We start from the raw sequence: 69,891 nt of genomic DNA, 5'->3' as shown, positions 1-69,891 counted from the left end.
GAAAGACTTCTTGCTTCAGATGCAGGGAGTGCCTTGGCACTGCTGGGAGCTGCTTTGCAGAGCTGGAGAGTTATTTCCAGTAAGGACAGACATGACCTTGATGTGCCTCCTGCACTGCCCACCCTGCTCTGTCGGGGCTGTTGATTCCATAGAATGCTGGGCATTATTGACCTGGGAGTTATCTGAGCTCTTCAAGGACTGGGAGCTGCCCTAAGGATCAGTGTCAGCCCTGACTTGCTGGGTGAAGTCCCTTCTGAGTCAGAAGTGTGTGTTGAAGAGTTCATCCCTTCTTTCACCTTCTCATAATTGTCCCTCTTGTGGGACCTCTTGCTCTCTGAAGAAGTGGTTTTTCTGCTTTATCTGGGTGCTGTTTGAAGGGGATTTGGGTTTTGGTGGTTTGGTTTTTTTTGGGTTTTTTTTAGAAGTGCTTAGGAATGAGCTCTGCTTTCTGTTCTTCCTTTTTACATTAGGAATCCTTGTCCTATCCCAGATCTGAGCAGACTTGACAGCTCCTACTTCCATCACCTCAGGTTCAGGATGGCAGTGCATGTCATCAGCATTCAGGGCCTTTGGAGTCGAGACTTGTTAGAGATCTCTGGAGAATTCCTGCTGCCACTGAGCTGTCTGTCTGGCATACAGGCAGCGCTTGGAACTTGCTGTGGATCCTTTGCAGAGCTGAGGATCATGACAAATTGACTGGGGGGAAAAAATGGTGAGAAAAAAGCATTTAAGAGGGCAGTGGGAGTTCATGTAGCTTGGCTCTAGACACGAGGAGCAGCACATCTGCTCCTTCCACCTTCCTCTGTGAATTTGGGCACCTTAGATGGGGCAGTTGGAGTTTGTGCCAGCCTTTGGATGTCTGGATGAGTGTCTGGGTGCTGTGTGCTCTGCAGGAACACCCACAGCCACCTCGACATTGAAGTGGCCACTTGAAGCACTCACAGCTGGACATCCCCAAACAGCACTTGAGGAGAGGGGAGGGCAGGGCTGACTGCAGAGCCACTTCCTCAGAGAGCACATAAGTGGTCCCTAATTAGGGAATTCTCTCATGGCATACTCAGAGAAAGCCCCCAGGGATGGCAATGCCTTGTGTCCAGACAGAGCAGGACAGCCTGGAGTTGGAAATAGCTGTTGCTGTTCTGTGTCAGGGTGGATTGCCCAGACGTGGAGTTATCAGCTGCTGAGAGCAGCCTGGTGCTTCTGGGCTTTCTTCTTGGCACTCTGCAGCCTGTCACTAGCCTCTTGTGGGCTCCATGAGATTGCTTCCCTCCTGGCTGTGGTGGTTTTTCTCCAGGCTGTCATTCCAGAGTGGCAGTGCCTGTGGGGCTGGGCAGGGTCTGAGGGAAGAGCCCTTTTCAGATGGTTGCTGTTCCCAGCAGGCTCATGTGGAGCTGTGGTGTTGGATGTGCTGGATCCTTCTGGCTACTTCCCTTCCTTTCTTCTCCATGCCCATTGCAAATCCCATTTAGATCCAACACAAGCAATGAAGAGAAGGTGCTCTGTCTCCCCTAAGAGACATGAGGAGGCTGCATTTCTCTGAATATCCTTTGAGGTCACTTTTCTGGGATATAAAAGCCTTCCAGGCTGCCCCCACCAACCTGATTTCTTGGATACTTCCCTTGAGGAACACTCTTCTCACTGAGGGGTTATCCCAGTGCAGTGCTGCTGGCACCTCGAGGTATGGGTGTAGCCAGGGCTGAACTGTCAGGAGAGATGGTTTAAATGCACAACTCCAACTTTGCAATTTCCTCCTGCCTTGATAAAAACTTCATCTGCTGTGTTTAGTGCTTCCCTGCAGCCCTGCTAGAGAATGGAGGCAGGAGAAGGGGGAGCTGGGAAAGATGCACCAGCAGTTTTCTGTGCAAAAAAAAGCGACTTAGACCAAATTGTAAAGCCTCAGTTAAACATTAACTGTTAATTATGGCTTTAATGCAGAGTAAAGGTGACTGTGGATATAAATGACCTATGACCTGGCATGTTGCTCACTGTGAATTGATGGTTGGCCTTGTCATTGCAAAGGAGGAATTAAAATAGCCGGGACCAACAGGCCTGTGTGTGAACTTCAAAGGCAGCCTGTGCCTCGCTGAGTTGCTGCCAACCTGCTGTTAAGTGAAGGAAACAATCTTGGAGCAGGGTCCTGCCTGGATTGGGCTGTTCCCCTCCGTGCAGGAGCAGCAGAGGCTTTGAACCCCTTCCAGCTCCCGTGTCTGCAGGGCCCTGTGGTTCCCCTCCACTTCTCCTCTGATTGTGGAGCCATTAGGTGGAAATGAAAGAGATGAGCTGATCAAACACTCCCTGAAATGGCTTTAGGGTTTCAGTTTGAATATTTTTTTAATTAGCTGCGTGTAAAGACTTTATTACTTCAAATAGCAGCCACGAAACCCTCTCGGTTTGATCCTTTATTTTCCTGGTGCACACGAAGCATCAGTAGCTGTAGGTTTGTACCCAGTTAGACACCCCAAACCACAGCCAACAGCCAGTGGGAACATGCAGGGATCAGCTTTGAAGTATTCCTGTTGGGAACACATGAAGGAAGTACTGTGTGAGGATGGGATCAGACTGACAAGGAGCAGAGTGGAAGTCAGTCGCATTTTAGCAGGAGCAAGGATGCTTTAGTCTGACAACACACAGAACACTGTAGCACATCAAGGGTAAGGATTTTTTTTTTTTTCCCCCCACACTTCAAGCCTTTCTTTCCTTGTCCTGGCTGATAGAACTTCATGCTGTGAACTGGAGAAATGATTTAAGCATTTCTCTCTCTGATTCATTTTCAAAGAGAAGAGATCAGCTCAAGTGTCCTCCAGTCGTTTTCCTTCTTTAGAAACTTCCTCTCCCCCTTCTCCTGCTCAGGGGAGACACTGGAAAGTGCTGCCAGCCTGAACTGGCTCTGGGTGTCTTGTATGTCAGGAACATCATGTACCCCTAGTTTTGGAAGGTTTGGCAGTAAAAGGAGCCTGTGAAATGAGGCTCTTGGTGGATGTGGGGGAACCAGGATGGTGACTCTGCCTTGAATCCCAGTTTGTGCGAGGCTGGAAATCTTCACTCCTGTGTTTCTGGCAGCCTTGAAAGTTCCTCTACGCTTTTGTGCTTTTATTATCCCAAACTTTGAGTTGGGGACAGCCCTTGAGAGAGGCACATTGTGCTGATTCAGGCTCAGTTTTCTGGCAGGGTGGCCCTTGAGTCACGGGTTCCGTGTGGCTCCGAGCACAGGGACTGACAATCCCGACAATCCCGGCTGCTCTGGGGTCAGCGGAGGGAGATGAGTCACTGGGGTGAGCAGGAGGCTGGGCTGGAGACTCCTGATGTTCCTCACAGCCCTAATTATCCAGTGATCCTGTGGTGCCTTTCAAGGATGTACAATGAACGAGGTGTGGATTCTGAGCATCATGTGATGCTTCATCTTCTCATCCTTCACTCTGTAAAGCGGCCCTTTCCCTCACAATTCCTGCTTTTTCTGCCTCCTGGTTAGCAGCCTGTAAGTTGATATCCTCTAAGGGACAAGCTTCCTTATTTTGCTACCAGTAATTTGATTTCCATGTGCAGGCATGGCCGGTGCAGCTGGGCTGGCTGAGCCAGGGTGCTGGAAAAGTATAAAAACGGGTTTGGGCTCCTGGTATTCCTGAGCTGAGTCGGGCACCTCTTGGCTGGGATCCTTTGACCCTCAGAGCTGCTGCAGGATACGCAGAAGGGGTTATCCTGGGGAAAGGTTTCCAAGGATTTTCCTGATTTTTATCTGTTCAGTCTTTGCTGTTTATCCTATGGATGACAGAGGGACAAGGCTGATGTTTCCTCAGTGATTTGGTACCATTTTTACTGATAAATCAGGGAAGTACCCCCTGTATCATCATTTCTTCATTGGTACCTCAGAGGTCCCACTGGCAGCAAGACCACAAGCAGCAGGATGTGACACCAGGCACAGGAGAAGGTGCTGGGTCTGAGGGCCAGGGAGGGGAAGGTCCTGGCTCTGCAGGAGCAGAGGGAAGGTGTGGCTGGGAGAGGCTTTGAAGGAGCAGATGAGTTTTTGGCAGCGAGGTCAGTAGAGCCATTAGAAGGTGAGGCAGGAGAGCCAAGTCCTGATCAGTGACCCAAGAGGTTCCCCTTTGAAATTCAGAGCTGGGGAAGGAGGAATCACAGGGTAGAAACACGCCTGGTTCTTATCCAGAGAAAGCTGATGCTGCACCAAGGTGCTGGTTTCCTTCTGGAAAAGGAGGGAGGGATGGGGTGGGGGCTGAGATGAGAGAAAGGGGCTTAGCTGGATATGGAATCTGCCATTTCTCCATGTGTGCCAGGGCTCCAGGACTGGTGAGGACCCAACTGTAAGTGGGAGCAATGGGTTGAGGGCAGGTAACAACACCCAAAGCACTGGGGATGCTCTGTGATCCATCCCAGGCCTCCCAGTGCTCCTGTCCTGCACCAGGAAGGAGCTGGGAGCAGGGAAACATGGGGAGAAACAATAGGAAAATGGGATGAGGAGAACAGTGAATCTTCCGGGAGACACAGGACTGTCTCCAAAGGCAAAGAGTGAGTATCCAGGCTTTGGTTTCCCAGAATAGAAGTGGAAAAGCACAAGGGATGGGAAGCATGGATGCCCCTGTGCAGGAAAGGGGGTGGCCTGAAGAGTTCTCTGGGGCTTCCCTGAGCTGGGCTGGCCACTTTTGAGCTCTTGTCACTTAATACTCAGTTTTATCCAAGTCCTCCACGAGGAAGTTGAATGGATTTTATGGGGCTTTCCCTGTGCCTGTTTCACCTGTGTTAATCCAGAGAATTCCAGGTGTTTCTTTTGGGGCCACTGGAGCTGTGCTGGTAACCACGGACCATTTAATTCTGCAATGGATTAAACTGTGCAGGTGATGTCTGGGAGACACTGACTGTGATGTTTTGTCATCCTAGGACCTTTCCAGCTGCCCAGCCCTTGGACAGGAGGGAGGCCCACCTGGGGGCACGTGGAGATTCCAGCATCACGTTTTGGGAGAAGGAGCAGGAGCACTGTCTGCTTTGAGAGATGAAGTGAAAGTTCCGATTTTTGTACACAAACTGATTTTCATGAAGTTGGGTTTGTTTGCTGTGTTTTGAGACATTTTCCAGAAGAATTAAGCCCTGCTGTCAGAGAGAGGAAAGTGTTCCTTCTCTCTGCCCTGACATCCTACCTCCTGCAGGTTCCAGGCTGCTTTTAGGGAATCAGTAGGTGGGAGGAGGATGCCGTGAAGTTTTGTATTTGCACAGGCTGTTCTTTAAAAACTTACGTTTGATATTTTTGTTCTGAGAAAATAAACCAACCTGAGCATTAAGGCTGTGCCAGTTTATTGTGCAAGAGGGATTAATGCCTGAAAGGAGCTGGAATTTGGGAATGGGGTTTGGTTTGTTGCTGTAGAGCTGACTCCCTTTGTGGGCAACAGCGTGTTGTGCTCTTTGTTTTGGCTGGATGTTCCTGTGAGTGTTGGTGCTAAATTTAAAATTGCTGAAGAATGCCAGCTTTGTCCCCTGCACATCCTGTGACTCCTCCAGCTTCCCTGGAGTTGGGTTCTTTGGGAGCAAATTCCACTGTGTGCTCATGTGGGGGTGAGGCTGGAATTGAATAAATGCAGAGCCAAAGATGCTCCCAGGGCTGGAGCCCCTCTGCTCTGGAGCCAGGCTGGGAGAGCTGGGGGGGTTCACCTGGAGAAGAGAAGGCTCTGGGGAAACCTTAGAGCTCCTTCCAGTCCCTAAAGGGGCTCCAGGAGAGCTGGAGAGGGACTTGGGACAAGAGACTGAGGGACAGGACAAGAGGCAATGGCTTCCCACTGCCAGAGGGCAGGGATAGATGGGATATTGGGAAGGAATGAGGGTGGTGAGACCCTGGCACAGGTTGCCCAGAGAAGCTGTGGCTGCCCCATCCCTGGAAGTGTCCCAGGCCAGGTTGGACGGGGCTTGGAGCAACCTGGGCTAGTGGAAGGTGTCCCTGCCCGTGGCAGGGGGTGGGACTGGATGGCTTTTAAGGTCCCTTCCAGCCCAAACCATTCTGGGATTCTGTGAATTCCACAGCAGGGGCTTCCCAACTGTTCACCTGTCCCGGGTGCTCTTGTCTGTCCACTTGTCCCTGCTTTTTTCCGGGAGGGTCTAAAACCGATCCCCCCAGTCAGTCCCGGTTTGTGCTGCCGAGCCCTTTCCCGGCCCGACACTAGATGGCAATGCCTCCTTCCCAATGCTTCTCCAAAGGCCAGTGATCGGCATTCCTTTCTGATGGGCTTTAAATCTGGATATTGGTGTTTTTCTGCACCGGTTATCCTGATAATTTTGCTTGGGAGCTGGTGCCTCTTCCCTAAAAGAAGTGGAGAAACTTTTCCTGGGATAAGACATAAACACAGAAGTTTTTCCAGCAGGAGCCAGTGCCTGTCATGGAGCTCCCTGCCATGGGCTGTGCTGGCACTTCCCTGCCAGCCCTTGGGATGATCAAGTGTGGGCAGCTGGATCCATGAGTGGAAACTTGGCACATCCCTGTCCACCGATGACCTTGGAAAGGCAGCACCTCCTGCTCCCCACACTGGGGACCAAACCCAGCAGGGAAGGCGTTTCATCTGCTAAATCTGAACTGCAGGACTGGGGGTGGGTGGTGTGGCTGCTGTGGCACACTGAGGAGCTTTCCAAGCCTCTGGAAGGTCTTCTCCAGTCCTGCTGCCAGTGGCAGAGAACAGCAGCCACTTCCCTGTCACTCAGCCCACGCTGGTGACTTGTATTTGATCCAAGGTCCCTCTCCAGATTAACGGGCAGTTTGCTGCTATCTGACACTTCCCATGGTGAACTAGACCTTGCTGAAGTGCGTTTTTCCACTTTTCCTTACCAAATTATGGCCAAAAATTACTTTCCTGAGCTTTATTTATTTAATTTTTTTTTTTTTGGTTGTTATTGAAGGAAGAAATACAATCTTTCAGCCTCTGGGCAAAATCAAAGGTGTGTTTGGACCTGACTTGGCATTAAAACAGAAATACAAATCCTTAACTTAAAGAGACAAAAATCTCTGCAGAGAACCACACTTTCTGGTTGGTAGTCAAAAAACACAGGCTTGGAGAAGTTTCCTACTGGAATTTTTGATTTTGGCCAAAATGCCTCCCCTTTCCCCCTCCCCCCATATCAAATACTTTTTGACAAACACCCTCAGTGTGTTCCCTGGAGAAGCTGCTCCGAAGGTTGGTCCCAGCTCAGCAGTGCTCTTGTATTTCCAGTTTGGGTTTATCAAATGTCAACCTCCAGCTCCAAGTTTGCTCAATTCCAAGATTATCTGATCTCAGGTGATGTTTTCCTGGTGTGGGTGTTTGCCCAGCCCTGAGGTGTTGTGTCCCCTCAACCCCGTTGATCTGGCTCCTTTGGGGCTGTGTGGGGTGTGAATCACAGCCCCTGTGTGTCACCTGTGGGTGCTCCTGTGTCACCTCTGCATCTCCCAGCCTGGTGTCCCCACACCACTGAGCCCCCAAGGACACGATGGGGGCAGTGAGACCCCACTCTGTGCCCATCCCCTCTGCTGGCAGCTGGCACAGAAACCCTGGGGAGCCTTGGTGGGTGTCCCTGTCCCCACCACAGCGTGGGCTGTGCTCTGCTGGGGACGAGGGTGGGATGAGACCACTGGCAGGTGAGCAAAAGATGTGGGATGGCAGAGCTGAAGCTGGGCTGAGACATCCAGGGCACGTGGAACGGGGATGCTGGAAGGTGCCCCAGGTTGTGGCACCTCCTGCCTGGTCACAGGTCTCCTCCCCCAGCCTGGGGGTGCTGTGGTGGGAGATGCAGCTTCCACCCCTCCAAACCTTCCTGCCACGTGTGGGGATGTTGGTCCCGTCAGCTCTGCCTGGGTGGGTGCTCAGCACCCTCTGCCAAGCCTGGAGCAATCCTGCTGATCCCAGGGGCCTGGAGGCTTGGGCACCCTCCCTCAATCATCCCTGTGCTGCTGGCAGGGCAGAGGGGAGGCAGAACCAGTGGCTGCAAGCAGGGATTGAGGATCCCTGTGGTGCTGGAGCCCCTCAAATCACTGGGAACCCCATTCCCCCGGGTCAGAACAGGAACTAAGGACCCCAGTGGCACTGGAGCCCTCGGGCTGAGTCAGGAACTGAGGACCCCCATAGCACTGAAGCCCCTGTGCTGGCACAAGGACCAAGCACCCCATGGCACTGGAGCCCCTTGAGTCACCGGTCACCTCGTTCTGCCAGGCAGGGACAGAGACCAAGGACCCCCATGGCACTGGATTCTCCGAGTTGGGACAAGAACAGAGGACCCCCATGGCACTGGAGCCCCTCAAGTCACAGGGCACCCCTTATTCCTGGGTCAGGACAGGGACCAAGGACTCCCTTGGCACTGGAGGCCCTGGGGGGACAGGGACAAAGGGCCCCTGTGGTGCTGGACCCCCTTGAGTCACCAGGCACCACATTCCCCTGGGTAGGGACAGGGACCGAGGACCCTCTTGCCACTGGAGCCCGCGGGGTAGGACAGGCACCGAGAACCCCCCTGGTGCTGAAGCCCCTCGGGCAGATACCCCCATTCCCCTGGGACAGCACCGGGGACTCCCTCACACCCCGTTATCCCCAGGGCCGGCTCTGACAGTCCTGGCAGTGGCAGCCCCTCGGTGCCGCCGGCCCGGGCCGAGCCCCGCCGGGCACGGAACGCTCCGTGCTCCGCTCCCGGCCCCGCGTTTGTGTTGGCACCGACCGGCGAGCGGGGCCGGTTTAATTGGCAGTTGTGTTTGTGGCCAGGGTGTTATGAAAAGGTTTTCTGTCTCCCTCTGTAAGTTCCCCTGAATATGTTTTCACTCTTAATATAATATTCACTTCATTATTAGCTGAAAGAGGCTCTTTTCAGAGAGGGGTTTTTTTTCCCCCCCCCTACTTCCAAAAATATATTAAACAGCCCCTTCATGCAGCGCTGCGCTGAGGGCCGGGATTGTCTGCCGGAGGGGAAGTGAGAAACCCGACGGTAAATAGGATTTACACAGAAATTCCTTTCTTCCCCAGCGTGCCGCTGGCCGGGGGAGGGAGGAGGCGTCTGTTGCTTACGGGGTGTTTGGGGGTACCTCGCGTCCCCACCCGGTGTGGTCACTCAGGGGATCCCCCCCGGCAGAGCAAATGCTCCCAGAGGCTCCCGGCACCCGTTTCCAGATGCAAACCCCTCCGGCGGCGTCGGGACCCGGCCAGAGGGAATCCCGTGTGCCGGCATTCAGTGCCGGAGGTGTTTCCAGCATCTGCCAGGTTTTGGGAGCTTGTTCTCTGCTGGGTGGATGTTGGGACGTCCCGGGGCTGGGTCAGGCTGGTGTTGTCCGTGGGCTCGTGCCATCCCAGCCCTGGCTCCGGGAGCTTTTGGGATGCCCGAAGGCAGAGCAGGGGGGGACATTGGGCGGGCAGAAGGGAGCCCTGGGCTGGCACTCGCAGTGGTGCTGAGGGGCACTGGGATCCCTGGGGACTCCCAAATCCCCGCTCCATCCCTCGAGGAACTGCCGTGAAACCCCAGAGGAGCCCGGAGCAGATTTTCCCTTTCACCGAAAGCAGGGTAAACACAAATCCCACCTCCCCACTCTACACCCACCCACCCCCCTTAGGACCCTTCCCCCGCTCCGCTGCCACCATTCCCGGCCATCCTGCGAAACGCATTAGGGCCGGTGCCACGCGCTGATGAGTATCCAAGGTCTGTCCCTAGCTGGGAACAATTAGCAGTTGTTTTGGAACGACTGTTTGCTGTGGCTCCAGAGCCGACACGAGCACCCCTTTCGGAGCTCCCAAGGGATGACACAGCTCTCAGTTAAGGATGCTTTTGGGATGGGTCTGGCGTGTGCATCCCCAACCCCTCAGCTGATCAAGGAAGTGGGAGCTCTCTGATGTTGCTGGACTTCTTTTTTCGGCTTTTGGGAAAAAAATAAAGAGCTCTTTTTCCAGGGTCTTTCTGGTCCATGCCCCCCTTCCCATGAATGTGTCGTGTCCAGTGTATCCCAGTGTCTCCCCTGCCTCTCCCCCAGTGTGCAGCATTCTCTTGTGTAAAGCCAGGCAGGAATTGTGCCTGGCAGGCTGGGGGGAGAGTGGGGAGTCCAGAAAAGATAGAGAAGGCTGGGGAGTGTCACAGGCAAATGGAGACTCCCGATTTTGCAGACAGGTCTGAAAGCTGAGGGTGGGATCCTGGACCAGGTGGGGAATGAGAAGTGCTGGGAGAAAGGTGGTGATCCACCAGCGTGGTGGGGACAGGGTCAGGGTGATTCCCAGCTCTTCTCCCCTTGGTGTGTCCCTGGCCCTGTGCACCCTGGGGATGCTGCATCCTGATCAGGGTCACAAAGGCTGGAGCCAGTGTAGGACCTGGGCTTGGAACTACACAGGGAAAGGCGGATGGGGAACCACAGGGCCTTCACCAGCAGCACCAAACACACACTTGGAGCTCTGGCTGCTCCATGAAACCCTCAGTGCATCCCAAAACAGGCTCCCTGCAGCTTGGGGGGCTCTGGGTCCTGCCTAGGGAGAGTGGGGAACAGGCTGGGGTGGGACACTGGAGATCCCAGAGCTGGGCACTCTGTGGTCTGAGAGATGAAGGGGCTGGAGGAGGAGGAAGGTGGCCTGGCTGACAGGGGCCAGCTTGGTTTTCCATGGCCTCACATTTTCCTGTGCTGGAGATTTGCAGTGAGGGTGGAAAATGTGGTGGGAGGGGAGGGGAGTGGAGGGGAGTGGGGCCAGCAGGGGTTTGGGACATGACCTGCTGCCAGGGCAGAGCCTGTGGAGGGGTTACAGACATGGCACACACCAAACCCCCGTGGAGCTGGGGACTGTCCCCTCCCAGGGTGGGTTGGGGATGGGAGTCTGGTGGGAAGCAGGGCAGCACCACAGGCAGCTGCCTGGACTTCCTGCTCCCACAGGATGGGCGGGCACCTCCACGGGATGGGAATGCTTGGGAGGTGCCAGGGAGCCCATCAGAACACAGAGCACAGGGCTGGGCTAGGGTTTGCCAACATGCTGCCCTCCCTGCCACCAGCCAAGGCCACCCATCTCAGCATGCAGACATCCCAAATCCCTCTCAGACACCTCACTGCTGCTTCTGGGGCATTTGCAGCAAACCTGGATTACTGGGAGCCATGAGCAGAGAGGATTTGACCCAGCCAAGAGGCTGGTTGGGTTCTGCCCTGAGTGCTGCCAGCACGACCCTCAGGCAGCCATGGTGGGCCATGGGATGTGGCATTCCCTCAGGCCAGGCTCTGCTGGAGACCTGGAGGCATGTTTGGTTCTGCCAGCCCTGGTTTTGGGGAGCCTGGAGGGCTGATGGGACCTTCTGACTCTGCTGGCCATCACCAGCTCCCTACCCTTGGCTCTTTGCCCATTGAACAGGGTAGGATTAGGGATGGAGAGGGGGGAAAGGATAACTCAGGGGTACCCCAGGACAGAACAAAGGCAGGAACACGCAGCTGAACATCAGGGGAAGAGGCTTAGCACAAAGGGAGCTGGGACCTGTGGTCTGGTGCCACTCTGGCATGAGATCATGGAATCATGGAATGGTTTGGGTTGAAGGGACATTAAAGACCATCCAATCCCACCCCCTGCCATGGATGGGGAAACCTTCCTCTAGACCAGGTTGCTCAGAGTCCCATCCAAACTGTCCATGAACACTCCCAGGGATGTCACCTCCAGCTGCTGACTTCCCCAATAACAGCCTTTGCCCTCCCCGTCTCCTCCAGCCGCCGGCACATGCCCGAGGGGTCGGTGCCATTTGGGGGGCAGGAGAGGGACAGGCTGGAGCTGGGGACAGGGACAGAGTGGAGCCACCCCAGAGCCCACCCCGGCACTGCTGTGGCCCACCTCACAACCCTGGTGACACATCCAAAAGCTCCTTTCCTCACCTCCAGGCTCCTGCCCAAGGGCAGCAGTGCCAGCGGGGCGAGAGCCCTCCCCGCAGCCACTGACCTTTAAACAAGGTGGTTGGAGACACGGGGGGAGCAGAAATCCCTGAAAGATTATTTGTTTCTCACGAACTATATTTAGGCACCATCAGCAAAACCCAAAAGTGCTGAGTTGGGCTGAATGAATCTGGGAGCTTTGTGTTTTTTTCCCCCGGAGGAGAACAGGATTAGCCGGCGAACGGGGAACCGTGTTTTTGTTTGACATACCTGAGGGTTTCCACTCCAAGCCTTGAGCTCCTGGTGCCGTGATGATGATGGTGATGGACCTGACGTGGCACTGCCCCATCTTGTGAAAATATTTTCTGGAAAAGAAAGGGAGCGACCGGCTCCCACCATGGTGCTGCTTTTATTTTTTTGTGGGTTAAACTTTGTTTTCTTGAGTCTTTTCAGAGATGTTGGCGCATTAGGGTGTTTTTAAGCTAGAAATAGGTCACGCCGATGCTACTCCAGTGCAAAGTCCTTCCCTGGTGGGATGCACCCCTCCAGCTTCCTGCCTGCACTCACCAGTGCTGCCCAAGGGACGGGTGCCCGGGGGGTTGGGGTGTTCCCTGCTGATCCAAGCAGAGCTACAGGCGGTCACATCTTTTGCCTGGAACACACTTGGGTCATCTTGAGTGTAATTCTTTGCTGGTCTGGATCCCCTGTGCCTAAATACCTTCTCCCCCAGGGAGATCAGGGTTGTGTCCAGGCTTCCCAGTGGAGTGTTTGTGGGTGCCAGCCAGGGGAGGGTTATTTGCTGATCTCTCAGGGGTGTCAGAGCCCATCTGACCAGTCGGGGTGATAAGGAGCTGATCCACCAGGAATCCTGTGTTTGGACATGAACCCAAACCCTGCAGGTGGTGGGAGGGGCAGAAGGGCTCTGGGTCCACCTCCAGCACAGCTGAAAATCCTTTGCCCCAGAGTCATCAAAATTCTGTGTCCCTTGAGCTGGCCCTGCTGGGATGTCAGGGTCTGTTCCTTGAGAAATGAGGGTCTGGAGTAACTCCTCTCCTTACTGCCACATCTCACCTGCAGCAGCTCCTTCCAGAGAGGGGCCAGGGAAGGTGGGGATGGAATTGTTGCACTGCAGCAGCTCTCTGGTGAGTGAGTTAGACACTCAGCTGAGGAACATCCTCCTGGAGCTGCTCCTCTGGCCAGGTGAGAGGTGATGGTGTCCAAGTGTGCTCCATGTGGAGATGAGAAGAGAGAGGTACTCACAGAGGAACCAGCACAGGGAGGAGGATGCTGGTGCCAGATGGTTTGTCCAGAGCAAGGAGTGACCCAGCCTTGGGTAGGAACCATCAGGAAGGGGACTGTGACCTGAACAAGGGCTGGTTTCATAGAATCCCAGAGTCCTAGAACGGTTTGGGCTGGAAGGGACCTTACAGATCCTCTCATTCCAACTCCCTGCCATGGGCTGGGATGCCACCCACTAGAAGGTGTCCAGGGCCTGGGAAGAGAAGAAGAAAGGCAACACAGCATTTCCCAGCACTGACCAACTCTGCCCAGAAACAGGGAAAGGACAAACACTCACCAGTGGTGTTGGAGACGGGAGAGCCTCAGTCTGGCTGCTCCCCGTGCTTGGGCTGGAGGAGCTGACACCAACCCAAAGCAAAAGCCCTGAAAGTGCCAGGATTCTTCCTGCTGGGTCCAAGCAGCTGGAGAACCACAGCACCAGGCTGGTGAGAGCCCCCGTGGCTGTGGGGCACCCGGAGGGGTGGCAGGTGACAGTGAGGATGGACTGGAGACCTGTGGTTGGACTTGGCAACCAGGTGGGCAGCTTGGCCCAGTCACTTGGGTGATAAAAGCATTTCCAGCAGGTTCCAAGAGCTGTCCCCACTCCTGGGGCACACGATGGGCTGGGGCTGAGCTCTGCAGGGATGCTTCTGCTCCCCAGAGGATGCCTTGGCCGTGTCCAGGCACCCCCAGCCTGAACTGGTGCAGGGTGCTTGGCCCATGGCATCATTCAGGGGTGGCACAGCAATGGATGGGGAGGTGGCAGGGCAGGAGGGGACTCCCACACTTCCCAAATTGCCTGGGAGAATGTTTCTCCTCCAGCCAAGTAGCGGGGCTGGTGCCCACAGTCCCTGGCTGAGCACTCACAGCAGCCCTGGGGCTGCAGAGCTGCCTCCTGGATTTTGCTGCTTTCAGCTGCTTCTTGGAAAGGCACGAGGGCCCAGGGAGCACGGACATCCCGGGCACACAGCTGCCGTGGGACATCCCGGGCACACAGCTGCCGTGGGGCATCCCCTGCCCCCTCCCGGGGTGCCCCCAGCCCCGGTGCCGCGGGGCTCAGCCCCAGCCCACGTCCTGCCTGGCTCCAGCCTGCCCCGTGCTCTCCCCTTCTCCTCGGGATCGTATTTATTTATTTATACGGTGAATGTAATAAAACTCCAGCAGGAAACGGAGGCGATTCCCTGCCATTCCCCACAAGCCGGCCCGGGGCCGGGCGAACAAGGAGGCGCTTTGTGCGGCGATGGAGCCTCCTGCCAGCGCCGAGCAGGAGAAAGGGCCGAGTGTGTCTGTGCCCCGGGACCCGGGGCCGGCACCGCCCCGGGATGGGGCGTCCTGGGGAAGGAGCTTCACTTCGGGGGGCGAGCGGGGCTGCGGGTGAAAGGGCTCCTGTGCCGGCTTGGGGTGTTGTCTGGGAGCAACACGGAGCCTCCTCTGCCCGTCCTTAGGATGCCAAGGAACGGGGGTGGGCACTGAAGATCAGCTGGGGGGGGCACACGGTTGCCCCACGGCCCGGCCTGGGGCTGGATAAGCGGCTCTTCCCGGGGCTGAGCCAGCTGGGAGGGAGCTCCAGCCCTTCCCCTGCCTCCATCAGGCAGCTGCTCCAATCTGCAGCTGCTGCCATCAGTGGGGCTCAGAGTGAACGTCTGTTCCTGAGGCTCACCTGGGTCCTCTGCTCCCCCAGAAGGGTCTGGAGGGCTGAGCGAGGTGGCTGAGGACAGAACATGGCTCAGTCCAGGTTCCCTTTCAATGGGAGGGCGCTCCCACCGCTGGGGACGTGTCCCAGTGCCACCAGGGGCTGAAAGCAGCCTCTTGTGCTGCCACCACCCTCACCAGCCTGAAATACTCTCGGTTAGGTGGTGCGATGGGCACTGTCCCCTCTCGTTCCTCATTCTCCCAGCCGGGGCTCCCCCAGGGCACCCACTGCCCTCCTGCCCCGTGCCCTGAGTCCCACGTGGTCCCTGTGCTGGTCCCTCAGGCTCCCAGGGCTCCTGGGGGTGGGGACATGCCCCGTGCCACCTGTCTGCTGCCTGCTTTGTGTCACCGCTGCGTGGACAGGAGGTCACAGCCCAGGGACCCCGTGGCCATGGCCAGGGAGGGGTGCTGGCCAGCAGCAGGGTGGGGTGATGGGCTGACAGGGTGCCCAGGCTGCAGTGAGCATCCCTGGGTTGTCACACACGTCACCTCCTGTCCCTGAGCCATGGCCACAGTGTCCTTGCACCATGGGCTGGGTTGTCACCACAAACACCTGCAGGGGACCCAAGGCCAGGGGGTGACTGGAGGCCTCACACACGGCATTGCCAGGGGGACACAACTTGTGCTCCACCCCCTTGTTTGGAGACTGTCCCCAGAATCCCCCATCTTCCCTCCCCACTGCACCTGCCCACGGCAAGGAGCGTGGCTGGGGGCACAGAGGTCACGGTGGGCATGGTCTGTGCACGTGTGTGTGCATTGGCATCACACAGGGCTGTGCCCGGGGTAGGAGGGGTTCAGGGCTGAGGATTGCTCCTGGTGGTGCTCCCGGTGTCCCCAAGGAGAGGGTGGCAGGGGCAGGACTCAGCTGCCCCCCTGGCCGGGTGGGTGCCAGCCCACAGCCCCGTGGGGTGCTCCCAGGATGGACCCCTCCACCTGCTCGCCAGCCCATCCGGCCCCGGCACTGGCATCCCTTTGAAATCGAAGCCGCCGGCCTTTCGTGCAGCTATTCCTGTGAAATTCTTCAGGAAGGGAAAATCATCCCGCCCGGATCCCTGCAGGGCTGTGCCATCACCCGCCTCCAGGCTGGCAGGGAGGGCACGGGGTGCCCAGAGCCCCCGTTTGCCCTGGGCACAGCCAGTGGCCTGTCCTTGGGAGGTGGTTTTCCCCTCCCTGCCCCAGCCCCTGCCTGTGGCACCGGGAGGAACTGGGACCCCCGAGGGTCTGGGGGCTCGGCAGGGCAGGGGTGAGGGCAGTGCTGGCACAGAGCCTCTCACCACCCTGCAGCAAGTCCTGCTGCCCCGGCCAAGGCTGGGCAGGACAGACCCTATGGTCCTGCCACAGTTTCATCACCCCTCCCCACATCCATCACCCCTTTCTAATTCCATCTCCCTGTCCTCTGCCCTATTGTCTCCTCCCCTGCCCTGTTGCCCCCTCCCCACCTCCTTTGCCTTCTCTCCTCCCTGGATCCATCACCCCTTGCCCAGCTTTATCAGTCCCTCCCCACCTCCATCACTCCCTTTGTTCCATCATTGCCCCCTCTGCTCCATCACTCTCTCCCAGGTTCCATTTATGCCTCTTCTGCTCCATCATTCCCTCCTCTGCTTCATCCCCTGCTCCCCCTTCTAACACCTCCTCCCCTGCTGCATCCCTCTCCCATCACCCCCTTCCCACTTCCATCACCTCCTTCCCAGCTCCATCACCCCCTCCCCAGCTCCACTGCCCCCTCCTTGTCTTCCACCAGGGCTGTTTCCATCATTGGTGCCCCAAACCCTTCCCCCCAGCAGGACCCCCAATGGCTGGGCAGGGGGGCACTGCTGCAGCCCCTCCGTACCCCGAGGGGGCACCGGAGGATTTTTCTCCCCGTTCCCCTCCCCTCGCCGAGGCTCTCGCACAGGTTTCAGGCGCTGTTGACGGGAAGAAAGGAAATGGGGCAAAGCTCTGCCAGGAACCACAGGCTCCCGGGCTCCGGTGATCAGTCCCGCTCGCCGGCCTGGCCGCTTCCCGGGCAGGATTCCTGTGCAGCTCTGAGAGTCCTTTCTTCCCGCTATTGATCTTGGATCCGCAGCCCAGGGCCACTTCCAAGGCCGTAAATCTCTCTGTTGTTCTACCTGGGGTTCTTGTTTTCACTGCGGGGCTCCCAGACCTGCTGGAGATCTCGGCTTCTGTGCGTGGCCGGGATGTCCCCACCCCTGCCCTGTCCCGTTCCCCCCCCCGCCGCCCCCGCGCACCCCAGGGGTGCGGGCAGGGGGGACAGGTCGCTCTCCATCGAGCTCAGGCAGTGGAGCAATGGAAGGGCAAGGCTCGGGGTGTTGGTGGCACCCCCTCAGTGCTCCCCTGTCCACCACTGGAGTGGGATAAAGCTCCGGGAAGGATCCTTTGCTGTCCCCACTGCAGATCCTTGAGGCTCGGGCAGGGCTTGGGCACCTCACAGAGCACCTGAGGAGGGTGTGGGGTGAGGGAGGAGCACCCCAAGGTGTAGGGCAGAGGTGAGGGGCGGCCGCTCCTCGACAAGGAGCCCCTTGACTCCGAAAATCCCCGTGTTGCTCTTGGCCGGGCTGCAGTAACAGGAGCCAAGAGCAACAGTTTTACATATTAAAGCAAAATTAAATTAAAAGACATTTGTTTGTGCACACCCCCCCTCCATTAACCCTTCACAGTCCAAGCTGGGAGGCAGGAGGGCACTCATTGGGGTTGAGCCAGGAAGGTGGGGCTGGGACCCCGGGGTCTCATCCAGCCCCTGCCTGGGACCCTCGTGGGGCAACCAGGGCTGGGTCAGAGATGTTTTGGGTCTTCCAGGTGATGCTTCCCAGCTTTTCTTGGCAAATAGCTCCCTAAAGGGAAGCCTCAGTGTCTGGAGCTGGGCTTTGGGGTGCCCTGGAGTGGTGGCAGTGACGTCCTTGGGTCCCTCACCCTACTCAGGACACACACCCTGGGGCTGGGGGTGGGTGGGGTGAGAGTCCAAGGGAAAGGTCCCAGCATCCCGCAGGTGCCACCTCCATCCCCATCTCTTTGTTGCCAGCTCAGCCATGGGTGACAATCTGTCCCCAGAGCTGCACCACAGCACAGAATGTCCCAAACCAGCCATTTCTTAGTGCATTTCTTAACCCACCTGTGAGGTCCCTGAAGCTGCTCCGTGTCACCGGGTACACGAGACAATGATTTCTGGGACCCCAGAGCTGGTGGCCAAGATGACAAAGCCCACCCAGCACCCCAAATAACCCCAAATATCCCCCAATAACCCTTTTCCCAGGGCCCTGGAGCCGGGTGTTTCAGACGCCCCGTGCTAGAGGGAAATTCCAGGGCGACTCCTTATCTCCCCCTCCATTACTCTGCCGATAAGCAGCTCCAATGGAATTTCCCTATAGCTCCAGACCGGGATGTTTGGATCCTGTACGACGGGTGTCAGCGATTAGGGGCCGTGCTGACAGGTTGTTATGTTGTTACTAAAGAAATCGCAGGGCTGTGGGAATGCCTGGGAATGGCGGGATGCCCGGACCCCCAGGCGCCAGCCAGGCACTGGGTGCCGGGTGTCCTGCAGGACACCCCGGGAACACTGCTGGAACCGGCCCTGGAGTGGACGAGCTGCTCCCAAATGGGTTCTGGGAATGTCACAGAGTAAGCAGGGGCCGCCTGGGATCAGCGGCTCCCGGGAGTGGGAGGCTGCTGGTGGCCCCTTGTGACAGTGGCTGGGCAGCACAGCCTGTCCCCAGGGGTGCTGCCACCCCCAGAGTGTTTTTTTACACCTCCACCTCCCCATGCCTTGGCATTGGATGTGTCACCCGGTGAGTGGGACAGCAGATTTTCGGAGCTGGCAGCCCCAGCTCGGCCGCACTGATTTGTGTCACTGGCCAGGAAGAGCCCTGGCCTTGCAGTGGCATTGCTGCCCACTGCCCTGTGCCCACCCTGGGTGACACCAAGGGACAAGGCTCTCTCGGTCTGTGCTGTGGGGGCTGGGGCTGACCCACCTCCCATGGCCCCCCATCCCACCACGTCCCCAGCCCTGGGGGCACCGGGGCACAGACACTGCTCTGTGTGCCACGTGCTGTGAGTTCCCCCGTTCTCAGCGGCAGGACTGCAGGGGCGGTTTCTGTCCCCAGGCTCAGCGGTGTCACCCTGTGGGGACGGGGTCCCCTCCCCCGGGGCCGGCCAGCCCTGGGGTGTGCACCCCATGGTCACCTGTGCCCAGGTGTGCTCAGCTGCTCACCCACACCCTGCAGGTACGGGGGGGGGGTCCCTGGGGCAGCACCTGGCGGGTCTGGGCACCGGTGAGGCCACGCGTGTTCCTGTGCACAGGGAGGGGTGTGTGTGTGAGAGCACATGTCCCNCCGGTGAGGCCACGCGTGTTCCTGTGCACAGGGAGGGGTGTGTGTGTGAGAGCACATGTCCCGGGGCACACAGCTCACCCTGAGGGTGTGCGGGGTCTCAGGGAGTGTGTGGCCTGGCTGTGTGTGTGTGTGTGTGCACATCAATGTGTGCATGTGTGTGTGTGTACATGTATGTGCTGGTCTGTGCCTGTGTGTGTGCACGTGTGCATTGGTGTGTATGTACATGTGTGTACACATGGGCATGTTAGTGTGTACATGTGTGTAGGTATATGTGTGTGTGTACGTGTTACTCCTGCTCACGTGTGTTAGTCTGTGCCTGTGTGTGTGCATGTGCATGTTAATATGTGTATGTGTGTGTTAGTGTGGCACATGTGTTACTGTCTGTGTGCATATGGACACGTGCATATCAGTGTGTGTGTGTGCAGCTGTACATACGAACATGTCGGTGTGCATGTGCACATTAGTGTGTTCATGTGTGTATTGGTGTGTATGTACGTGTGTGTACACAGGGGCATGTGCATGTTAGTGTGTACATGTGTGTATGTGTGTGTGTGTGCACGTGGCACATCGCTGCATGTGTGTGTCAGTGTGCACACGTGCACATGTACATATGTGTGCTTGTACACATGTGCGTGTGTTACTATGTGCATGTGTGTACACATGTCCACGTGTGAGTACCTGTGTCTGTGTGTGTGGACATGTCCCTGTGTGTGCACGTGTCTGTGTGTGCGCACGTGTCCATGTGTGCATACGTGTCCTTGTGTGTACATGTGTCTGCGTATGTGCACATGTCCCTGTGTGTGCACATGTGTTCGTCTGAGTACGTGTCCCTGTGTGTCCGTGTCCGTGTGTGTGTACATGTGCCTGTGTGTGTGCATATGTCTGTCTGAGTACGTGTCCCTGTGTGTACATGTGTCCGTGTGTGTGCACATGTGTCCGTGTGTGTGTGTACATGTGTCTGTGTGTGTGCACGTGTCCGTGTGAGTACATGTGTCCGTGTGAGTACGTGTCCCTGTCTGTGTACATGTGTCCGTGTGAGTACGTGTCCGTGTGTGTGCACGTGTCCGTGTGAGTACATGTGTCCCTGTGTGTGTACATGTGTCCCTGTGTGTGTACATGTGTCCCTGTGTGTGTACATGTGTCCCTGTGTGTGTACATGTGTCCCTGTGTGTGTACATGTGTCCCTGTGTGTGTACGTGTGTCCCTGTGTGTGTACATGTGTCCGTGTGTGCGCACACGTGTCCCCGTGTGTGTCCCGGTGTGTGTCCCCGTCCCCACCCCGGGGTCCCGGCGGAGCGGTTTCCCCGCGGGTCCCGCCCCCCGCCCCTCCCCGTCCCGCCCGTCCCCCGGACCCGCCCGGCGGGGCGGGGCGGGGCGGGGGCGCTCGGCGGGCGCTGCCGGTGTCGGCGGGCGCGGGGCGGCGCGGGGCGCTCGGCGGGGCCGCCGCCGCATGGCGCGGGCCGGGGCCGGGGCCGGGGGCTGCCCCGGTGCGGCGCCTCCAGCACCGCAGCGATCGGCCCCGTGGCGGCGGGGGCGGCGTGGCCGGGCGATGGCGGAGCTGTAGCAGCCGCGGGGCCGGTGCGGGCGGGCGGGCGATGGCGGCGGCGCGGCTGCGGGTGGCCCTGTGGGTGCTGTGGCATTTCGGGGTGGGGGGTCGCGGCTTGGAGCTGGCGGGGCTGGAGGGCCCGCGGGGGCGCGCGGCGCGGTGCCAGCCCGTGGACATCCCGATGTGCCGCGGGATCGGGTACAACCTGACCCGCATGCCCAACCTGCTGGGGCACGAGAGCCAGCGCGAGGCCGCCCTGAAGCTGCACGAGTTCGCCCCGCTGGTGGAGTACGGCTGCCACGTCCACCTGCGCTTCTTCCTCTGCTCCCTCTACGCGCCCATGTGCACCGACCAGGTGAGCGCCAGCATCCCCGCCTGCCGCCCCATGTGCGAGCAGGCCCGCCACAAGTGCGTCCCCATCATGGAGCAGTTCAACTTCGGCTGGCCCGAGTCGCTCGACTGCAGCAGGCTGCCCACCAAGAACGACCCCAACGCCCTGTGCATGGAGGCCCCCGAGAACGCCTCGGCCGCCGAGCCGCACAAGGGGCAGGGGATGCTGCCCGTGGCCCCCCGGCCGTGGCCGCCGGGCACCGCCGCCGAGGGCCGGGGTCCCAACGGGCTGGGGGCCTGCGACAACCCCGAGAAGTTCCAGTACGTGGAGAAGAGCCTCTCGTGCGCGCCCAGGTGCTCCCCCGGGGTGGACGTGTACTGGTCCCGGGAGGACAAGGACTTTGCCTTCATCTGGATGGCCGTCTGGTCCACCCTCTGCTTCGTCTCCACCGCCTTCACCGTCCTCACCTTCCTGCTCGACCCCCACCGCTTCCAGTACCCCGAGAGGCCCATCATCTTCCTCTCCATGTGCTACAACGTGTACTCCGTGGCCTTCATCATCCGCTCCGTGGCAGGGGCTGAGAACATCGCCTGCGACCGGGAGAACGGCGAGCTCTACATCATCCAGGAGGGGCTGGAGAGCACAGGCTGCACCATCGTCTTCCTCATCCTCTACTACTTCGGCATGGCCAGCTCGCTGTGGTGGGTCATCCTCACCCTCACCTGGTTCCTGGCCGCCGGTAAGAAGTGGGGACACGAGGCCATCGAGGCCCACAGCAGCTACTTCCACATGGCCGCCTGGGGCATCCCGGCCATGAAGACCATCGTCATCCTCACCATGCGGAAGGTGGCGGGGGACGAGCTCACGGGGCTGTGCTACGTGGGGAGCATGGACGTCAGCGCCCTGACCGGCTTCGTCCTCATCCCCCTCTCCTGCTACCTGGTCATCGGCACCTCCTTCATCCTCACTGGCTTCGTCGCCCTCTTCCACATCCGCAAGATCATGAAGACGGGCGGCACCAACACGGAGAAGCTGGAGAAGCTGATGGTGAAGATCGGGGTCTTCTCCATCCTCTACACCGTCCCGGCCACCTGCGTCATCGTCTGCTACTTCTACGAGCGGCTGAACGTGGATTACTGGACGCTGCGGGCGCTGGAGCGCGGCTGCCTGCGCCTGCCCGGCCGCCGCGCCGCCAACTGCTCCCTCGAGGCCTCGGTGCCCACCGTGGCCGTGTTCATGCTAAAGATTTTCATGTCGCTGGTGGTGGGCATCACCAGCGGGGTGTGGGTGTGGAGCTCCAAAACGCTGCAGACCTGGCAGAGCCTGTGCAACAGGCGGCTGGGCGTGAGGACGCGGGGCAAGCCCTGCAGCGGGGTCAGCTGCGGCGGGGGGCACTGCCACTACAAGGCCCCCACGGTCATGCTGCACATGACCAAGACGGACCCGTACCTGGACAACCCGACGCACGTCTAGAGAGGGGGGGGCTGCCCCCCCCCCCACCAGCGCCGGGGGAAGCGGCCTCACGGGTAAGGGGCGAGGGCAGGGGCTGCGCGGCGGCGGGGGGGACACGGTTTGGGGGGGTGGGCGAGGCCGCGGGACCCCCCAGCACCACTCACTGACAAGTAGCTGCTTTTTCCTAGAGGTTGTTTTGTTGTTGTTGCTGTTGCCAAATCCAGTGACTCTTCTAACGCTTTCTTTGGGGGGGGGGCGGCGGGGACGGGGCAGGGAGAGGAATAATCCATCCGTGTTTATTTAATTCTGTAATTTATTTTAGATTTTTTTTTTTTTTTAATCATTAGCTGCGAGGAATGGAAAAAACAATAAACCCTGGATGTGTTATTTGAACCGAGCCTGGTGCTGTTTGCAGGGATTTGAGGGGGTCGAGAGCTGCCCCCCGGGACCCTCTGAGCTCGGCAGGGCTCTCGTGCCAGGCCAAGCCGTGCTGGGCCATGCCGGGGTGCCACTGGCTCTGGCAGGAGTGTGGTACTGGGGGTCCCTCCATCCAGCTCCCCCCGTGGCTTCCCTGGGGCCGGTTCTGCCTCCCGGCGAGGAGGAGGAGGGTTTTCCTGTGCTGTCACACTTAACGAATCATCTTTTCCACTCCGCGCTCTGAAGGTGATTTGTGTCGGTGCCATCGGCTGCCGGGGCCTCTGTGCCAGGCTGAGGGGCTGCGAGGGGCCAGGCCAGGGGCCAGGGTGATGGGCTGGGGGCACGGGACCTTGGGGCAGAGAGGGCTCAGCTTTGATGTCCCCCGCAGAAGCCCGAGGTGCGGGTAATGGAAACTTCTGGGCAGCTTTATTTATCCTCCGCTCTGGTTACAATCCCAGCTCGCCTTCCCCATTGTCCAGAGGGAAATTCAAGCCTCAGCTGGTGCTGCCGGGGCTGGCGGGGGGGAGCTGGGGCTGGCGGGGCACGGGGCGGGCAGCAGAGTGGCTCTGTGGAGCCTTCGGGGTGGGGAACTGCCCGCCTTGCCCCGAGACACCCCGGGCTGCTGGTGTGGGGGTCAGCTCGTCTCTGCAGGGGTTTGATGGGGCTGTTTTGCTTGGCTGGCCCCGGGGATGTGCTGGGGGTTCCCAGTGCCTGGAGGGGGAAGGTGGGCTCTGACCTGTGGTGGGCAGGGGGCTGTGGGCAGGGGCTCGGGCACTGGGGCACCTGTGGCACCAGGGGCTGTAGTGGGGACACAGGCGGCTCTGGTGATGCTCAGACTTGTCCATCATCTAATTAGCTGTTAATCAGCCAGCATGCAGGCTGGGCAGCGCTGGGCCCCAGGGAGGGTCTGTGCGACCCCCGTCCCTTGCCAAGGGAGCAACAAGCCTTGGAGGGACCCTCCTTTTTTCAGCGCTCACACTGGTGCCCGTTGCCCACCCCAACAGCCCTCACCCCCTGCCCCAGTGATGCCCCTGGGGCTCAGACTGCCAGGCTGCAGCTGGAGGAGAGGGGCAAGAACCACCCTGGAGCCAGAGCGGGGGCAGGGGCTGGGTTTGGGCCCCCTCACCCAGGGCTTTGAGCTGCCACGACGCCAGGATTGATGTGGCAAACAAGTGCCTTTAATCTGCCCCCACCACTCCCAGGGTGCCAGGATGGTGGGAGAAGCTGAGCTGAGCTGAGCAAAGCCTTTGCCTCCCCCGGAGGCCGAGGTGTGAAGGAGCCCCCAGTGCCCCTGTGGTGTAGTGGGGGAGACATCTGTCTTGTCACACCTGTTTTGGGTACCCCTGGCTGTGCTGGTGGGCACCCAGCCCCTTCCCTGAGTGATGGTGGTGCCAGGGCAGGGACTGGAGGGGCTGCAGCCTCTGGGGCTCCCCCGAGTGCCACGGAGGGTTTGTTTGGGCAGAGAGAAGGGCCATGACCTGGGGCAGGAGAGTCAATATTGGCTGCGGGACAGGCTCCAAAGTCCAGCCAGGGCACGGGCTGGGTGGGGGCTGCCCAGGGAGGGGGCACAGGGCCACGGTCCCGTGTCGGGGGTTCAGTCCATGTGCCACTGTCCCCCCTGGCTGCTGAGGCTGGAGCCAGCTCGGTGCACCTTTGGCTCACACGCCAGGCACACGGCCCGGCGCTGGTGCCCGCCCGGCGGCACCCCTGGGGACAGGCTGCCCTTGAGCACCCGGCGCCTGCCAAGGAGCCGCTGCCTCTGGAGCGTTTGCCCAGATAACCCGGCCCGAGGGGCCCCCGCTATCGGGCACCAGTGGGGCCGCCGGCGCCCACCGCCACCCGCTATCGGCCCCGGCAGTCCCGCTGGCTCCACCAGAGCCTGCCAGCCCCGAAAGCTGGGCACGGGCAGGATACAGCTCCACAGAGCCTGCTCCAGGGAAGGGCTCTGTCCCGGGGACACCGCTGGCTCCTTGTCACAGCCACTTTCAACCCCGTGCTGGGGAGGCTCAGCCTCCCTCCCTCTGCCCCACCCCAAGCTCATCCCTGCATCTCCTCTCCACCATCCTCGGGGCAGCCCCAAAGGGCACCAAACGCCCAGCCCGGCTGGAGTGAAGCCCCTCTGCAGGGGGCAGGTGGGGCTCAGCACTGCCCTGGATCTGCAGGGCAGCCCCCGGCTTGGGCTGGGCTGGGCTGGGCTGGCTGCAGAAGCTGGGATGGGCTGGCTGCAAAGGCTGGCGTAGGATGGTTGTGGAGAGTGGGGATGGGATGGGATGGCTACAGAGGCTGAGTTGGCACTGCCACTGGATGGGAATGGGCTTGGGGTACCCCCAGTCCTGGTCCAGCTCTGCATGAAGTGGAACCTCGTGCTTCAGCACTCTCTGAGCCATGGGAGTTATCCCCCCTCACATGGACAGACACTCCCTCCAGGTTTGAGTAGCAGAAGGAAAGCTGCTGTGCTCTGGGAATATGCTAAAAACCCCATTACCCAGACTATTAATTAAGAATTAAATCATGAGGAAGCCGAGGGGGCCAAGCTCAGGCCTCCTCTTCCCGAGGCCCTGTGGGAACTCCAGCAATCACAGGGGTTTGTCACAGGCAGCCCCTGGGACAGGGCTGTAGCGGGGCCAGGGACTGTCCCCCAGCCCCTGCTGCCCTGCCAGGTGTGGGGACAGCTATTTATAGCCCCACACAGGACACCGATGCCATGGAGGGGCTGCTATAAAAAGCAAGTCTCCAAAAGGTCTCGGAGCAGATGCTGGTGAGAGATCTCCGCGTTGAGGCCTGGAAACGTCCCAGCTGGAGTCACACTCGGATTCACCCAGGTCCTGTTGCACGGCCAGCAAAGCCAAACCAGCTCCTGTGGACAGGGGATGAGGCTTCTCCAGGAAAAACAGCATCTGTCCATTGCCAAAAGCCTTCAAGCCCTCAAACCCATCGGGACTTCCCTTCCCAGCAGCGCTGGGCCTGGCTGCAGCACTGCCAGGTTGGATCCTGAGCAAGGAGGATGAGGACACCCATGAACCCATCCCTCTCCTGGGCAGTGTGGCACTGGCAGAAACAGGCAAAGCCTTGGCCAAACCCTTTGTGTCACAGCTGTGGGCTGTCAGCAGCCCTGGGCCATCACCACCCCAGCCATGCTGCCCTGGGACACAGCAGGAACGGTCCTTGGTGCCAGCATGGCTGTGGTTGCAAAACAAACACCCCAACACAAGGGAAGAGGTGTTGGAGGCAGCCAGGCCATGCTGGGGCCAAAGAGCAGAGACACCCCAGCGCCCCATGGCTCCCTCCAGGAGTACCCAGTGCCACCCTGCATGGAGCAGCAGGACAAGTGTCACACTGGCAGCCTGCAGGGGGACAAGGGACCCATGGGGGTGGCCACCACAAGGACTGTTCCCCTGTCCAGAGGCAGGCAGAGCATAGCCCTGTCCCTGGGGAAGAGGACAACACACAAGGCCACACCAGCAGTGCTGGAAGCTGACCCGCTCTTCCCTTGCTCCACAGCTCCATTCTCCCTCCAGAAATGTGTGATGGAGGCTCTAGGAAGGCAGAGGTGAGACATCCCAGAGAGTCCCACACCAACACCAGGACCCGCAAAGGACTCGCACGTGCCACGTTTACAAACACAAGTACATAATGTTTATTCTTAAGTTTCCAATTTATTACAAGTACAGCCCTTGGCAGAAACCCCCTCCCCCCAAATGACACTGATTTTTTTAAAAAAAGTACAGTTCCAAAGGTCCCACCGTGTAGGACCTGCAGGAAATGTTCTCTAGGAAACAGGACAAAACAGCCTCTGAAGGGACGTGCGAGATACAAACGTCAGTGCTATTCCGTGGGGCAGGGAGTGAGGCTGGGGAGAGGGAAGGGGCTGGAAACCTGCCTCATCTGCAGCCATTGACAGCCCAGAACTGAAACAAATACCTGTTAAAAAAAAAAACAACAAACAAACAAAAAAAACCCCCAACCCTAAAATGTTCACAAAACTAGGCTGCAATTCTAGGCTGCAGTTTGTAATCGATGGTTCTTTTCTTCTCAAATCCCAGGAGCTGCAACAGCTGCTTTTGCTTTTCTGTGACAAAACCAGCACTGAGCAGCCCTGTGGCCCATTTGTTCCAAATCGAACACTTCTGGGATAAAAAGTTCAAGCCCTGATTGTATGATCCAAACCTGTCATGATGGAGAGGGGATGAGAAAAGGTTCCTTAGGGAAAAGTCAGCATCTGGGGTGACAGGAGCCAGTGCTGGGCCGTGGCACAGGATTGGGCTGACCAGGGGAGCACAAGGGAGGGTGTTACTATAAAACATGGTGAGAGCGTGGCTGAGAGGGACTGGGACTCCCCTCCCCAACAATTCCCCTGCTGTAACTCCTGCTACTGGTAGGAAAATGAGTTTTAAAGAGGGGGAAAATATAAAGCAAACACGATTTTATATAAACTGTACATGTGCCAAAGCAAGACAAGGGTATCTTACAGGTGTTCTTTGTACAAGATCACAGCTAGAAACAAGCCACTTTCAACTAGAAAATTAATTTAAAAAGTTACACAGCACATGTTTCTGCTGCTCCCCTGGCCCCGGAGCTCCCTCCGGGCTGTGCAGACACCCCCACCCTCCAGTTTGCTGCTGGCACTTGGGGCATCCAAAGGGCTGCGTGACCGTGGGCGGCTCCAGGTGAGCAGGGAGACTCCTCCTGGTATGTACAGCTGAGCTCAGAGCCCTCCTCGGAGTGAGACCTCCAGGGATTGCTCCCCGAGGCGAGGGGGAAGCAGGAGCACCTCGGAGCAGTTGGGATGCTGGTGAAAGCCGGCTGGCCGGACACGTAAGTGCTCGCTCGCCCCACGCAGCCCCGGCACCGGGGCTCGGCATTAACACCATATAAATATATACATACAAGCCCGAGCAGCCCATTGGCCTGATGGCACCCAGTCCTTCCGTGGAGCAACATGATCCCTCCCTGCTGGGCTCCCAGCACTGGCAGCACACAGTCCCACTGTGCTCCGGTTGCTGGTGGAGGGGAGGAAGCGGCTCATTCCCAGGAAGCCGACGGCGCCCGAGCTGGAGTAGGTTTGGTGCTCCCCTGCCCAGCCAGGCTTGGCCGGGCCCTCCCCTTGCCCTCCCCACCTTCCCCTCCTGGCAGGACAGACTCGTGTGGATTTTGCAGGAAGCAGTAAGTCATCTCTGCTCAATGGATGACCAAATACTTGAGGAAATTGCAGAAAAATTAAAACTAGGACGGGCCAAAGGGAAGGCTGGATTAATAGAGAAGTGCCTGCTGCTTCCCAGCTCCCTCCAGATAACCCATCCTGCTGCCCAGCAGCACCAGAAGGCCTGCTCCAGCTCTGGCTCTCCCCTTAAGTCTCCCCATCCCTCATTTCTTCCTTTTCCGCCCCCGGGAATGTTCGAGGGGCTCTGACTCACTGTCCCCTTCCTGCTCCTCCAGTCCCTGGCCCCTGGCAGAGAGCTGCTTGCGTTTCCTGCGCACATACGTGTGGCCTGGTAGGTGTTTGTGCACCATGTCAATCAAACACTGCTCTGTCTTCTCCAGGCAGGACAGTACGTGACTCCCGTTCTGGTTGTAGCGCTCGGCGTTGGAGAACACCTGCTTCATGTCAGACAGGAACTCCTGCACGGAGCGGTAGTTGCCACAGGAGCACTTGCTCTGCATAGTCTGGAAGTCCATGGGGTTGCTGATGACCTCAAAGTAGTCTTCAGCTTCCTCCGTGGTCACTGGCTCCCTGCCGAAGGAAGGGCCACAGGGATAGGAGGGGAATGCCAGCTCCGGCCATGCAGTGCCGGGCTGCAGAGGAAAGGGATCCTCCCATTCCTCCACCTGCACCCCCACAGTGCTGCAACAAGCCCAAGCAGCACCTCAACAGCCCCACAGACATAATAGCCCCATGGCACAGTGATGGGAAGGACAGGAGTCCCAGGAGCTGGTCCAGCCACAGGGCAGGTCCATAAACTCCCTCAGCGCTCCAAAAATCCTGGGGGCTGTGGAGAGCACCCACCCTGCCAACTTCGGCCCCCTGCCCAGCACCCTCTGCTCCACCACCTCAGAAGGGCCCCATGTCTTCAGTCCAGCCAAAGACTAAGAACATGGTGGTTTCTTCTGGAGCAGCTCCTTCCCAGCCATAACTTGCTTTTGGAATCCCAAGTCTCCCAAGTGGATCTGGCAGGACTGTGGCATGACCAGCCCACACCCCCACACTGCCTGTGGCCAGTCCTGCCTGTGGGGGAGGAGGAGGAGGCCACCTGCCCTCACCTGAAGGGCCAGCTGAAGCGGTACTTGATCAGCTTGCCCAGGATTTCCTCACACTTCTGCAGCTCGAGGCTCTGGCGACGCGCCGTCCTCTTCGTCTGAAGGACCTGCCCACACAAAGGATGCTGTAAAAGGAGGGAACCACTACAGGCTTTGGAGTTCAGCAAACAGCTCTGAGGCCAAAGGAGCCGGTTCTTAGCACAGGAAGGACATTTCTTTCCTGTGAGGGTGGTGAGGCCCTGGCACAGGTTGCCCAGAGAAGCTGTGGCTGCCCCATCCCTGCGAGTGTCCTAGGCCAGGTTGGAGCAACCTGGGATAGTGGAAGGTGTCCTTGCCCACAGCAAGGGGTTGGAACAAGCTGAGCTTTAAGGTGCCTTACAATCCAGGCCATTCCATGGTTATGCAGTTTGAGTTCCAGGATGGGAGTCCCATCCATGAGCTTATGGGGAACAGCTCACAAGCAGCCTGGCTTTCCTCCAGGGACAGGAGGCTTTTTCAAGGTAAGTTCAAGAACAACATGGTCTCAACAAGCAGCCAAAAAATAAATGCCAGCAAATGGAGAGTGTGAATTCCCTGTCCCTCCTTTCTCCAAGGCAGCACCCGAGGCAGAGGGAGAAGCACTTGTGCTGCCGTTCTGCCACGGCAGAGCTGACTGTGCCATTTCAAATCCCAGGGAGCAGCTGGTGCCCAGAGCGCTGCTGTCTCTGCACAGGCTCAGCACAAGGTCAGCCCGGGGACCTGCCACAGATCACCCCCAGCACAGGGACATCCCCTCAGCTCTAAGGGCACAGCTCATGGAATGTTGCCGCTGAGGGGATGCAGGATGATGGGAAGGCTCCACAACACAGAGCACTCAGTATCCTGACCCAGCTCCGGCCTCTTTCCAGGACAAATGGCAAGTCCTAGCAGAGTCCTCTACCCCAAGCCAGTATGCTGTCAGAGCTGTTCCAGAAAGATTTTCTCCACTGAAATATCCCTGTGGCAGCCCATGCTGGGCTTGCTGGCTTGGTTGCCCTCCAGTCTGACACAGCCCACAAGCCACCCCACACCCAGCATGAGCAGCAGTGAGCCCATAGACCACGAGGAAGGAGAGTGACAGGACACACCAGCACCAGTGCTGGCCAGAGGACAGATGGCAGATCTGCAGGGGGCTGTGACGTGGCCGTGGGGCTGGCGTATCCTCACGTATCCCCCGTGGTGTGTCCCTCCCCAGGGACAGACACTGCAGCTCCCCCCACCCAGCACGCACAGACTGCTCTGTGCAGGAGCGTATGGTTTTATTCTTTAAATGTCAAGTGAAACCTAAACCAGCCAAATTATGTCCTGGAGGTTGGGGAGTGACCATACGGACAACAACTGTCAGAAGACGGCCAAGGCTGGGGAGCAAGGGTCCAGCATTGCTGGCATTCCCTGGCCATCCAGGACCCCTCAGTCCCCCACCTCTCCACAGAGACATATGGATACTATTTAAAACCCTTTAACAAGCTGCAGGCTGCCTGCTACTCAAGGGGACAATGTGTGAAAGCGGCTGGGGAGGGATGCCTGGCATATCTGTGCTCCGTTTGCACCGGGCCCTTAAGGATATGCCTCCTTTGTTAACCCGCCCCAGCCCAGCCCGGGCTTCCACTAGGATTCAGGGTATTTCTCTGGGAAGGGGAGGGAGGAAGCGTGCCACCTGTTTGGTTTGTAACTCATGAAGTGAGCGGCCTCTGGGGAGCAATTTGGCTCTTACCAGCTCATCGATGTCTGCGCCGTTGACAGGTGCCGTGCGCTGCCGGGGTCCCCGAGCTGGGTTCAGTGCCTGCTTCTTCCTCTGGTGCCTTCCCTGCCTCGAGGAGTACATGGAGCCCTGCTTGCCCCGGGCTGCCCTCCTGGGCCTCACTGGAATAGATAAGCAGAGGGCTTAGAGCATCTGGGAGTAGAAACCACCAGCCCTCTACCCCCCGCGCCAGGCTGAGCCTCGCTCACGGTGACCCCCATGACACCCGGCCTCACGCCAGCTGTGCTCTCACACTCTCTCCATTGGGCATCACCTCCTGCCCGAGGAAGCCATGACAGGCAACAACCTGCTGCTAAAGGGTGCTCACACACAGCAGATCCTCAAGCAGGGAGACCTGGGAGCTCCCGGATTGTCCGCTGCGGGTCCTGGCGAATCTCCCCCTGCAGAGCCAAGTACTGAGACCCCGACAGGTCACTTGAGGGAGTGTCAGGGAAGCAATGCAAGGACAGACAGTTGTCTCAAACAGAAATACAACATCTCCTCTGAAAGCACCAGGAGCAGAAACTTGGAGTTTCCCCAGTTTTTGGGGACGGGTGGTTTTCCAAGCGTTTCCAAGTGGCCCACACGGTGGGATAAGCCAGCTGCTAAGCCCCCCTGAAAAGGGAGCTGTGTGCTGGGGGAGTGTCAAGTTACCGCAGCCGGGAGCTGCTCCACGTGCTGCAAGTGGGAAACAATGGGATTTTATTCCCCAAGACCAGGGCTGCTGCATTATATCCCACAAAAAGGCACTTGCCTGTGCGAGCCTGCCTGTCAGAGCTGCACACCGGCGGTGCTGACGCACTCCCTTGTCTTAAGTTTCTCCCTGTGTATCGGGAGAATGCGTCGGCCTTCCCAAGTCAAACCCGTTCCACCTGGTCCCGAGTCCTCGAGCGGGCTGTATCCAGCAGGCTGGATCCCTCAGCTGCAGGCTGGGATGCAGCCCCGTCCCATAAATCACGGTGCCGGCCCCCCGTGCGAGGCGTGTGGCGGGGCCGCGGGACGTCTGCCCGCTGTCACTGCGCTTGTGTGTCAAGCGCGCGGCACGTGCTGAATGTCTGACAATCCGACATTCTACGTTAGATCCCCCAGGATAAACGCCACCAGGATTAATGGGACTTCTCTATTAAAACAAAAGTTTTCCACGGTGACCTTTCCATGTTAATGCTCTTTAAAGCCAGGGGTTGCATTTAGCACTTTATTTTTAGTGACTGTAGCCCTCTTTTGCTATTGTTTGGAAACCTTGGCTCAGCTCCTGCCTTGGCCATGCAACACAGGCTGAACACACTCCAAGTGTGGACATGGATACGCCGCAGGACAAGCAGCGTGCATAGCTGGGGTACCAGTGAGCCTCCCTGAAACCAGAATAAAGCAAGGGAATCAAGACTTAGGCCTGGATGGAAACCCTCAAAAGAACACAGGATAATCCTCTGGGTCCCAATCTCTGGATTCCATCTGCCCCTGGTTAAGACAACCTGCAGTTAATGTTATGTCAGTCAAGGGCAGTTTGACAGAAGGCAAATGCTGGCAGTGTGCCCTTCCCAGATTGAGCTTTTCAGTGCAGCAAGTTGCCCAACTGAGACTGAATCTAATTCTCCTAAAACCAAAGTGGATACACAACTAAAGATGTTTAAGTGGAGAAGCAGCCACTGAGGAGTCTAGAAATCCCTCTTTTATTCCACTTAGCTGCTCAGGAATGCTCCAGTAACACATCCCGAGTGGTCTCTGTAGGCGACCAAAGGGTGCTGGTGGTCCAGGCCACACTACACCTGCAGCACTGTGCCTTCCCACTGGAATGGGCAGAGGAAGTGCTAGTCCTGTTTCAAAATGCCTCCTTGCCAAATCACTAGAAGTCCTGCACTCAAGGGGCTATGAGCTGGTGGGAAGAAGAAAAGCAAGGAGAGAGGGCTGTGGTTAGAGCTCCATAAACATTTATAACTGTTTCCAGTGTACCAACAAACCCTGTAGGCACAGGGACTGCCAATCCCAGGAACTGCTGGTGCTGCTGCCCCCACTGCAGCCTCTGCTGATCCCTCCCAGCCCCTGGAATGGTGTCATCAGTGTCCCCAGGGAGTGACTGGGCAGCAAGGGAGAGCTTGCAGCAGTTTCAATCTTTGCTAGTGCTGACCCCATCACAAAGGGCCAAGGGTTCACTGCAGCTCCACAGGTAACCACAGCCTTCCCCTGGGACATCTCCCACTGTTTCACCTGCTTTGTGTGAGGAAAAGCACAAGTCCCAGATAGGATCAATACTTTGCACACTGAAGGCAGAAAGTTAATATTTTCTGTTAGTTCCCTGCATGGTCAAAGCCTTACATTTCAGTCCAGCAACTTCATAATCTTCTTCCTCCTCCTCTTCCTCCTCAGCATCTGGTTCATCAGAAGCTTCCTCACCTTCTTCACCTTCATCTTCAGCAGAATCCTCTGCATAGCTCCTAGAACAAGGCAGGGAAACATGTCTGTGGCACCAGAACGTGGGCATCAGCAGCCCTGGGCCCCCAGTGCTGTTGGTGCTGTACAACAAACACCAGCTTGGCCCAAAGCAGTGCAGAGTTGTAGCTACAACTCAAAGGGCACTCCCCAGGCTGAATATCTGGGCTGAAAATCCCCAACAGCTGGATTGGGGTATTTTTTGGTCTTCCAGGCACTGTGACCACATGACAGTGCATTTTAAGACTGGGATTACTGTGGAATTATTCTTCCTTGAGAGGATGAGCTCTTGTTTTACCCAGGTCTGCAGGCCTGGCCTAAGGAGTTTCAACAGGGGGGCTTTTTCCTGCTGGAATATTTTCCCTATACTATTGGAAACAGATTGTTTTCCCTACACTATAGGAAACAGATCCATGAGCAGAGGGTCAGGCTTCTCACATGCCAAAAGTCACCCGACCTCCTTGCCCAGCCCATTCCAGCTTCTCACCTGTGTCTATTCCATTAAAAACCAGGAAAAAACCCAGCATGCACAGGCAAAAGGGGACTCAGGCAAAGCTGCTGTGGGAGTCTCAGTCCTCTGGAGAAAGAGGATTTTGAGCAACAAAAGGAATAAACTCCCACAGCACAGGGAGGTAAAAGAACTCCCAGGGTGACATTCTTTTCCTGCCTCAGCCAGGAGGAAAAGAGTAGAAAGCAGGTAACAGGACAGGTGTTCTCCACCTGATGGCTCTGGTCCAGGAGTTGAACAGCTTGCAGGTGACTCTGCCACATCAAAGTAACCATGATCTTAGGTCAGAACAGCTGCCTTTAAGCCCTGTCATTTCTGTACAAGCCTGAGGAACTCTTACACGGTCTCCAGGGAGTAAGTAATACTCTTAAGGCCATACACCACCTGCACAGTACAGGCTGGCACACACCTCTATTGTGCTGCTGCTCTGCCAGGGAGGCTCTGTTGGCTGTTTCTCTGTCAGGTGCCACTCGACAGCCTCACCTCTCTGACACACAGGGAGATGCAGCACAGTCACCATCAGCACATGACAGACACTGTAAAATACTTGAATTCAAGCCTGTAGTTCAAAAAACAATCCAACCCCTTGCTGTCAAGGGGCAACTACTCACTTCTGCTGAATGGAACAACTTTGATTCCTCCTCAAATCACGTTCTCTCTGTTGCACTATAAGGTGTTACTGTCTTGTTCGGGTTTATCAGGTCCAGAAAACCAGCAGAGTGGCATTTTGTAGCCTGATTTGTAGCAGTAGAGGAGGGGCTGAGCTGCAGCCTGGAGTAATGTCTGCTCTAACTTACAAGAACACCCCAGTAACTCAACCCAGGGGCCCACAGCGCTACGAACTCCATGAAAAACCAACCCAACCAGCTGTTCAAAGGAAACAACAGCCCTCAGTGCAGTTGAGTTTGGTGGGTGTTTTGTGCATGTTTTCACTGCCAAACACAAGTTATTTATTAAAACCCCTGAAGCTGTCATGGCTCAGTACCACACAGGTGTTCTGAACATACAGCCCGAAAAAAAAAAATCGCTTTTCTATCGTTCCAGTGCCGTTTTAACTGGGTGATTTCAAACCTTTCCGAGGGGCTCTGCTTCGGGCTGGCTGGGGTCTCATGGAAGCAGGGTTGGGACTGTGCAGTGGTGAAGGGCAGGGGGGTCACTCACCTGCCCCGTGAGCTGCGCCGGGCGGTGGAAGGTTGGCACGCCGGGCACTGCCACTCCCCGTCCGGGATCTCGTAGAGCGCTGGCCGCAGGCAGAACAGGTGGAAGGCCTTGTTACACTCGTCACACAGGATCAGCTTGTCATCCTCACCTAGGAGAGGGCAGCTCACTTGTAAACGAGGGCCACTGCCCTGCTCAACCTGAGGCAGAAGCTGCTGGAGGGTTGGACTAAGCAAGAGCAAGATGCAGAGTCCCCTCTGAGGGCAGGGACCCTTCCCCTGATGGCCTTTCTCAGGGACCCTTCCTTCTCCATCCCACCACGGCAGTGGAAACCAGCAGTGTTTAAAACCAAACAGAACCAATGCAAAGTCCCCTGCCCTGCAAAGATTTCATTGAGGCAAAGGCAGAAACCTGCCAAAGAGGTTCCACCCAGCCAAACACAGGGAAAGAGAAGTTTGCTGCAAAGATGCCCCAGAGCTCTAAGAAGCTCAAAAGGCAGCTATTCTTGTTCTAGCCTCAATCTGGTTAACCTGCACAGTATCTTCTTTCTACTCAGGGTAGCAAGCCTACACACAAAATCAGTATGCAGCAGGACTAGTCTCTCTGTGCTTCCCACCAATGCAGGGAAAGGGGGAGACAGTCCCACGCCAGCTTTCATTTACTGAAGAGGAAAAAATAGAAAGTGCAGAGAGCTTGCCAGCACATCTCTTTAACTTCCCAGTTCCTAAATTCTGTGAAACTACCACATCAGTCTCAGCTGAGATCTCCCCTTACTTCTTCCTAGAATTTCCTCTCAACAGCAGGTGGACAGTGTTGCCAGTGGTTTGGAATATCCTTAAGGCTCCACAGTGAAGGAGGATGTTGCACCAATTCAGCCCTTATTTCTTTGAAGAGGTGGATGGCAAAGCCTTTTGGTAAACAAAAGTGGCCCAGCACTCCCCCAAGCTCTGCTGCCCTCATTTCCCACTAGTTTTAGCAAACAGAAAGTGAGACAAAAAGCACGTGGGGAGGCAGAATGTACCACCAGGCTATTTCCTCCAGGCTCCCATCCAACAGGAGAGGTTATGGCAGAACAAATACCAGCACCCTGTCACTGCTGACACCTCGTCTACTTCCCCCTCCACCCAAAAGACTCTAAAGCCCTTCATCCTACAGAGCACACAGAGAAAGTGGTCCCTTGTCACCTGTTTGGTGACTTCCTCAGCTCATTAGCAGCTCTGTTCCCACTGTGCCCTGGGAGCATCATCCCACCTCGCTTTTCCCATAATAACCTTCCCAACCTGTCCTTGCTTGCTCCTTCTCTAAAAGAAGGGATTAACTGACAAGGCTCAGAGACCCAAAGACCATTCCAAAAATGAAAGCAGGGAATGGACAGTGGCACAAGTGTTCCCAGAAGGATTTGTAGATGACTCGTGTCCAAGTACCCTAAATATCCAGGGGACAGCAGCTCTGCAGTGTTCTGCAAGACCAGGGACTGGTTTCGTAAGAATGGTTTAGTGGAGTCAGGGTCAAATGCTTTTGTGAGATCACTGCTGACTGTAAATCCTGACATTCAAAACTCAAAATACAGCCACAGGCACAGTGACAGACTCCAAGGGCACGTTGTCTAAGCAGGGCCTGGAGGGGTGACAGGACCTGCGAGGGGCAGGAACGCGTTACCTTTCTTGCGGCACACTTTGCACCTGGCGTTCTCCGCTGACATGTCCCACTTGATGCAGGCGTCCAGCATTCCCAGCAGCACGTGCATCCGGGAGAAGGTCTGCGCCTCCCGGATCGCCGCCTTCCACTTCTCCATGGCTGAAGCAACCTGCAGACAGACCTAACAGCTTACACACAGGCTGGAGACGTTTTCATATCCTTTAGCTGGGGCCCTTCGAACCAAAGCTCGACTCTGTATTTCTTTCCTTCCCTGTTTTCACCTCAGCAGCCCTGGTTGTGGTTTATCCATATCCAGCCTCCCTGGATCAGACAGTTTGTTCGTAACAGTCCACCCCCTTTTGCATTTCACAGCCAGGCTGAAACAAGCTACGTGAACACCGCTGAATTCCTGCTCTGAAGGTCTAACCCAAACAATCAGCAGGCTGAGAAAATAAAAGGCAGAAATCTAGCACTGTAAAATGTGGGATTAAAGTCAGGGAACAGCTGGCAACCCCACTGGCGGGAAGTGGATTGGAGTGGCCTGTGCTGCCCTCCAGTGGGTACCACAGAGGCACCTGGATATCAGCAACACACTCCTGGTCCTCCTGGTCCCTGAGTTGCTCAGGTGGAGAGGGGACCCTGTGCCATCAGCTACAGGCTTGTCCTTCTGGTCCCTGAGCTCCTCAGGTGGAGAGGGGACTCTGTGCCACCAGCTACAATCACACTGGACAGGCATTTGGAGCCCCAAACGTGAAACCAGCCCTGAGACAGGATGACTTCAGCACATGGGAAATCCCAGAAGGAGCTGGGAGTGAGGATGACACCATCAAAGCTGAGCTTGGCACCAGGGCAGCTGTGGGGCCTGCACACAGCAAGGCCCATGGGAACCTCACACCCAGCTCAGGAGGTCTGGAAACACCGTTGTGGTAAATCGGAAATGCAGCAGGACAGAAGGGATGCAGAGCCATGTCCCACTCTCCAGTGGTAATCCTGTGCTCTACAACAATGAGGTGATGGCCCGGACATGACAGGGACATAATAGGACTCAAGTCAATGTTCTTCTACCCCAGGAGAATGAAAAAACAAACAGTGAAGTGTCAGATGGGAAAATCCAAGCTCTGCAGCTGACAGCAATTTGGGAGCCAAACAAAACCCGGGAGTTTTGCAGAGTTGCACATTCTCCCCTGACTGAATTTGAGGAAGCACAGCATATATTAGATGCTTGGAAAAACACACAAACTGTTCTGAAATGCCAACATCCTTGCTGCCATTGCTGGTGTGATCCTGGAGCCCAAGCCATCGCAGACAACCAGAAAACTGCCCAGCCCACTGTGGAGGTTACACAGCCCCTGGGCTATTTCTTTGCAGAACATTGTTGAGGTGCTTCACATACTGTGTAATTGATTTTCCAAGGAACTGTTCCATGGGTTTTGCTGTTAACATACTGGGTAACTGCTGGGCCAAGATAAATCTGCAAAAGCTGTTGGCAAGTTTTGCTCAGATATTTCTCCCCAAGTCTGTGGAATTTAACAGATTTCTAGCCTTGCTTCCCAAGCATCAGGAGACTGTGGCATTTGAGCAGTACTGGTATCAAGGGAGTTCTGGCTGCCAACTAGGCAAAATGGGAGACTGGAAGAAGTAACTGAAATCCCCTCCTGACTGGAGAGGAGCAAACCTAGCAGGGAAAACAAAACAAAAACCAAACCTCAAAATACTGAAGGAAAAGTCCACGGTCACTTGTCAACAACCTCAGAGTGACAGAAAGTACCTTCTCTGGTAAAGGTGGACAAAGCCTCCAGCTGAAAAGGCTCTCAGCTGGGATCCTGAGCTGACAGAAATCCCTTGGAACGGCTGAAACTGGAACTGCTTGGTTGTGAAGCTGCTCTTTAAGGGATTGTCTGCAGGTAAGACTGACTCTCCCCTTGCAAGCACTGCTGAAAGCAGGTCATGGGGGTGATAACACATCCAGAACCCAGCCATGCTCCTCTCTCTGCTCAGGCTGTTGTCCTGCAGTGTCACACTGCAAACAGGTCACATATTCCCTGGCCTATTCTGGGACAGTCCAGTGTGTTACCACCACTGGAAATGGGAACATTTGCACCAACAGAGGCACTGGACTGATTTTCAGGAGCAGCCCTAAACCAGGTCTCACTGCAATCCTTTGCCACTCAGCAGTGTGAGCTCCAGCCATGCAGCTGAGCCAGCAGGAACCCTTAGTACAGACAATTATGTCAGCAAACGGGTGCCTGCTAAGCCATAACTTGTTTCTCACAGGGAAAACGAGACATAACCACACCACAGGGCTGCAATTCCGTTCCTGAAGTCTGGAAGTACATTGAGTGTGTTTTTCCAGTGTGGCTATGCTGTATTTTACCTGCTATGTGCTCTCAGTGCAGTTCTGGCTCAAAAGGCTTCATAATTCTTGGCCTACACAGCAGATTTGTCTTTACAACAGTCTGCCTGGCAGTCAGGGGTTTTCATCAGATAACTATATCTAAGAACTAGGCTGCTCTTTCAAGGTCATCTCTAAAGGTTTTCTGCTTTGGCAAAAAGAAAGCTCATTCCAGATAAACTGAGGCAAAGAAAAAAAAAATCCCTAAAGCAAACAAACCAACAAACAAACCCAAACCCAAAAAAGCTGAACATTGCACTGCAGAAATAAATGCTCCAGAGACAATGGCACAACACAAAGTCAGAGGGCAGATTCAAAACTGGCAATGCTTAAATATTTCAGGACAACTGAGGATTGTGAAAATTTCAAGTGTCTATCCAAATTATCCTGCTAACAGGGCAATCCCACAGCCTAGCAAAGACCTGATGTTCAAACAAGGGTTCAGCAGACACTGACAGGAGTTTAAAAAAAAACAAACCACAAATCCACACTAAAAAACCCACCCTCAGTACAAGTCACAGAATTGTGGAATGGTTTGGGGTAGAAGGGACCTTAAAGATCATCCAGTTCCACCTCCTACCATGGGCAGGGACATCTTCCACTAGCCCAGGTTGCTCCAAGTCCTGTCCAACCTGGCCTTGGACAGTTGCAGGGATGGGGCAGCCACAGCTTCTCTGAGCAACCTGTGCCAGGGCCTCCCCATCCTCACAGGGAACAATTTCTTCCTAATATCCAATCTAAACTTACTCGGTCAGTTTGAAGCCATTCCCCCTTGTCCTGTCACTCCATGCTCTTGCAAACAGTCTCTCTCCATCTTTCCTATAGGTTCCCTTCAGGTAAGCATCTAATACTTCTTTTTTTAAGTTGGGAATGTCAAATGCTTCTGCTGATCCAATTCTGATACTGCTGCTTCTGCTGATGTCAGTGATCAGTCAGGGCAGAGCACACTTTGAAGGGGGCAGTGGGGAAAGCCTTGTCACGGGGCACTAATGTCCTGTTCAACTTGGTGCATAGAAACTGCCCCCAAGCACAAGTCCCCCCCGAGGGTGAAACACTGGTACAGCTCAACTGCCTGCAGGACCCTTCCCAATGTTCCTCAGCTCCTCTCCATCCCTTTGATTTGGAGGGATATGTATTTAGACCCACAACACCCCTTTTTCTCTCCTGCAGGCACACACAGCTTGTTTGCCCAGACATCTCCATGAGTGTCACACAGCCAACAACTTGTGTCTCCTCTTGCCTGACACTGGAATTTGATCTAAACCTCACTCCTCTGCAGTCACCAGAACCTCAACAGGTCTCTTTGTGGATCAAGGGCACCACTAGTCCTCTCTGATGGATACAAATCTTAAGTGCTGTGAAAATGCTCCATAATGTGCTTTTATTAAAGAGAAACTGTACAGAGGGAACTTGACCTATTTCCTGTCATAGAGGGACAATTAACTGCAGCTCCTCAGTATTATTTTGATTTTCCCTATACCTTCACTCCTCAAAATAAACAGGGAACACCTGGCCCCTCAAACACCATACCCACTGCACTCCAAACCTGAAATGGGAGGAAGCTGCTCAGGATTTAGTATCCCATGAACTGTACTGTCCCTGCTCAAAGAGTTCTAGTGCAAGACCAAAACAGAGCCCTGAGGTGAACAATACCTTGGCTTCTTCTGCCATTTTCTTGTCTTCATCTATCTCCTCAGCCTTGGCAATGTAGTCCTCTCCTTGGTGTTTCCTTCTCTTCTGCTTGGGGGCCATGAAACCTTGCAGAAACTTCTTCACAACCCCAGCCTGGAGTGCAATCACACACTCTCCAAAATCCTTCAGGCTCTCCAGTGAGTACACCTGTTGGGAAGAGCATATGATCCCATAACAGCTGGATGTCTCTCTGTGCTCTGTAGGTGGGTATGTCCTGCAAATGGACACCTGTGATAACCACACTACATTAGGTATCTACCACATCTCGTTATGGAATCAGCATATTGCTGCTGTTTCAACAAGACATGCTGGCTCTGATGTAAAAGATAAAAATCACCTACAGAGTTCTGCTAATGCTCCATAGAGAAGTCTGCTGCCAGAATTAGGAAATGGGACAAATGAACAGCTGTGCAGGATGCCCAGCTCCAACATTATGACCCACCTACACCAAAAGGACCCTCAAAGCCAGCAACGTGTCACCTTGAAATAACAGTTTAGAATTAAAAGACAAATGAGAAAACTGATTTTCCTGTTCCTCGTGTGTGAGGAAAAAAAAAGACTCCAGGCTTTCCACAGGAAGTATCAGCTCACACTTGTCTTGCTCAATGCTTTGCCTGTGCACTCACTTTTGCTTCATACTCCGGTGTCACATCGACGTATCCCAGGCCTCCCTTCTGCAGCCGCGTCGCAACCTCGATCAGGTCACTCCGGAGGTAGTTCAGCAGCTCCTGGTTGCCATCACAGGATTTGAGGCCCAGGTTCTGTTTCCGAGCCAAATGGATGGAATGTGTGATGTCCTGATACCTGGAAAATCAAACGCAGCCTTTGAGTACAGAGCACTGCCCCGGGAGCTGGGCAGGCTCCAGGACAATGGTCTTCATCGGGAGTTACGAGCTCCAGCAGTGCAGAACGTTCTTTGAAAGACACCTGAAAGCACGTGGCAGTTCTGGCTCAGAGTGAACCAGCACTGCCTTTGTTCCAGTCTCACGGAGCAATTTAAAGACTGACAGAACCTCCTCACTGATCACAGCATTACTTATCAAGGACCTGCAGTTACTGCCCAGGAAAACCAGCAATTTCTCAACCTCAGTGTCCTCCTCTTTTCAGCACAGGAATGACCAAAGCCCAGCCCAGGATGTTGCCCCAGGAATGGCAGGGATTGCTGTGCTGAGGACACACTTTGCCTTGGAGAAAGCACACGGAGGAAAGCAAAGAGCAGGCTCACTTTTTCTCCAAGCGCTCCTTGAGCTGGCTCTCCCTCACTCCTTGGGGGTGCAGGCAATCCAGCAGCTCATCCAAATCCTTCTGACTGTCACAGAGAAACCTGAAAGACAGAACATGCGCCATCATCAGCTAAGGTATCTCTGTGGCAAGAGAATTTCTTCTTCTAAATGGTTCCCAAGGATCAGTAGGCAGGGATGACAGGTAACCTATATCCCAATCCCCAGAGAGCAAGGTGAAGCACTTCCAGGAATGCTGGCAGAAAAATTCTGACTCAGGCTGGCCTTGGTTCACAGTCCCCAAATGTAGCCAATTCCAGGGTGAGAGAAAAAAAAATAAAATCAAAATAAACACAGAACTGATTTATTGATGTATTTTCCCCACTAGGTTTATTAAAACATTGGCATTTGAATTTAGTCATCCACCCCAGGGACTCCATTCACTACACTGCAGTTGGTTTAAGTGATCTGAATGTCATGTTAGATGCACTGCAAGGATTAACAAGCCGTGCACTGCACAGCACAGCGATGTAATCATATCTTCTTTCACTAACAAGAGGTGCCCAGATTAAAAAGGGGATGTCCTGGCTGATCCCACAACTGCTGCTGCTGGAGCTGTGTCCCTGTTCAGGCTCTGTCCCTGCAAGTGCACAAGTCCTCCTCTCTAAGCTCACCTGAACTTCAAAGGTCAAGTGCAGGGTGTGAAAAGCATATTCAGCAGCTTGAAACCTTCCTGCTCAGGAATCCTTTGGGACAGGGATGGCCACCAGCAGTTATCCCAATCTAAAAGGGGAACACTTTTGCAGAGTTCTCTAAACCAGGCATCCTCTCTGCAATTCCAAAGTACAATCATGTTTTCACGCTGGGTTGTAGATTTAAACTAGTTTTAAGGTTTTAAGGCAGCCTGAAATTCTGCTCTTTCCCTCTTATTTTTTTTTCCAACTCTATTCTAGGATGCCACAGGGCCTCCTCACCTGATGGGGTAGGGATTCAACCCGAGCTTCAGAGCTCATTTGCAGAAAATAAGACTAATTCCAAATCTTCTAGAAGAGGACTGCTCCTCAAAAAGAGGAAGTCATGGAATTGGAAAATCACCCTCATATGGACACAACTGCAAAGGACCACTCTGTGATCCTTACCAGCCACAGAGAAGATTCCAGACCCAATTTTTCTTCTTGGGCACAAACTCAGATGAGCTGAGCAACAACTAGACAAAGATGCTGTTCTGCCTCCTCTTGGAATACCAGTCTCCACAGTGCTTATTTTAGGTAGAAATACTTACTAAATATCGGATCTGAAAAGAAAATATTTTGTAATTCTAGTGTGCTTGTATTAGGGGAATGGCCTCACAACTTGCATTCAGCTAGGAAATTAATTACTCTAATAAAACATAGGATTGTTTAAAAATGGAAGGAAAATGGTTTCTTGCCAGTCACCTGCTTCAGTACACACAACCCTCTGCACCCTGAGATCAAAACCCTTGGCTACCACTGTCCTCTGCACCCCTCCCTGTGAGAAACAGGATGGAGCTACTCCAGATTTCCTTCACTCAGCAGAATCTGTAACCACCTGGAAATGGCATAAACCAAGCTCCAAACTAGCTGCCCTGCAGACACCCAGATTCCCAGGCACATTGAGATGGTTGCCCAGGTTATGATGAAACAACATCAGACACTGCTGGTGACAGATTGCAGGATCCAGCTGGAAAAATATCCAAGACAACCATGCCCAAGCTTTCTCAGCTTTCCCTCATGGTGGCAAATCAAGGGGGGAACTCCCTGCACTGTTTTGTCTTACTGTAAAAAGGAAAAGGCACTGGAAAGAGTCAGCATACGGCACTTGGATTCTCCAGTGTCTTGGGAAAAGACAATACAAGCTGCTGAGCAGCTGCAGAAAGCAGCTCCCATCCTTTTAATAAAGCCAGAGGTAAAGCCCTGGCACAACTTTATCCCTGCTGAAAAGGAAACTGGACAAGATAAAAAGAACATTTGCAACAGGTACCTGAGTCTTCCCCATTCACCCTGAGAGTAAGAACTGGGATTTCTGGGAGAGGGAACTGTTCTCCATCAGCCTGAACTCAAATGTGCAAAATATAAACACACCAGAGGCACCAGTGTTAGTCTGATTAGTGGCACTTTGCTGCTCTGTGCAGCCACAGTTCCTGGTTCCCAAACTAGCCCCAGGCATTCCCTACTACCTGTAGGAACTACCTGCACCTCCAACTGGGGGTCAACCAGCCCCAGGCTGGGAGCATGGACATGGTAAGACAGGGCTGGCATTTTAAAGGGGGGAGGCAATAGTAAGTCTTTCCAAGAGGGAGGGGAAGGCCTGACACAGTCCAGGGGGATGGGAAAGATGCCTTTGGGAGAGTCAAGACCAGAGGGAAGTCTTCAAACTGACCTAGAAGGGGGAACTCCTGACTGGTGCAAGGGCTTCCCACATCCCTAAAGAACAGCCTAGATTCTCTCCTGACATTTCTGGCAGCACAAGCCAGACTGGTCAGCAACCAAAACAGAAGGGACAAATGGCACAAGCAGCAAGTCAAAAGGAGCTCCCAGTATTCACTCAGGCTGAGAATTCCTCCCTGTTCTCAGGCTACAAGGGACAGAGAAAGGTATAAAACCTGGACTAGGGAATGAAGAAATCGAGAGGAAACATCTAGAGGAGCCCAGGATCAGTACCTGCTCTGGAGGGTTGGTGGAAACAGGGGAACTCCATCTGTAGAGTATAGGCTTGAGAATGGAGTCTGTCAGCACCCACTCATGGTTAACTCAAATTGTCTGCTGAGGGGACCCGCCAAACCATGCTGAATTCCTAATAGATGAAGAACAACGGGAGTTACTCTGCAGAGATGCCACTGTTTCCAAAATTCAACTGCTTTCTGACCAGGATGAGCAAGAAGTCTCCTGCATGCTAATATCCTGTGTGACCTGTGATTACTGCAGGGAAGACCAGGATATACACAGCTCCCAAGCACTATGGTATGGACAAACACTTCTTCAGGGACCACGTGCCCAGAAATTTTAAACAGGGAGATTTTTTTAATAAGCATCCATATCTGTGCAAGTGGGGCACAAGGTTAGGAATGGGACTGGGCCATCTGTCTGGAGAAGACGAAGCAACCAAGTGCTTATAATTCTGTACAATGATTCAGCCTCTGCACTTTGAGGACAAAACACTGGGCCCTCTTATTTTTGAGGGCAAAATACTGAAAGCAGAACCACTTCTTTAAGACACTATTTTTGTAACTCCTGGCAGAAGTATGAAATCTATCTCTCTCAGTATCCTACCAGCTCCCATCCCATCCTCAAGGAGAAAAGGGGCAGGACTGTGAAATACAACTATTCAGAGTTAATTTGGTATTTAATTTCAAAGTCTCATTGCTCTGAAGTATAAAATGGTAAAGCTGAAGATGCTCTACGTGCACTGTGAGGTTACTCAATCCCACATCAGACACACCACTAGGAAAAGAGACAGACAGCAGGACTTAAAGCAAAACACAAAGAAGTGAAACTTCCTATGCACATGCCAACATCATGAGTTATGGCTGGAAGAGTCCTTGCATCCAAACAACAGGGCATGGAGACAGCCAAGGACTTCACTGTGGGCTCAGAGCTCCTCAGGCTGTCCAAGGACAAAAATCAGCCAAGGAGGAGACTCTTCCATAACCATCTATGCTCAAGAGAGTCCTTGAGATGGGAGAGATCAATGACAGTGGCCCCAGAGGAAAACACAGGAATAGGAATATGGATTTCCTCAGAGGGAAATTCTAGTTCCTGTCTATCCCCTGAAATAACAGCTCTCAGGCTGTCACTTGGCTTTTTGTGGAAGCTTACCTGTAAATGGTGGCAGCTGTCAGACAGGTACTTAGCAAACAAGCTCTTTGCAGCTCCAGAGCTTTAAGGAAAAGCCTTTCAGCTGAGGGAGCTTATTGCTTAGCTGCAGGCATGGCTTTGGGTGCCCAGTCAGTCAGGGAGAGGCAGCCAGCACAGCAGAGGGTGAATTAGAAGGGGTTATGTGTCCTTTGAGAAGCTGCCTCCGTGCCCCTGCTCAAGGCCCATGCCTGGCTCAGACCCTCCACCTGCATTACTGCACCTCCCAGCTGCCCTGCCTGGCACAACAGGGGCACAAGAATCTCATGAAAAAACAGCAGGTGCTGTGATTGTCAGCATTTAGAGTCCTTCCCAGCAGGGACTAAAAAGGACAGATATTAAAGACGCTGTGGCCAGGCCAAGAAAATCCCACCCAGCTCAGTGTCTGATGTCTGAGTGGCCAAGGGGCAGCACAGGGACCTGCCCCTCCAGATTGCAGCATCTGCTGGTTTGAGGACTTCCCTGTGTGCCAGGACAAGAACCTTTGTGCTTCCTGTTCCTCAGTGAACTCCTCTCTCAGCAGTTTGTCCAGCTTTGAACAGGTACAATTCACAATCCACAGCAGCTGGCAGCAGTGAGCTGTGTACCTCAGCTGCAGCACTCTCCTCTCTATTTCAGAACTGCCATCTTCTAGTTTAATTTCCTGATCCCTTTTTTCTGTATCAAAAGAAATCCTCTGTCTTTAGGAAGCTTCCCAATTCTCCTCTAGCATTATTCTCCATCTCCCTGCTGAACATACAGGTTGGAATATTTCTGTAACTTATTTCATGTCCCTTGGCCAATTATTCACTCATGAGAAGAGCTTCCCTCTTCTCCTAAGGCAAACCCTGTCACAACAGATCTGGTGAAGCAAGTTTGTTTCCCAAGGGAAAATGAAAATTGTTTTCCCCTTAGTCTGTACTTCAGTTTAGCATCCCTTTTATTCTTTCACTTAGACTCAACCACAGGTTTTAAGCAGGCTTTCTTACTTTTAACAGCTTTCTTATCCTGATGGAAGCCACAATCAGGATGTTTTGTGATTGCTGCTGCTGGTTTTTTTTCCAAGTTCCTCAAACCCTTTTCTTCAAAGGTGAGAGGCAACACTTGCTCTGACCACCTAGTGTGGAAACTCTAAAGCAAATCTCTCTGAAAGTGTTTTAGGCTTCTGGCTGCCTTTAAACTTCTAAAGAAGCTTCTTAATTCTTTTAGTTGCTCTCTTTTTCACAAAAAGGAGAACACCATCCATTATGGCCACTCCATACAAAACAGAACATAATTCAGCACTGAGTGTGTCCAGGATTTGGTTCCAAGAGCTGCTCCTCCCAGGCTGTGTGACTGGTTACTCCATGCAGCACTCCTGCCTCTGTCACCACTCTGATCTCTCTCAGCATGTCCTTGGGAGTGGCCAACCTGATAGAGCAGATCAAATACTGTGCTTTTTCAAGTTCAGCCTGGAGTTACAAGTTACAGGAGTTCTGTGTTAATTAACTCATCCAATTTGGCTCTATGCTGCCCTCAGGGTTAGCAATATGCACTCTAAATTTAAGGTACTGTTTTCCTCACAGAATTGGTCCTTCTCCTTGTCATCTCTGCTCAACGAACACCAAGACAGAGCAGGCAGTCAGGAAGAGCAGAGGACTTCCCTGTGGGTCATACTGTCCTCCACAACCCCTGTGCAGCACCCATTCCCCAGGAAAGCCCAATTGCCTGAATTTTGGCCACATGACAAGACATGCAAAGGCCCAGACTGAGAATGGGGTGGAGATTTCTCGTGGTAGGATGAGGCAGAGAAGGAAAGCACAGGAACTCTGATCTCCTACACCTTGCTGCCATTACAGAAGGGGTAGAGCAACACAAAGAGTCATCTCTTCATGCTGGTGGCTCAGATCAATCAAGACACCCACAGATTTCAGCCTCTGACAGTTCCTGGTGGGTGAGCAGGAACATGTTTGGTGAAGTAGTTCTGACTGGCAACTATTCCTTGGAGCTGAGTTCAACTTCTGTTTCTCAAAGACCAAGTAACCCCACTCTGTGTGTCAGCAGTGGAGAACTCTGGGGAACAGACCCTGCTGAGAGGGGAGCTACAGGAGCATGTACTTCTCAGGGTTATCTACAAAAATGCAGAGTCCTCCACAGGTAAAGCTTAGCCAGTGTTTTGTGGGGTGGGGACACTGCTGAGCACTCTTTAACACAAAAAGCAACACTCAACACAGGAGAATTTCTTTAAGGACACTGGTAGGGCCAATTACTGGAGCAAGTCCCAGTCAAACATGCTCAAAGGAGATCTGATTCACTTAGAAGACATTGCTTGGCATTGGGAAGCATTACAGGGATAACAGGCTGTCAGCATGGAAGAATAACTTTGCTAAGCTACAGTTATCAGCAGGGACAAAAATCAATTCTATGGTGCTATAGGAAAACAAGTGGACACACCACCACAGCCTGCTGGGAAGCCCAGGAAGAAGACACTGGAGGAGATGAGGAGCTGGGGGAGGACTCTGCACGTCTCACATAGTACAAGAACAGGAAGGATACAGGCCTGTCTCCAGAGACATCCAGGAAGACTTAAATTTCTTGTGCTCAAGGGCCCCACGTGCCACAACTCAGGTCTGCTGAGATGAACCACAAACAAAAACCCTGACACTGCTCCCCTCCTTTTTTTTTCTTTTAAGTATCACTTACCAATACTGGTAAGTACACAGCAATATATCAAAGCAGCATTTTACCATCTTAATTTATACTGTCTTTATGTCTGATTGATTAGATTGAATAAAGACTCCACTGGCTCTTGGACTGGCTACCCTGTTAGCAGGGCAGTGATAACATCAGCAGCAGAGGCCTGGGGAGCTGCTGAACCAACCCAACTGCTCAGCACTGAAAGAGTAACAGGTTCATAGCAAAAGAAATGTGTCTAGGCTCCTCGACCTCTACACTTTTGAGTATTTTGGGGCTACAAAAGCGTGTGTTACCATAAGTTCTGGCCCTGCTTGGGAGTGGTGGTCTCGGCGGGCAGGTCTGTGCTGGGCACGGAGCGGGGCAGTTTGGTCCCTCGGCCGTCGCTGCCTGTGCTCTTCCGCTTCTCTGCAAGAGAAAAGCACAGGCTCAGGTGGATTCCTGAGTAGCATTCCTGCTATTCCCAAGACATAAACCCCCAGTTTCACTTTTTAGCTGTGTACTGACAATGCACTTTGAGAACTGAAGGAGTTATAAGCAGCGTGTGTTTGTATTTCTGAGCATCTCAGACAACGGTCTGACGTGGATTTAAACCTTAATGCTCATTGAAGCACTTGCTTGTTAATTCTCCAAGAGATCATGATGAAATCCTGCCCACTGGCTGGGAAAGCACACGGGCAACAGCTGAGAGATAACAACAGCTGGAAGCAAGTGGTGTACAGGAACACAGCTGGTCAGAATTTGAAAGAGTTTACATAAGAAAATATACCCATGGAGGGGTTTGGAATGATACACCTCCAGCTCTACCAGCCACTGAGAAAGGTGACTGCTAAGTTACACCTGGATGAAGGATCTCCCTGCAGGTCTGCCCTGCTCCATTCCTCTACGTATGCCTGCTCTGATCCTTGTCCAAGACAATCCCACCAGGTGAGGGCTCAGATCTAACTTCATAAGCTCTCCCATGCAGGATTGCTGCAGAGGGACTCAGTGCCAGCCTGTGATGTTCCAAAAGCAAGAAATGATCAGGACTGAAACTCAGCTGGAGTCAGATTATAGCAGGCTCTTCTGTCCCAAGAACTATTTCCACATACAAGTGTTAAGTTTCCTTTCCCAAACATGGATTTTTGCCCCCAGAGAAGCATGGTGACCATACCTCCAGGGCTGTGGTCCTTCTTCAGATCTTCCTTTTTCTGGTGGGGCAGGGTGAACCTGTAGTCTATACTGTCATGTACCCAACCCTTCTCGATGAACAATCCAGGAACCTCATCCGAGAACAGCCAATACCTGCAGGAAACACGTGTGTTAACAGGCCCCTGCCTCCTCTGCTGGCTGGTTACACACACGGGCTTTTATTTGCATTGAGGGGAGAAGCACCTGTGTGCATCTGAATGCACGTGTGTCTATCTTAGCCCAGCTGAGAAACATGGAAAGCTTTGATTAGAACCCATTCTAAGAGCATTCCTGTGCAACAAATACGGAAAAAGAAGAAAAGATGACTGTGATGAGGTTCCTGAGCACTGATGTCGAGTGATCCTGACCTCCATGGGAAGGCCACAGAAAGCTGGGCATGTACCCACCCACTACATTCCATATACACAAAAAGCTCCCTTCTCTCTTCTCCACAATTCCCACATTCTCCCTCCCTATCAACCCTTTTCCAGGGCAGAGCTGCCAGCTCAGGGGCGTTTCCTTTCCCACCTGTTGTGGTTCCGGTCGGTGCCCACCGGGGTTCTGCGCATCACCAGCTTGGCTTTGGCAATTCCATCCTGGAAAGTTTTCTCAGCTGCAGCTTTATGCCTCCGGATTCTTTCTTCCTCTGCTTCTCTCTCCATCCTCACTGTTGGAATTAGCACAGAGCAGAATTAGCTTTCCTTTGTTGTATCCAGACACCAATATTGTCTTTTATTTTACCACACTGTGGGGGTAAAAAAAAAAAAATCTATTGGGAACTTTAGTTAATATTCTTTTAGCACAACCATCCAACCTTTTGTTTTACTTTCCACCCACCATTCTAGAAAAAAGATCAAGAATTAAGAAGTCAAGGCATAAGGATGAACTGGGCTGAAGAAAGCCTGGATAAAAATTGTCTGGAGAAATTAGTCCTTATTATTAGTTCCTATTGTAGGAAATGTGGGAGAGCATTAAAACAGAAACCTCAGTCCTCCCACACATGACAGAAGTACTGAAATTTTAGTAGCTTTCAATATCCATGGCTGTGGACAAAAAACAGGGAAAAGAAAAATACAAAGTGGCCTAAATCCTGGCATCACAGGCTCCTGGCAACAGCTTAAAGAGCAAAACATGTCCTTTCACATCTCTAGGTAAGAAGCAGGAAGCGAGGCAGCTTCTGCCAAGAATCGTGTCCTGGGATCACTGAAGTGTTTGGGGTGGAAGGGACCTTAAAGATCATCTCATCATCATCCATGGGCAGGGACAGCTTCCAGTAGCCCAGGTTGCTCCAAGCCCCGTCCAACCTGGCCTTGGACACTTGCAGGGATGAGGCAGCCACAGCTTCTCTGGGCAACCTGTGCCAGGGCCTCCCCACCCTCACAGCCAAGAACTTCCTCCTGTTATCCAGCCTAAACCTACTCCCAGTTTGAAGCCATTCCCCCTTGTCCTGTCACTTCAGGCTCTCCACCTTCACTGTAGGTTCCCTTCAGGCACTGTAAGGTCACAATTAGGTGACCCTGAAGCCTCACAAAGGAGGGTCCAAAGCAGGTGGAATGAGACCATAATGAAGGGGAAAGTTGGAGTGGGGCAGGCAGAAGCAGCACAGAGAGGCCAAGTGCTGCCTGAGGCCCAGGGATGAGGTACCTTCTCGTCAGAACTTTTCCCAGGCTCCCTTTCTCTTGGAGCCATTTTCTGTGTCAAGCCAGGTTTGATAACAGTTGATTAGTAAATATCTGGTAAGGCTCTCAAGTCCTGCCAATGTAATTAATCCTGATTAGAGGAGACCTGATGAAAAACATACCCTTGGCATTTGTTACCCCAACTTGGAGGATCAGCTTTTATAACAAAATACCAACAACAACCCAACTAATAGCAACTGCAGCAAACTGTCCTGTTAGTCCCATCCTGCCAGGCACAAGCAGCTGCCCAACCCAGTCTGTAAATATCAACTCCTCCCTAAATTTTATGACCTCTCCCTGTGTCACAGGACGGAAATCAGAGCAAGGAGCAACAGCCAAGTGCCAAGTTTTTACATCTGAGTCTCAGAAACCACATCAGGAGACCCATTCAGCAGGTAGTACTGATATGATCCCTCCAGAATTCCTCGTCTCCTTGACACCTTCAAGACTTCCTGCCTGATCTGGCCCCAGTGCCACCTCCCTGCTCCTCAGTGCCCTCCCCACGAGAGCCAAGACTCCAAAGACAAACCCAAGCCATTCTGCCACCCAGCTCTCTAATTCTGCCCACATGGGACATGGTGGGCATTCAAGACACAGGGATTTTTCCCAGCCAGCTGCACAGAGCAGTTGCAGCAGGTACCACCAAGTGACAGGATAAGGACAGACACTTGACTTTAAGGGTTTTCCCAAGCAAAGGACAGACACTTGAATTTATTCATTTGCCCAAAACTGTTCAAACAAAATGAGAACAAAGACACCAAACTAGAGGGTTCCTGCCCACATCTCATTTTCAGTAGTGAAGGTGAGCTACTCTCAGCTGCACTTTCCTCTCTAGCAGGCTCCGTTAGCTGTACAAGCTTCCAGCTCTCCATCACTTTGGACAGCCTGTATGGGAACTACTCCTTCGTGGAGTGATAAGGCAAAGAACAATTAGTAGGTGCTGCAGTAACAAGGAAATGGAAGTGACTCGACTTCTACTATCAAGAAAATACTGATAATAACCACATTATCTCAACAGGAACTTCTGCATTGGCTTCTTTTGAAGTCCAAAAAGAATAAAAACATAAATTTCTGCTTTCTTGAAGTGGTTTTAAGAGGCAAGCTGGGCAGCACTGGCTGTAATCTTGACGAGTTTAACTTGGAAGAAGTCAGAGCTCCCAGTGTACACATGTTACCAGAGAGGTGAAAGAGAAACCTCTGACTGTGAGATGGCTTTAATCTGACAGAGAGGAGGTTTAGTTTGCATAACAGGAGGAAGTTCTTGGCTGTGAGGGTGGGGAGGGCCTGGCACAGGTTGCCCAGAGAAGCTGTGGCTGCCCCCTCCCTGAAAGTGTCCAAGGCCAGGTTGGACGGGGCTTGGAGCAACCTGGGCTAGTGGAAGGTGTCCCTGCCCATGGCAGGGGGTGGAAGCAGATGATCTTTAAGGTCCCTTCCAATCCAAACAATTCAGGGATTCTTGGTCTCCTAGAACAGATATTCCCACATTCCAGCTAAGGCACACAAGCCAGGCTCCATGTGGGATGCTTGTCCCTCAACTGTTTCAGAAATAACCAAGACAAGCTGTGCTATCCATCTCCCTTTGTCCAGTACCCACATTTACAACCAAAAAAAAAAAAAATCCCTAAAATGTAATTCCTAAGTGTTTTACTCTTCACATCCATACCCCTCAGCAAACAGCACTCATTACACAGTCACACACAAAGTTTGGTGTTGCAACTCATGATTTAGAAAGGTGAGTGGACAGTTTATATTTACACAGCTCCATAACTAATTCTTTGAAGTGAGAAACTGCAAAATGAGGTTTATTGTCCAAGTGGTTCTGATGTGGGAGAAGGGCTGCTGGCATCAGCCTGATAACGTGCAGGGCAGCAAGGCAGCAGCAGCTGTTGGAACTGGCTTTCAGGCAGGAAGCATCTCCTCTCCATGTAAGAAGCAGATGATATTTGGACATAGACAAATTTTTGGTTGCTTTCTGTTCCCAAAACAGATACTCTTTCGTCCAGTCTTCCTTGGCCTGACAAAATTAGAAAGGTACTGAACAAAAGACACCCACACATAAAAAACTTTCTCTTAAAACTCCAGATTTTGAGCTGCCACAGGAACCACAGCAGCTGAGTCTGAGATCTCCAGTGAGCAAAACCCACATAACCAGGCAATGCTGCTGAAAACAGGCCATGAATTTTGCCAGGAAGTTACTCCACGACACACTCTCTTGGTATTTTTCTTACCTCTCATCTGTATTTCTTGTTGCTCCCTCTCTTTCTTGGCCTGGATGGCGAGAAGGCGCCTGCTCTTCACAGCGCTGATCATGTCGTCGGCTTCCATTTCCACCCGGTGCTCCATCTTCATCATCTCTTTTTTCTTTTCATTCCTGCCCATCATATGCTCATCTTTGCCGTTCTCCTTGTTCTTGGCCACCATTTCTTTTCTCTTCTGTTTCTCTGCCCTCTTCTTGTCGTTCTCCTCCTTGAGGACGGCCAGGCGCTCCTTCCACAGCTCAGCCGACGCCTGTTGCTTGGCCTCCACGTGGTCCTGCACCGAGTACGTCATGAGGATCCGGTGGCACAGCGCTCCGAGGATCCGCAGCTTCTCTTCAGGAGTCAGCTCGAAGAACTCAGATGTCTCCAGTTTCTCCAAAAACTCATCCTGGACTTCGTTATCGTCAAAAGCTGCCGAATCCTTGCTCTCATCTACGTTATCCGAGACCTCGCTCTCCTCTTGCACGTCCGACTTGCGCAGGCACAGGCGAACCAGCTCGGAAGCGGAATGCAGGGTAAGTGGGATCTCAGAGAGCTTCATTCCCAGCTCAGCGTAATCCTCAGCAATTTCATCCTGCAGCAGGGTCTGCAAGAGAATCACCAGTACTCGGTTCAAGTACAGGAAGCCTCCCTTTTCTGCACAAAGGGCTTCCATCAGGGACACGGCCGTGATGGGATACTGAGCATCCGGCATCAATAACCCTGAGTAACAGCTCAGGAACTCCACCACCATGGCCACATCCCCAAACAGCGTGTTAGGAAGTCCTTCTGGAGTATCAACCAGTTTGAAAGTAGGCAATGTCTTCCCTTTCAGATCTTGGTCCTCAAATCTCTTCTGTTTTTCCAGTTTTTCCTTCATCTCCTTCTCCTTCCGCTCCTTCGCTCTCTCCTTCAGTTTCTCTTTCAGCTTCTCCCTCTTCTTCTTCATGTACTCCTTCCTCTGCTCCTCAGTCATGGTGGCCCATCTCTTCCTGTGCTCCAGGAGCTCGTAGCGTTTCTGCACCAAGCCCCGCAGGTCCTCGGGGAGCCGGGCCCGGTCCTCGTTGGAGAGCAGCCGAGCAGTTTTGGAGATGATGCAGGAAAGAGCACTTTTTTTGTCCTCCCGGTCTTTGTTTTCCTTGTAATAGGCAATGAGATGGAGCGCTGCAGGAGGCAGGTGCTTCTGGGGTTTCCTGGAAGATCCAGGGGTGCCTCCAGAATTCCTGGGAGTCCTGGACACCTTAGTGGTACCTTTAGCCATGTCCAACAGTGTCATTTGTTTCATTTTCATCTTGGGGGTCTTCAAGCCTTTCCTGGGAGACTTGGCTTTCCCCGATGATTTCTGCCCATTCAGAACCCTTTTGCCTCTTTGCTTTTTGTCCAAGGATTTGTTGTTGTCCTTTCCTAATCGACTCCTCTTTGGAATGTGAAAGTTAGAACCAAGTTTAGCAGGTGATACAATTTTCATCACCTCTTCCAGCTCCTCTTTAGGACTTTTTGAATTCTTAGAGTTTTTCACCTTCAGTGGAGAGCCAATTATAGATTTCTCCAAATGCACATGACACCAGAGAGTGGGGCTCAGAGGCTGCCCCAGGGATGATCCATCTGTTTTGGATTTCTTAGCAAGCTTTCTGTCAGGTGATCGAGAGCTTTTCCTCTTGGTTGAGGGGTTGAGAGTCATATACTAAAATCAAAGAAAGAATAATTTTGTATTAATACTGAAAGGTAAATAAAGGTTATCTAGATATTTCTGTCAATTATTTTTGCCCATATTTTTAATGTATTTTCCAATGAAACTGCTCAATGCATTAAGGGTAACAGGCTTCTGTAATCACAGAATCACAGACTCAGAGAATGGCCTGGATTGGAAGGGACCTTAAAGATCATCCTGTTCCACCCCCTGCCATGGACAGGGACACCTTCCACTAGCCCAGGTTGCTCCAAGCCCTGTCCAACCTGGCCTTGGACACTTTCAGGGATGGGGCAGCCACAGCTTCTCTGGGCAACCTGTGCCAGGGCCTCCCCACCCTCACACTAAAGAATTCTTTCCCAATATCCAATCCAAACCTATTCTCTGTGAGTTTGAAGCCACTCCCCCTTGTCCTGAACAAATATTTCTCTTCTAGTTTTAGAACAACACTTGACAAAGTCCATGAAAAAGCAAGTTTACTAAATGAACAAATTAGCGCTTTCTACACCCAAAGACGGATGTTAGAACTGCAGATTTCATGATATGGCATTGAGTTGGTTAACTGTCTTTGGCTGGTCAGTACAAAGAGCTGGAAAATACCCATCCCTGATACTTGAGTATTCAGTACAAAATTTGTGGTATCTGCCAACCCTCAGTCCGTTCCCATACAAGGGTCAGGCATCATGATGTCACACACATCCAGCTCCTGTAGCTATGAAAAGGGCCCACTACTTGACACTACCAGGTAGGACTGAGCTCTTCCATTTCTCTTACACCAGGAAATGTCTTTACTTGTAGACAAGCAACATAAACTACTGGAAAAACCTCAAAAAAGGCAGTTACACCTCAAGTTTTCAGAGCAGACCACTTTCAGACACTCAAGCTGTGTCACCTCTCAAAGAGTCAACCTTCAAAAGAGTGGGTTTTCCTTCTGTTTCTCTCTGGAAGGATTTAAAGGACTTTTGGATGTGGCACTTGGGGATATTGTTCAAGGATGGCCTTGGCAGTGCTGGGGGAACAGCTGGACTCAATGATCCTAGGGGGCTTTTCCAACCCTAATGATTCTGTGACTGCAAAACCCACCCAGCGCACTGAAGTCTCTGCTGAGACTGAGAGTGTAGAACGAGTGTGACAGCAAAGGAGGTGCTTTTAGGAATTCTTACCTTATGTGGGTCAAGCAAGAAGTCACTAAATTTACTGGGCAGAGAGTATTTCTTCACCAGCTCATCCTCCACGACCCACGGGGCGTTCTCGCACGTGCCGGCGCGGAGCGCGTTGTGCCGGATGAAGTACCTCAGGATCTCCTTGTTGGGAGGGCGCTCTGTACGGACCAGGCTGTCTGCTGGAACGTTGCTGATGATCTGGCAGATCACAAACAGGCAGGCTGTTAATGATTAGCTTCTAACCACATCATCGCTACAGATCATGCAGCTCAAAAGAGCAAGTTAGTGCTTCATGTCCACTAAGTCTTCACTCTTTCAAAGCTCTCTTGGAAAGACTCAAACCAAACAGAACTTGCAGAACTGAGACGGAGATTGGTAGGAGAATCAGTCAGCCAAAACAGTTAAAACCATGAGTTCACGTTGCAGATTTCTTTCCAGAGCCCACTGCTTTATCTCCAACCTTCCTCCAGCTTGTGCTTGCTACTGACTTAAAAGCTTTTTACGTATTCATGTTTATTTTGTTTTGATTTTTTCCTGAGACTACAGGAACAACTCTACATGTGGTACTCATTAAATGGAGGTCAGCATTGCCTCTCTTGTCAAATTAGCAAAGAGCTGACAAAAAGCACAGAGCAGTGAGGCAGTTACCCAGCACTTACTTCCCAAAGCACTGCTACCTCCGACTCGGAGCAGCTCAGAACAAGAGCTGCAACTGCCACTCATGATTTAACTGGTCTCATTAACTGCCTGACCAGAGATGAGCCACTTAACAGCAACCACTCTAAAGCCCTGTGACTCAGTGTGTGGTACCAGGTGTTTCCATGCACAAAACCCAATTACAGATAGAAACAGCCAGGCTGGTCAGCCCTACAGACAACTCTCCTGCTTCCAATGCCATGGCTCCGGCAGAAAGTGCTACATTGGGCTGTATAATCACTGATAATGATTAATTAAACTTGCACATTCACGTTATAACAGAAAGGACTCGTGCAGACAACTCACCTTATCTTCATTTTTCAGTTTCACATCGTATTTGTGTGGCAGGAATTTAGGTGGAACCCACTTCCTTTCTTCCTTCTTCAAAGAAGTGGGAAGCTTCCGAGGAGACCTACGGGCTCGATCATCTGGTAAAGCAAAGTGAGACATTGTCTTCACATTAGAGTAAACCAAAAAGATTAAAGCACCCTACTCCTCACTATCTGTACAGTGTTAAACCAGAATATCAGGAAAATCTCCCAAACTGGGTTTTACAGTATCCTAAAGAATCCTGGGAATGGAGGCCCTAACCAGTCCTGAGGTAGGGGGCAACATATTTTTCAAGGAGTATAAAGCATCATCTGCATTTAAACCTATCTCTCTGCAGAGAGCTTTGCAAAGGGAGAAAATTTCTATACAATTCACCAAGGGGAGACCTTCCACTAGCCCAGGTTGCTCCAACCTGGCCTTGGACACTTGCAGGGATGGGGCAGCCACAGCTTCTCTGGGCAACCTGTGCCAGTGCCTCCCCACCCTCACAGGGAACAATTCCTTCCCAATATCCAGTCTAAATTTACCTCCTTCAGCTTAAAGCTCAAGCTGCAGAACCTGCCTTCAGCAGTTCATCCATTTTCAGGACAATCTAACCTTTCCTCTCACTTCTGCAGATTTTCCAGAGTTCACTCCCTAAGCACCTAACAATACAATGTCAATCCAGATTGCACAAATGATGCAATAAAGCTGGCATAAAGCCTTATTTTTAGCTTCTGAAGGAGAGCAGACTCCTAACCAGAGAGACTGAAATTCTCTTTGTCCCTTTTCTCCTCCAAGAAAACAAACAAGTTTGACACAAGTATTAATAAAACTGCCAAGGTTCGCTCTGCCCCCTCGTGTGTGCACAGGCAGACACAGCTCTTACATCACAGGCAGAGCCTGTTACTGCTTCCAAACACTCACTCTCGTGCAGTGACTTCAAATCACATCCCCAGTGGTCAAGTGTGAACATGATTAGAGAGAAAAACTCCAGGTCAGTGTGTTTGGGAACCCCCAGACTCCATATCCTGCTTCTGTGGGTGCAGTTCAGCACTGGAACCCACCAAGTGTGTCAGCACTTTCCTACTTCTGCAGCCTGCTGTGTAACTGTAACAAGTGCCACACAATTATTTTAACACACTCTGGAATAATTTGACTCAATAATGATTTCAATGATTTGATAATGTCATAACTCAGTAATTACTAAGAACCTAAGTTCTATGAAAACCCAGAATATAAAAGCATTAGCAGTAAAATATCCTTTTAATAAAAGCATATGTACAAGCAGTTAAGAGATGAGTGCTTACTGCTTTTCCTGCTTAGGTTATGACTATCCCAGAATCCTGGGTTGGAAAATGCTGAGGTTCATCTTTTCCAGAAAGGGAAGGACAGTCCCAGCTTACAGAGGTGACTAAACACAGGCCAGAACCAGCTGAGTCAGAGGCTGAAACAGGAGCAGGAAGCCCCATTCCCGTGATATCCAACCTTGGAGCACTGCACTGGCAATGCCAGGAGGAGCACAGCTGGACACAGCTGCTGGAATGCCACACAATGGACCAGGGTAAACCTTTACTAAAACACCCAGGCCTAAAAACGCTGCTGTAAATTTGGGCACTGAGCATTTTTAAAGTAAAAAGTACTTCCTATGCCTTGTACGGCACTCAACAAAATATATATGTGTATATAAATAATTCAAGTACCACTGGCCCCTCTCCCAGCACAACTCCTGTTTCAAAGGATGTGTATAAGGCCAGATTGTTTCTACACCGCCTTTTTTTTCCATCCTGGTTCTACAGGGCACTGCAATGAAATCAGAACAGCTCAGAACATTTTCCAGTACCATCAGAAAGAGCTGGCAATTATTAGGACTGGAGTTTGGTAGAGCTTGTTTTCCACTCCTGACTTTGCTATTTGCTTGCTGGGCTGGTTTCAGAGTTTCCTCTTCCCCACATCAGAGGAGGTCACACACACACACCTTCCCCAGATGCTGGAGTGGCTATTGACAAATGCCAACAGTTTATTCCATTTATGAGCCTTTAAAATTAAGCTCTCCAGGTCAGAGCCACACTGTGAAACTGGGCTTTTCTTGTTAGTTTGAAAACACTTTTTTGAAATCTATTTTAAAGAATCTTATAATTCCATTTTTAAGAAGTCACACAGGACAACTTATTGGGGTTTTCTTTCAACACCACCTTCTCAGAGCCAAGAAAAACCTTGGATATCACTGCTTAGCTCTGCAGCAAGGAGGAACAGGTAAGAGAGAACAAGGTTTCAAAGCATGTTTTATTTTAAACCCTTAAAAAAATTAATATGCATTTTTCTGCATGAATTTTGCCTCAGCATTTGAAAATTGGAAAGGGGATAAACCAAAATGAAAAAAACCCAACACTTATTTTTTATGACAACTGGGGACATAAAGAGACTTACAGCTTGTCTCTGACTGCAGAAGAACAGGCTTTGGAGTTAGAGAGGTTTGCACTGAAGATGAACATCAGAGCAAAAACTTGATTCTGCGAGAACTTTTACTGCCCCCCTCACTTTTTTTTTTTTAAATACACTTGTTATACTTTAGAAGTTTATACATTTCATTACACCTTAGAGTGACAGCACATTTTCTGCTTTAAAACAGGCAAGAAGAGCTGAAAGCCAAGTGATGCCCCCAAAATTCAGCCCTAACACGGACAATTCCAGGATTTCACCCCATAACACTCTTTAAACATTCACAGCCCAGGCCTGAGACATCCATACACTCCAATACTCACTGCCAGGTGCTACCTACTGCCATGCTGCCTCCCTACTTACTCATGCTTTCCCTCCTGTTGTCATCCTCCTTCAGGAGAGCTTCCTTCTGGTTGTCCTGGGCTGCCTGGCTGGAGTTCTCCTTGTCACTGGACGGGGAATCGCAGGCTCCGTCAGATTTCTTTTCCGAGGCCTCTTCATCAACTTTCTCCAGGGGATGGATCTTCACAACCTTCACAGGCAACATTTTCTCCTTGCCAACCTGCAGGGTAATACTGGTGAAAAGTGGACCTGAGCAAGACACCTGAGCTAATGGGCTTTAGCACTAAGAGGAAGGGAAAAAAAACAAAAAAAAAAATCCCAGTTTTGGAGAAACTTTCTAATCATTAGAGGCTTTTTAGAGATTTTTAAGGTGCTGACTTCAAGTTACATTCATTTAAGGCTACTGCTCCTTCTAGGAATGTGTCAGGTGAAAAGATTGTGGAAGATGGTACTTTTTAACTTCTTTTAACTACAGTAGGTATTTATTTATACTTAAGTATATACACAGACCATCACATATTTAAGCACTGTAACAGTTGTACCTGTTTCCCTGTGCAAATACACAGTATTTTACTCTTGCCATCATCCCAGGATCCTGGAATGGTTTGGATTGGAGGGACCTTAAAGATCATCCAGTTCCAACCTCCTGCCATGGGCAGGGACACCTTCCACTGGGAAGTATGGGATATCCACATGCTTCTGCTTATGGAGCCATTTTCCATCCAAAAGCAGGTGATGCCACTGGGATTCTAGAGAAAAGAAACTCACCATCCTTCTGATAGTGTGAGCAGCCAACATACACCTCCCATCCTCCCATCTCCTGCCTGCAGCTACCTGGAATTAGCAGAAGCATGGGATAAAATGGAAAACAGATCCTTACCTCAAAGTCACACTCTTCTCCCACTGCGAATTTGGTCATGATCTCCAGCCAGGCTGCATCCACCAGCTTTTCCAAAGACACCGTGTTGTGGTGGACAATTTCCAGGACCTGTTTCTCATACCAGATGGGGAATTCCTCCTTCAAGCTGAGCAAGCACATAAGAAGTTTTCATTATTCAGGGGATAAAAGCTGAAATGCAAAGTAGCCTCCCATTTCCCAGTTCCAGGAATGTTAACAGCCAGGACAATGTTTGAGGCAGATGCCCCATTAGCATGCAAACACCCAAGGGCTTTTTGCTGCTCTCCCTCCCCCAGGTGTTAGCTGGCATGACAATACAAATTATCCAGATTCTTCCCAGAAGGAATGCCATAAACGCTCAGGAAGAGCAGCACTGAGTGTGAGCCCTTTCATGTTCATTATTACTGTTTATTAGATATTAAATATATATCAAGACCATGTCATTATTCTGGGGCTTGTTACTTTTAAAATGTTTGCCTCCAACACCTCAATGCTGATGAAGATTTTTCCTCTGCCAACACAGTAAAAAAAGGACAGAGGCAGGTTTACCCATCTTTCCACAGAAGAATATCTTGAGTGTTTCACCATGTCACGATCTTCAGACTTATTCATATAAAGGAGACAAACACTGTGACAAATTTACTTCCCTGATTTCCTCTCTAAAAGGTGAGGTCAGTTGGCTGACAGGGGCACTAAGAAATATGTTGCATAAAGCCCTGTGGCTACAAAGTAAAATCCGTTTCAAGTTACCCTCAGGAGGAACAAAATAGTCCATTTTTCCAAAACACTTTTCAGCTTCCCAGCCTCAGGGATCCATGGCTGAGAACCCTCAGCTGTATTTGCAGTGCTACAACTGCCATGAACAAATTTATCCCGTTAGCAAACTGCCTAAATGGACTTTTTTATCCAGCCTAGTGTCAGGTATTAAAGCAGCCAAACTGCCTGGGAAGCTTTTCATCCCATTTCAAAGAGACAAGACCAAAATCTCATTTCACAGAGTCTTTTTTTTCCCCCAAAATTAGAGAGACTCTGGCTAAATTTGTTACCAAGAAACCTTCCATTTTTATTTCATTGACATTTCTTCAATTTTGTTTTCAGAAGTGGCCAACCAATCCAACATGGATAACCAAAAGGAAGCAGCACTGAACCCAGTGAGTTTTGACTCAGAATTATGAATTTATGGAGCTTGCTCTGCACCCTCCTCTCAAACAAGAACAGCAGGAAGCAAAGCCTGAAGGCAGCAGTGTGTCAGCCTTCACAGAAATTAGGACTATTAGCAAATGGGTTTCTTATTTGTTGACTTTAAGGTTGTGATTAAGCCCAAATGATGGGGAATTTCTCCTTAGGCAAAGGCTGTGAACTCTTTGCCAATGAATCAGAAATGTGAAGAGAGGTAGCAGAAAATTTTGCCTCTTAGGTGGTACTGCTGATACTCTGCTCAGTCTAAATCCAGGGAAAAATGTCCCACAAGCCCAGGTCATGAGTTTACAAAATGGAGAAGCATGTCTTTTGTTAGGCAAAATCCCTACAATTTGGTAATCACACAAATTGTGTGTTACATGTGTTGGTGGAGCCAAGGACCTGCACCTTTACAGCAAATTCACTTCTGTAGCCATGCTGGATCTCATCCAAGGATTCCTGTGGGCTAGAGGGGGAGGTCAGGGCCACAGCAGCCCGGAGGAACACTGGGGGTCTGCACAGAGCAAGGACTCTCGCTGCTTTCCCTCAGCTCTTTGTTGTTTCAAGCAGTGCAATTCCCTAAATCTCAGGACAACGTTTTTCTTTTTAATTTAGTACAACAACTCTAATGCAGATCCGGAAAAAATAATTACAGGTGTGGACCTGTTCAAAGTGAAACTTCAACAGCTTTTTTTTATTTTATTTTTACTTTACATCCTTCAAGATTTAGGTTTTTTTCCCCTGAAATACTCCTATTATCCAAAGGGTTTTAAAACATGTCAAGTGCCATATGCTGAACTATTTTGGTTCAAGTAATACCAAAATAAGTAAATTACTCGACTACTAAGTAAATTAGTGATGGCATCAAAATTGGACTTAATTTGCTTTCAGCTCCAAAACCCCCAGATCTACTTCCAGCTCCTTAGCTCACCTCAGCTACACAGCATTCCCAAGCACACTCTTCTGCCCCAACACCTAAAGACAGGCACAAATCCATGTCTCCACTGGTACTTACAGCTCAGCAACTTCCTGCTCCTCCTCCCAAGCCTCTTTGTGTGTCAGTTGGCTGCTTCCTGTGCTCTTGCACGTCCAGATCCGCTCGCTGTATCTCTCCAAACGCGCTTCGTACTCTCTGTACGAGCGGCAGCTCAGGAAAACAGGATTTAGGCAGGGGGGAGCACAACCACAGCAGCACAAAACAGTCAAAGCCAATGAAACCCTTGCTGCTGGAGTGCACAAAGGCTGAGGAGAGCCTCAGTACAGTCTGACCCCGTGTCTGCCATGAGGGTGCTGTGTTAAATCTGAGGTGCTGGTGCTTTCTGCAGCCGAAACACCCGTCCTGCTCAGCCCTGGCACACAGAAGGGGCCTCAGCACCGACAGCTCAGCTGTGCTGCACAAGGGGAACACACAGGGCTGAACACTTTGTGGTATTGCTAACTTACTTGGCAGCTTTTCCAGTCTGATTCCTTGGAAAACAGCATCAACAACATCACAGGCAAGTGCAGGAGGCACGGCATGGACTGCTGCTAATGCCTGAGAGGAACTGCTGTGGCACTGCTGCTACCAATGCCTCAGGGTGGTGTTGCCAACTCCAGACAGAAATTTAGCAGTCTATCCAGCATCCCCAGTCTTTTGGGGGGAAAAAGGCCCAAAAGCTTTGAAACTGAAATCTCTAGAAAGGTCATTTTTCCTTTAGTTCTCAAAAAGAGCAGCCCCCTGTGTTTGCACAACGTGAGGCTCTCTCTCACCAACTACACCACTTGCTTCACGGAATCATGGAATGGTTTGGGTTGGAAGGGATCTTGAAGATCATCCAGTTCCAACCCTCCTGTCATGGATTGGAACCTGCTACTAGACCAGTTTGCTCCAAGCCCTGTCCAACCTGGCCTTGGACATTTCCAGGGATGGGGCAGCCACAGCTTCTCTGTGCCACCTGTGCCAGGGCCTCACCACCCTCACAGGGAAGAACTTCTGCCCAATATCTAACATAAACCTAACTCTTTTTTAGTTTGAATCCATCCCCCTTGTCCTGTCCCTCCATGCTCTTGTACAAAGTCCTTCCATCTCTCTTGCTGGCTCCCCTCAGGCACTGACACTCCTGTGTCCCAACCTGCCTCAAGGTTACGTTATTCCGGGCGTCAGGATTAATGGGTGCCATGGGGGAGCAGAGAGCATTAGGAATGACAGCATTAGCCACTCTGCTGGGAGCATCTGTGGCCACTCTCCCCGCTCCACCTGAGCAGTAATTAACACTCAGGGTAAAAGAGAGGAGCTACTTCACCCTTACTACGGACAGAAGATGCACAGGCACCATTATCAGCACGGAGTAAATCCACACCAATTTGCCCCATGCTCACCCATGGGAAGTTAAGTGGAGAAATCCTAAGAGAGGCAAGAGAAGCACCTTTTGCTCCTCCCTGCACAAGCTCTCCAGTGGCAAGGCCAGCATGGAGCATAAGGCACACTGGGAACAGCCACAGCTCATCCTGCTGCCGCACCAGCCCCGATTCCCAGAGCCCTGTGGGAACAGGCAGATTGCTCCACACTCCTGCACAGGCAGAGCCACCAGCCACAGCAAAGCACTCGGTGTATCCCACAAATGTGTTGTCTGTCAAGAATATTTTAGTGCAACCAACCTATTTTTTTCCTTTTTTAAGGTTGCTGTTAGGAAGCCAAGTTACAACTCCAACCAAGCCAATTTTCTTGGACGTTTTCCTCACAGCTCCAATTTAAAGCACAGGCTACAGCAGCTGCACTGTGGGTTCTGATGTACAGGTAACTTAGAACTGGTGGTACACAAAAATATTAGCCAGGAACCTCCAGAAGAGGCTGCTACAGTGCTCCCCCTTCCTGAAGCAGGTCGTAAAATCAAGGAGAAATCCCGTGGTTCCCCAGCCCACCCTGTTTGTGGGCTCTCCTGCAAATGAACAGCAATCTGACCAGTCACCACCCCACTAAGATTTGAGCCCTCTGGTCAATTCTCACCCTTCCTTGGGGTTTAAAAGATGCTCAGTTTTCCATAGAAACAAGAGGTGCTACAGGCAGCAGCAGGAAGTGCCATCGTTGGAGCAGAAGCAAGGAAAAACAACAGCTCCCAGGGAACTGCACAGCCCCACTGACCAGCCCAGGAGTGGCATTGTGACATATGTTTGCAGTTATGCTGAGCAAGGAGGGGAAAAGCATATAAAAAAATAAAATCAAACAAGAAACCAGGAGTCCCTCTTGAAATTACAGCCATCTGGCACTGGCACAGGTTGCCCAGAGAAGCTGTGGCTGCCCCATCCCTGGCAGTGTCCAAGGCCAGGGTGATGGGGCTTGGAGCAACCTGGGCTAGTGGAAGGTGTCCCTGCCTATGGGAGAGGGGTGGAACAAGATGGGCTTTAAGGTCCTTTCCAGCTCAAATCACTCTTTGTGATTTATGTGGTTAATGATTGAATTAATGATTGAATTAACCACTTTAATAATGGCTAAATTGCAACCATAATACTATTCCTTCCTGTGCCTTTCCCACAAAGAGCAGCATTAAAACCAAACCCAGTGCTAAAGGAGAGACACACTTAAGGGTTCTGGACATGGCCTTAAAAAACCTTCAGTAGTCTAACTACAATCAAATATTTAATATACAGGTGGGAAATAAAATTATGGCCTACTTCCCTCCTACATTTATCAACTTCCTCCTCGCTAGACCTGTGAGGAGATTCCTTTCCTTCCACCAAGGAGAGCAAATAAATGCTGATCTCCAGCTGAAAAATAATTGAATGATATATTTTTTCCCACATCAATAGGGAGATCCAAGAGAATTTTCCCTATGAATGTTCCCCTCCTTGAACACATCAATCAGAACAGGTTTAACTACACTGTGTCAGGACTCATATATCCCAGACCAGCCTGGCATTTCAAAGTAGCAGGTATGACAATTCCCAAGACAGGAATAAAAAATACCCTGGACAGCAGCTACTTGTGAACATACTGCAAAAAGCCATGAATAACATGTATGTTAAATGAAAAGCTTACTACCCACTGTGTAGCAGTTGATACATCTGTTTGCACCCCACTGCAGATCATTTAATGCTGAAAGGCAACAAAGTTACAGTAAAAACAAAGTTTCATTAAAAACCCTTTTAAAGAAAAACGTTTACAATAACCAAGCTAACCACTGCACAAGACAACTGCTAAGGGGATAAAATGTTTACTTCTTCCTGGGTAATTTCTTGGAGAGCATCAGTATCAACTCCAAAACAGCTTTACAGTATGTGAATTCTTTCCAGTTGTATTAGACAGGAAGGCAAAAATCCCAGGAAAGTGGGTACATTTATACACTACTCCCTGGATGGGTGGCAGAGTTCTCCTAGACCTGCAGAGTGTGACACGACAGCACCTTGGCTACCACCTTCCAGGCAGAGTTTGGCTCTTTGGGATCACCCGTGAGGATGTGACAGCCTTTAACCTGCCAAACCCAGCCCAACCCCTCCCTGTGCTGGCACCACGCACAAATATTAACTACAGACAGGCAGCAGGCTTTAATCCGGGGTGGAAACAACACACCTTCCCAAAACCACGCGCTGAGGGCTGAGGGGAAGCTTTGGCTGGAACAGCCTGGGCTGGCTGAGCTCCCTGAGCCCAGTACCTCTCTCCCAGCAGTTTTCCAAACCAAAGGCACACTGCAGCAGTCCCACGTGCCCACAGCAGAGCTGACCTGGGTATTTGGGAGGCAGCAAACGCTCAGCACCAGCTGCACAGGTGACAGGACTGTCCACGTGCAAAGCACTGTCCTGACACCTCAGGTGTCTCACAGCAGATCCCACTGAGCTCCTGCAAGGACAAGTCTATCTCTGGCTGCCCAGAGAAACCCCTGTCCCCACACCCACACGATTAGCAGGGCTCACTCCCAGGCAGACACCAGAAGCCCGAGGCTTTGCCAGGATGCAAAGGGCTCTACACAGCAGGGCTTCTCTTAAAAGGTTTTCACGGGATTTGGCAGTCAAAGGAAGCCACATAAAGCTACAAAGGAAAAACAGACCCGAATAAACACCTGAGCTCTGCTGACCAGCTTATCCCCCTCCTGCTGTGCCAGACCCTTCCAGAACACATGCCCACGGGGCAGACGTCTCTCCTCGTGCTCTGCACCCCAATCTCCATTTTTTGTGCAACCCAACCTAAATCCCAACAAAACAAAGCCATAGGAACTTTCAATGCCTTTCAAATACCTCACTGGTAGTTGTGCAGTACAAGAACCTGCACAGCGTTTAGGGGAAGAGCTGATCAACTGCTTTCCAAGGTGGAAAAAGTCCAGGAGAACATATTCTGCCAGGTCTTGGCATAAATGACACCAGGTGAAGACTCAGGTACCTCCTGGCACACCCTCAGCAGGCCCTTCCCATCCTCCAGAGCCATTCCTCCTCTGCACTACCTAGGATAAACAGAAGTGACCAAAAAAAACCCTCCAAGTCTTCCTTAGGCAACATCTCCCTCCAACTTACTGGCTCATTTGCAATTTTCTGTTCCACTTTTGGCCTAGCATACATTATCCACAGTCAACAAGACAAGACAGAAACCCAACATTGCTTGGTTTCTCTTTTTAGCTTCATGACGTCTGCCTGCCAAGATGAACTTTCTAGAACGTGCTAGGCTGCCTCCCACAGCATCCCATGAAGTACTTTCTCCAGGAGAAGAGCATCTCTCCTAAACCTCAGTGCTTGCATTGGTTTCTTCTTTCCCTCTGATCCCACAGCTAACACCCTCCCCTCTCAGCATAAGAAACCATCCCTTTTTTCCTTAATTTTAATACCACCCAAGTGTCTGCAGAAACATGTCCTCCACCTACTCACGGATCCACAAGAGCCACCCAACAGACTGGTGTTCTCAGAAGGTGCCCCACAACTCCCCTGTGCTGTTCCTACAAGGCAGACAAAGCTTAAAGTCACGTACATCTTCTTTTGCAGAAGAAGTAATTAGGCTTAAACTCTTGCCTTTTTGATCACTTATCACTCCTCGAAAGGCAGGAGAAAGAACTGCCTGGTCAGGTGGATGACTGAGCTACTTTCAGTTTGCACACACACAGTGAGCAGGTTGGTGTCACACACACTGAACGCTTTAATCTGAAACACAGTTGAAAAGCAAGTCCCCAACACTCCACCCAACCTCGTTTTATTGGGCTGAACGCACCAGCAATGCCTATCTGCACTCAGGGATGCATTTTCCTCTTCAAAAGCCATCTAATCCTTCCTAGGGGCTCTCTCTGCCTGTTCTACTCACTGCAGAAAGAAGCCACTCTCCAACACAGGGGCTGTGGAAGTTCTGGAGCCCCTTCGCCTCCCGCACTGCCAAGACCTCCAAACTATGTTCCTATATTCACGCAATCCCTCTCACTTCAGTCATGAATTCCTCAGATCTTGATCTTCGTAACACCAACACCAGCCCAGCCTCCTGGAGCACTGCCTGCAGGTCACAGCGCCGAGCTCCTGCCCCTGCAGCCCTGCTGGGACCCGGACAGGGCGCTGTGACAGTCACCTGCCTGGCCCGCGGCCACTTCCTGCGCTCAAGGGCTGCCGCACGCAGGGAAAAAATATAATAAATACGCGTTTTTCAAGCAAAAACAGCCCAGGAGGGGATAACCACGCTGAGAACGAAAGCCTGGGCTGTGCACAGAGAGAGCTCCCGCCGCTGTTTGATTCTATAAACTAAAGTCCGTGGAAGGCTCCGGTGTAAGTGCCCCCCCGCGCCCGCGGGCCCCCAATGCCCGCACCCCGTCCAAGAGTGCGGTATCTGCGCTCACGGCCCGCTCAAAGGGCCCCGGGCCCCGTTAGTCCCGCTCCTCCCGCCCGCCGGGAACCGGCCCCGGGACTGCCCAGGGAACAACGGCCCCGCCGCGCTCCCCTCACGGCCCCGCTCCCGCCCGGCCCCGCCGCCGCTTTGTTCGGCCCCGCCGCCCCGGAACCCGCGCCGGCCCCCCCCTCCCTTCCCCGGCGCCCCCGGTGCGTGCGGATACTCGCGGGTGCGGAAGGCCTCCTGCGTGTGGGGGATGACGAACCGCTCGCCGGGCTCCCCCGGCGGCAGCGGCTTGGCCAGCGGGAAGGGCTTGCGGCCGAGCAGCGGCGCCATGGCGGGGGCCCGGCCGGGTGGGGGGGTATGTGGGAAGGGGGGGGGGTGCCCGGGCGGGACGGTTGAAAAATGGCGGGAGATTCCGCTCCCCCTCACGGCGGGCGGCGGGACCGGCCCCGCGCGCGCGCCCCGCGCCCTGCCGCCCCGCCCCGCGCGCGCCCGCCCCCCGCGTCGCGGCCGTGCCCGCCCATTGGCCGCCCCGCCGCGCCGCCGGACGCCGATTGGCAGCGTCGCCCGTCCGTCGCGCCGCCCGGCCCCGCCCCGCCCCGCGCGCCGGGGTGAGAGGTCGCGTTATGTAAGCGGCGGCGCCTCCATTTTGTGGGAGCCCACCCCTCCACCCCCCGTTATCAGCCCGCCTCCTCCGCGGCGCGACGGCCAATCGGAGCGCGCCCTGGCCCCCGCCCGCGCCGGGGTGGCCAATCAGAGCGCGCCCCGGCCACCTCCCCCCCCGCAGCCTCGCGCCCATCCGGGTACCGCGGCGGGGCCGCGCGCCGGGCTTTGTCCTCCGCGGGCGGCGCGGGGCATTGTGGGACTGTGGGGGTTTGTGAG

At 52.9% G+C, this 69,891-nt stretch overlaps 3 protein-coding genes across 3 annotated transcripts in view; 2 read left to right on the top strand and 1 right to left on the bottom strand.

The window, feature by feature from the left end:
* The window catches only part of FKBP6 (FK506 binding protein 6), a 20,110-nt gene extending 14,833 nt beyond the window's left edge, over window positions 1–5,277 (top strand). The window contains exon 8 of the mRNA XM_017824042.1: window positions 4,891–5,277. The gene's annotated coding sequence lies outside the window, so the exon portion shown is untranslated. The remainder of the gene's footprint in view (window positions 1–4,890) is intronic.
* A 15,434-nt stretch (window positions 5,278–20,711) lies between these two features.
* FZD9 (frizzled class receptor 9) lies at window positions 20,712–22,842 on the top strand. Its single transcript, XM_017824100.1, has one exon. The coding sequence runs from the start codon at window positions 20,712–20,714 to the stop codon at window positions 22,464–22,466; it is 1,755 nt and encodes a 584-aa protein (XP_017679589.1). The 3' UTR covers window positions 22,467–22,842.
* Window positions 22,843–26,475: 3,633 nt separating this feature from the next.
* Window positions 26,476–69,342, bottom strand: BAZ1B (bromodomain adjacent to zinc finger domain 1B). Its single transcript, XM_017824069.1, has 19 exons — window positions 69,230–69,342; window positions 63,256–63,372; window positions 61,044–61,188; window positions 60,185–60,383; window positions 57,377–57,498; window positions 56,375–56,572; window positions 53,513–55,205; window positions 50,134–50,272; window positions 49,589–49,719; window positions 48,732–48,843; window positions 41,917–42,015; window positions 41,318–41,495; window positions 40,653–40,838; window positions 36,629–36,776; window positions 34,973–35,120; window positions 33,190–33,308; window positions 30,850–30,998; window positions 29,121–29,224; window positions 26,476–28,593 (listed from the first exon to the last, which is right to left on the bottom strand). The coding sequence occupies exons 1-19, from the start codon at window positions 69,340–69,342 to the stop codon at window positions 28,227–28,229; spliced, it is 4,467 nt and encodes a 1,488-aa protein (XP_017679558.1). The 3' UTR covers window positions 26,476–28,226.
* Window positions 69,343–69,891: the final 549 nt, after the last annotated feature.

This window comes from Lepidothrix coronata, unplaced genomic scaffold, assembly GCF_001604755.1.
Source record: "Lepidothrix coronata isolate B3197 unplaced genomic scaffold, Lepidothrix_coronata-1.0 Scaffold108, whole genome shotgun sequence".
NCBI classification, from domain to species: Eukaryota; Metazoa; Chordata; class Aves; order Passeriformes; family Pipridae; genus Lepidothrix; species Lepidothrix coronata.
The sequence above is the reverse complement of the archived record's forward strand: the minus strand, read 5'-3'. Positions and strand labels throughout refer to the sequence as shown.

What these genes read in the sequence shown, in the direction of transcription:
- FZD9 (XM_017824100.1), top strand. Translation starts at nt 20,712, where the DNA reads ATGGCGGCGGCGCGGCTGCGGGTGGCCCTGTGGGTGCTGTGGCATTTC.
- BAZ1B (XM_017824069.1), bottom strand. Translation starts at nt 69,342, where the DNA reads ATGGCGCCGCTGCTCGGCCGCAAGCCCTTCCCGCTGGCCAAGCCGCTG. An exon ending in GAAGGACCACAGCCCTGGAG is followed by an intron (nt 48,844 to 49,588) that starts GTATGGTCACCA and finishes TTTCTCTTGCAG; the next exon opens with AGAAGCGGAAGAGCACAGGC. An exon ending in CACCGGAGTATGAAGCAAAA is followed by an intron (nt 40,839 to 41,317) that starts GTGAGTGCACAG and finishes TCTTCCCAACAG; the next exon opens with GTGTACTCACTGGAGAGCCT.